Source organism: Gymnodraco acuticeps, unplaced genomic scaffold, assembly GCF_902827175.1.
Source record: "Gymnodraco acuticeps unplaced genomic scaffold, fGymAcu1.1, whole genome shotgun sequence".
NCBI lineage: Eukaryota > Metazoa > Chordata > Actinopteri > Perciformes > Bathydraconidae > Gymnodraco > Gymnodraco acuticeps.
Window position 1 is genome coordinate 390,522 of NW_022992055.1, and position 72,089 is coordinate 462,610.

Here is a 72,089-nt window from a genome sequence, read left to right on the forward strand (position 1 = left end):
TCTCATATTACATTTTTGATTAACAATTTCTCAATTTGTGGTCCTGATGATGTTGCTTGTAATTACAAAAACTGCCTCTTGGTCATGAGTATGATCAAAGCTGGATAGGAAAGAGTTAATTGAGGCAGGTATGTTGGTTAGTCAAAAACAGGCGAGTAGTGTCTTGTCTGCGGACTGTTTTATGGACTCAAACTGGCAAGATACAGAAACAGCTTTGTTCATGTATTTAACTAGTACAAAGCCAGACCTTACAGAGAGCTAACACCACCCTCTATCGGCCGCTTGTGGGTTGATCAATGGTACTGTGCACAATAAAAGGGAGTTCCATGGTTGCTTAAATAAGGGTTACAGGTTACATAAACACTTAGGCTTGCATCAGCCGACTTTTGACCTTCTCACTGCGAGTTAGAACCCTTCATCAAAATAACACCTGTTCTCCTGGCCCCAAAATGGTGGAATTGTTGGCAGCAGGAAGTCTACATAACTCTATTGCAAACTGAAAACCCACTTGTTTTGCTTGTATCTTGGCGATTAAAACCCAACACACACACACACACACACACAAACGTTGCAGGACTTAAAGAGTTTAGCCCATTTGAACTTAATGCACCACCACTTGCATTGGTTTGGCTTATCTTAAGCGAATATATCTGCATTTTTCTTGTTGTTCCAATTATCTTTATGGTTTATTGCGCTATGAGTAAGTTGCTATGGATAAAAACACCAGCTAAATGTAAAGTAACGTAATTGGCATCTGCCCCAATATCTTTGTGTTGCTTATGTTCAGCCTACATTAAACACTGGTCCTACGGGTTAACGAGAGGGTTGGTCCGACTCTTGTCAATGTATCAGTGGTCCCCCTCCTTATTTATCTGTACAAAAATGCCCTTGCCTCTGCCATTTGCCCTGACGGTCTCTTTTATCATAGCTATCCAGAGGACAATCAACCAATTGTTATTTCCCCTGTCTGAAACCCAATTGGTCACATGCATCTCTGCTTGTCTGGCTGATATCTGTCACGCCACCTAAAGCTCAACCTAAACAAGACCGAACTGCTTTTCCTTCCAGACAAAGGACTCTATTGCTGTTCTGAGTCGTAATGGTTTATTGCACTTATTGTAAGACACATTAGCTAAATAACGTTTATTTTAATGTAATACATGGCTTTACTTTGACCTGCTGGCAAGTAATCAAAACTAGTTAATATGTTATATGAAGACACATACAAGTGTTAAAGATTTCTACTTTTTAATTCAACAAGTGACCATTCAGAACATACAATAAAACCTTTACAACTTTAGTATCTCAATGAGAAATAAAAGCTTTTTACATTATAAAAATATTGATCAATTGATCCATTGGTTATGCAAACATTGCTGGAGGACAGTAGGGGAGTCTCTATATACATTGGGTGCAATTCTATTCTATTTCGTATGCCTTAAATAATAATACAAAAACATGAATGATTGCTTTAAGGCACAACTACAACAAAAATCTGGATGCTCTTCATTTGATTACATGTATGAGATGTGGTCCTTCATGTAGAAAATCGTTGACCTCATATCCTACTCGGGTATGAGTGCGTTCACAATTTCACTATAAGGTCCGTACCGGCCAAACTTGTCCTTGCCAATCACCACGACACACATTGTGTGGCCGAGCTTGTATTTACTGATCATGGCACACATGGGTAGTGGGCCGGCTGAAATCTCACCAAGGGATGCCCAACTTGGAAAGACGCCGCTACCTTTTACCTTCTCCATAGTCATGAAGAGGCTGCATCAGGGACAGAGAGACAAAATAAAAATGGGTAAGCTGAGACATTTTATAAGGAAAGCTGTAGTCACTGGCTGAAATATGCTTCCATCTGGTGGTCATATGTCGATATAAGCAGTATATTACTCAAGACAGATGTGTGAAAAGACGGTGTGTGATTGTAGAGCTATGATGGTAATCTGCTATGTCAAGTGTTGTCCGAATCAAGCACTCTGCTTGCCAAAAATAGCCATTTTAAATTGTTTAATGCCACAAGAGCTGAAACGAGTTGATTTATCAATTGGCCGATTGACACAAAAAATAACGATAATTCTTTTGATGATCGATAAACAAATAAAATCCATTTTCACGCAGACATTTTGAAAATATTCAACACATTCTAAGGTTTAAGCTTCTCAAATAGCAGAGTGAGATGCTTTCTTTGTAACACAAATGTAAACCGAATACATCTGGCTTCAAAAGCACTTAGACGATGCATCTGGAGGAGCCATTGTGACAATTTCATTGAAAAAAGGTCTTACATTATAAATAACTACATTCTGATAATGTGTTCACAATGCATGGTAGGAATATGCTCAACACTACATGCCCTCTTAAAGAGCCTGTGACACGAGTTTCCCCCATCATCCAAACCCATCAATTTTAGTAAATATTGTCCCCTTGAAACCGTTACTGGACTGATTTGGGATATTTGTACTTTGATCACCATTAACCTGCCCTTCAATGTTGACCATTTTCTGGATCTTCTTGGGGATTGTTCAAATCCCGCCAAATTATGTGTGATGTAATTGCGGGCCAAGAGCTCCAGCTGTACCGTCCGGATCACAGCATCTGCATGTAAACGCACGATGGCGCACACAGCAGCAAGCTCAGACAGCGATGACAGTTTAATTTTGAACGTGTCTGAGAGCTCATATGAGGCTGAAGGATCGGTTTATGTTGTATCTGTTAGAAGTTTAGGAATTAGGTGCGTCAATATGGGCGATAATACGGTCATGTAGCCAGTGGTGGACTGAGACTAAAAATCATCCCGGGACTCTCAACCGGCCCACTACGGTACCGCTAGTAAATTGTCAACGGGGGGAGTGGGGGATGTGCTAGTGACTTATCCGACCGGCCCACTTCGGTACCGGCCCATCGGGATTCGTCCCGATGGCCAGTCCGCCACTGCACCCAGCCCACGTAAACTGTCAACGGGGGGAGCCTCGCTGCGTGGAAACGGTGGACCTAGTGTCCCGATCGGAGTGAGAATAATAATAATAATCCGTGCATTTTATCCATTAATTTCCCCAACATTGTGGTAAAAAAACCACACGTTTAATCCATGTTGGTGTACTACAACTACAAAAAGCATCGGTTTGTTTTCTCATCAGGAAATGCAGACCGGCTCAAACAAACGATTTTTAAATCATCATCCTCACGATCATTTAATGTATCATATGTTCGCCGAATTGACATGAAAGCACGAATAAATGTAGTTTCATCCACTTGAGTTTACAACTACAAAAATAATCTATTTGTTTTTATATCACATCCAGGGGCAGCGCCAGGGGGTAGCTTGGAGTTGCTATAGCAACTCCAACAATTGGCCTAGCAACGGCTTAGCAACCCCATTGTTTTGTTATGAAAATGTATCTATATTTATACACATTCTCGCGAGATCAGGGGTCGTTGTTCGCTCCCATCGCTCGAGTTTCACCCATGGTTTTACCGCGGCTGCCAGCTGTGTTTACTCGCATCATTCAAACAAGACGCGCTGGCTCGGGAGCTACAACTACAACAAAATGAACATATTTTACCGTGATTAAATTGTAATACACGTTTCTAAATGATGCCGACGTAACAACATACTGATACCGGTTAGTAAAAACCATGAATTAATGCTTTGACAAGTCTGCAGACAGACGGCAGGCGAAAACACTTTTTAAATGCTTGTTTTCTGAATGAAGATCGGGTCGACCAGGCTAAGCTAACGTTGTATATAGGCCTACTCCGTCCACACTCACAACAACGGCCTATACAGACATAAATAAACCAGCGACTGTATTCGCCATGACACAGGCAGTCTGTGGTTTGTACTTGTTTAACTTTTGTCCAGTTTCTGAACAGATATGAAGAGCTGTGAGCTCTGAGTGCTAAGAGCTAACGGCTGATGTTTTCTGGTTGAACGTCAGTGGCAGGCTGAGATCCTCACCACTGCTCTGTGTGTGTGTGTGTGTGTGTGTGTGTGTGTGTGTGTGTGTGTGTGTGTGTGTGATGATGAGGTTAAATGCCACAGCATGCCAGTTGAAACAGTGAACGATCGCTATTGTGTACTTGTACGCTCAGGGTGTATGCTCTGACGTCATCACCCTCACACATTTGTCATATGTTTACAAAAAACGATATATATGTTAATACTTTTCTCGTTCTTAATATAGACTATATTTAGGGTCGATGTGTTGACCTTACTTTAAAATAGCAGATCTCTGTGACCGGATATAGTTTGGCTTAGACCCCGGCCCCACGAGGACGCATACAGTAAAACGCATACAGTAAAACGCAAACGCATACGCAAAAAAGTATTCCGTTCACACGCATTCGATTCATTAACTTGTCCGTTCACACTAGACCGCTGGAAATGCTGGAAACGCTGTAGTACATATGCCAGGCCTGTAAGTGGCGCTGCTGCCGCCACAAAATACACCAAAAGCAGCGAAGAAGACCCCGGAGCATGGTTGTCATGGTTGCCCTTCTGTTTATTCTCCGCGGTGGACGGCGTATTCTCCCCCCCCCCACAGAGCGGAGCAAGGCAACGAAACTTAAAATAAAAAGCAGCATTTTATGGCAGGCTATGCATGGGGTCACCTTGAGGGGGTTTCCCGACATGTCGTTTCAGTAAATTAAAGGGTGTTTCATGTTGTCGTTGCTGTGGACCTTCTTAATACCTTGGAAAATGCTGTTTAATACATTTTAATTGCCTTAATTTTCGCTAAATTGATTTATCAACTTTTAATACTTTTAAGACCCTGCGGACCCCCTGAATATGAACAGGCTTGTGCTTGGTCCACTGGTATTGTTTGTTTATTTATTTTGAATTTAAGTAGCAATGCCGTGCTGTCATATAGCAACTGCAAAGCTACTGCAGCAAAAAAATCCTGGCGCCGCCCATGATCACATCCGACGGGAGGAAATTCAGCAGCTCTCACTACCGATTTTTAATCCTAATGTAATCCTCATCTTCACCACGATCATTTATGTTAATGTTCGCCGAATTGACATGAAAGCACTGACAAATATGAATATATTGTCGTCAACTTCATTAAAACATTATTAACGTGCCTAAACTCAGTAATTCACAATTTCTACGCATGACAACACACTTTGTCCGTGTTTGGCTCTCTCGCCGCACAGTGAAGCGTTCCCGCATTGACGTCACTTCCGGCTTCCCCCAAAACTTCAAAATGAGTCGAAGGAATTTCCCCGCGATGTTCGAAATTATTGATATTTATCGGAACGGTATCGCACCTTCTTTTTTAAACTGACGGTTGGAGATGACTAGTAGCCCAATATTTCATTGCACAACAGTTGTTGGGAGGCTGTCGCAGGCTCTTTAATGTAGATGGGGCTTAAAACTTACATGGAAACCTGATACAAGCTGATTCTTTTCAAAACAGATGAACATCTGTAATTCACTAATTGTTTTATGACATTTTTCAAACATGCAATGGAAATTAACTGGCATTTGCTATTTAAAAAATGTGAATTCCTGCAGGATGCCCAATGAATCAGTAGAGATGATCTGCAGTGTACAAAAAATAAAGTTCTATGTAGTTTACACAAGTTTTACTACTTGGAAAAAAACCCAAAAAGAGGGATTGGGTTGTGTTGTACCATGTAGTGGAAACACGGGATTATGTAGCAGGCATGAAACCTTCCTCCATAATCCCTCATCCTGTGCTGTTTCTCACCTGTAACTATCCATGGGCGGGCCTTGGGGGTCTTTAACCTCCACGTTCCAGAGCACAGAGAGGCCGACGGGTTTCTTAATGAGAGCCACATTCACTATTGGTCTCCCGGGAAGGTTGTATGAAGCCACCTCTATGCTTAGGACGGAGGGGAAGGTTGTTGGGGGCAGAGGAGGATACGAGAGTGTGCCCTTCATTGTCAGAAAAGGCAGAAAGGCAGAAATGGTGAATTTGAGTAGCGAACAATCAAGTGAGTTGTTATTTTGTTGTGTGAGTGTGTAATACCTGCTTGGTGTTTGTTTGATTGGGACTGCTACTATGGTCAATGGAAAGATGTTCTACTTTCACCTTCATAGCCTGTAGTTCAAACGACTGCTTTGAGTCCTCTACAGTGGGGTGTTTTTCCGCCTCATGATCCGTCTCTTTCTTAATAAATATGTGAGTTCCCTACATTAGTGGGAGTAATTAAAGACACAAAACATTAACAAAACATTTATTTTTAGGAAAGGAAATCTCATCTTTCCCTTGCTTGTGTAGATCGTTACTGATAGCATACAGTATTTATGCCTAATAATTTGGAAAGGATAAATTAAATAATGAAGCATCTTACCTTGCAGTCAGAAGAGCCGTTAGGAGTAGGAACCGGAGGAGGCAGCTTCTCTGACAAACCTGCTATGACAGCCTTCAAAGCTTAACACGGATTATTTGCAGTGACAAGTAACAGAAGGGACAGGAGAGAGTAGGAAAAAGGGTGTGGTTATTAGTTCAAGTGACTCATATTATTTAATATGGGTCATTATAGCAGCTTATCGTCAGTTTTTTTCTCCATGCATGGAAAATAATATCATTAGAAGCTACATTAGTTTAAAATTGAGCTATTCCAACCTCTGCATGTATACATATATATATATATATAAATCAAAAGCGCTTACATTCATTGTCTTCTTGCATCTTTGTTAATGCTGTTTTTGAGATTTTCTGGACAGAGAGAAAGGTAATATTAGAAGATTTTGAGCATAAACCCCTCGTCTTTTCAATGAATGAGCAAACTACAATGAACTGTGTGAAAATCAAGTTTTCTCCTTAACAAACAAGGAGACATTTTAACATTTGCATTTAACAAATTATTCCAAGATAAATTAACTGCATATTTACCATCATATTTAAGAACTCCACTTTCTTTTCCATGCTCTTAATACCGCTTTTGACAACTGAAAATGTAAATTGCATTGAACGAATACTCAACAATCCACAAATGCAAATATTTATAAAAGCAGGCTTGATGGCTGAGATCTTACCAGGTGGGATTTTCCTCTTATCTTTCGAAGAGTCTGACCTGCAGGGGTGAACAAAACATCAAAGATGTCTCAAAATACAAACCAAGCAAAAGTACACAGGCTCACATGAGAGTTTTTACCACTGGGTCATACATACCTTTTAATCTCGACATCATCCAGAGATGGCTGTGGGTTCTGAAAGGCAATCAATTGTTTGGATCTCGTGAGGCAGTCTTTACTGTTTACATTTCAAACTGGATATAATAATCAATGAGCACACTCACATGAGTGAGTGAGTGAGTGAGTGAGTGAGTGAGTGAGTGAGTGAGTGAGTGAGTGAGTGAGTGAGTGTGGAGCTCCGCAGATTGGTCTAGAGCAGTGGTTCCCAAACGGTGTGCCGTGAGGCAAGTCCGGGTGTGCCGTGGGATTTTGTGACAACCATACGTTATTATTGCAATATACAACTACACAAAAATAATTCTTTTTTTATTTACTATATCAGTACTTTGTAGGTTTATATGTACGTAATCTGCGCAACTTGTGCGTCCACATCTCCACGTGCAGTGCTGCATAAACATGGCTGAGTCAGCGATAACTTTCGAGGGGTGGAGGTATGCCCATTACCGCCGCCTGCTGGTAAGGAAAGTTTTTGCCACTCACGCATGCGCAGTTCGTACGTGCTCGGCGAGTAAAGTAACGAGTAAAGTAACGAGTTACTTTATGTAGATAGTAACGAAGTAGTGTAATATATTACTTTTTTAAAAAAAAAGTAATATGTAATATATTACATTTTTTTAGTAACGACCCCATCTCTGGAGTTGGCATTCTCTACTCTGATTTACATGAAGAACAACAGGAGGTCACGTTTCTGTTGAACAGGACTTGCGAGTGGCCCTCTCCTCAGTGCCACCAAGGATTAAAACATTCTGCGCGCCCCGACAGGCACGTGTATCTCACTAATTTGTAAGTCGGCAAAATATTTATAATAGCACATGTTTCAATGCTGATTGCTGAAATGTTACATTTATAATTTGTAGTTCAGGACCATGGACAATGCAGCTTCCTTGCATTGACAGTTCTCTGTGCTGAGTTTCTGCTGAGTTTCCTTTGCCTCATTTTTAATGTTGTGACCCGTCTGGTTTAAATGAGTGTGTTGCTGCTTTGATGAAGCCTAATTTGATAAAGTGTCAAATTAATTTCTGAAATATTTCGTTAATAAATATTTCATGAGTAATATAGTTGTCTTTGTCACATTTTATTTGGCATTAGTAAATAATTATGCACATTTACGGCCCGCCCACACAGCGGCGTGCGTTGACGCTTGGAGGTGGGCGTGTCTGAAGCTTGGGGATTTTTTGCGAGCAACGCGACCAACAACCAATCACATGAATCTCCCGCCCCCGACATACAAAGCAATAGCAATGTTAAAACGAAGTAAACTGGATATAAAATCCCCAAACAGGCGAAAACCTACCAGTTTCACCCACTGTCTCTGCCACCTCCCTCCATGCCTCACTCCTCTGGTTTGTATCCCGGTAGATGAACAGAGACTGATCATAAAGCACCGGGTGATTCACTACCGCTATAATGAATTTCCCTCCATTTTTTTGAATATGAGGAAATTACCTGCGTAGTCTCTCCCAGCATACACGCGGTTTGATTGGCTAGCGCTTGTACTGGCAGATTTGCATAAACGGGATTTCATTGGCTGACGCCTCCGTCGAGGCGTCAAAAGTTGAACATTGCTCAACTTTTGAAGCCAGCAACGCTCCACGTCGCTTCCCAAAATGCAGTTCGGCTAAAAGTGACGTCACCCCATTCAAAGTGAATGGGCAGAAGCGTTGGAAGCTTCAACGCACGCCGCTGTGTGGACGGGCCGTACAGATATTTTACATGATATGAGTGATAACACGTGTTATAAGGGCTATTTTGCACAATAAGTGTGCCTTGAGATTTTTACTTGTCCTTTGGTGTGCCTTGGCTATAAAAAGTTTGGGAACCACTGCTCTAGAGTGCCGTCAACCTGCCCCGGAAGTAATAAATGGAAAAAGAAAAATGTCCAACGAGGCGTTCTGGGGCAGCACAGACAAGTCTTTTCTGTGTTAGAGTTTTACTCGCTACAGGGTGTACTTTGAGGCATTGTGACTTTGCAGACCGTTTACATGCAGAAAAAGCTACATAACACACAAGGGGACGGGTAATAATAATAAAAAAAGCATATGATGGGACCTTTAAAAAGATAGAACTGCGTGAGCAAAAAAGCAGGGTTTGAAGTTGTGTGTGTGTGTGTGTGTGTGTGTGTGTGTGTGTGTGTGTGTGTGTGTGTGTGTGTGCATCAAACCTCTTTCTGTGTCTTTGTCATGATGGCGATAGCTGCTTCCGCTCTCCTGGTTACTGTGTTCATCCGCTCCTTAGGAAGAGAGAAACACATTTCTGGTTTAAGATATACTTTATAACCAGTTAGGCTTTGAGACATATGCAGAATATATCCAAGTTTGGTTCAAAGACGTGGCAGAACAACAAATAAAATGCACACAAAGGTGATTTTATGATGCTGAGTGTAGCGTGTGTACGATTAAAGTGGATCCAATCTAATGGGTAAAAATTAGGAAGAACAACGGGTTAAGAAGAATAAAGAAAGCTTAAAAGATTGACTTTACACACACTCCGCCAACCCTGCCTGAAACACCTCCATGGACTCCTTTGTTTACTTCAATAACATAGTGACATTTCTATGCAACACTCGCCCTTGTTACAAGCCCCCAATAGAAGGGCTTGTAACAGCCTTCTATTGGCAGCTCTCCAACACATTGTAAGTGATACTATAGAGTGTTTCCCACAGAATTTAATTATATTTGTGGGGGCACCGCACCAGAAAGAAAAAAAAAAGAAAAAAATGTATGAGATCCATTTGTCGCGGACAATATTTATTTGTGGCGGACAATATTTATTTGTGGCGTCCTGACACAAATAAATCAATGTATGGGAAACACTGCGATATAAGGGGTGGGGTATCTCCAAGGAATTGACCAATCACAACAGAGCTAGCCAGTTAACCAATCAGAGCAGCCTGAGCTCTCATTTCAGACAGAGGGTGAGAAACGGTGCTGCAGCACAGGCAGTATGAGAAAGGCATGTTAATATAGAGAGAGGCACAAAATACAAATATGAAGCTGAAACCGACCATAAGAAGGCCCCTTTAAGATAACAACAACAAAGTAAGGCACGCTGAATCACTACTTTCACGAACCTCCAGTTTTTGGATGGAGTTTTTGTAGTTCAGTGATTCATCCAGCTCTTGAATTTTTCCTAGCAAACCTAGCAGCTTGTTGTCTTTCTTTTTCAGTGCAGTTTGAACCTCCTGCTCGATCAGCGTCTGCACCTAAATCATAAAAGAAAGAAACTCAGAAACTGAAGGTTGATATTATTATGATGCACTGTAATCAATTGCAAATGTTATCATGCATTTTTAAACATTTAATAATCTCAAAATAATGTCTCTTACTTCAGATTGGGATAACTTGATCTTTTTATCACTGGGTGCAGAGGAATCTGAATTGGATGGTAACCTCTTCATTCTTCATATATTCATACAGAGAAACACACACACACACACACACACGGTATTTAGTTGACATCCATCTTAAAGCATTTCTGTAATATCTGGCAACATAAATGATTAACCTGTCCCACCATGTGTCTCTTTGCTCTAGGAACACCTCTAAGATCATATTCATATTCTGTACAAACTGTAAAGTCCACTGAGACAAATGTAACATTTGTGATATTCGGCTATATAAATAAACATTGATTGATTGATTGATTGATTGAGTGAAGATGAGCAGCAAGATATAGAAGTAAAATGCCCCATCTTACATATATTACACTGTCATTTGCAGAAATGGGATAAAATGCACTGGAAAATAGGAAAACACACGAACATAGATTAGTTGATATGTGGAAAGGTCACTATCTCATGACCTCTTTAGGAGTAATTAATACCCTCTCTGTATTATCCAAAACAGGGCCTCCTTGACCCTCTGCTCAGCCTAGGTAATTGTGGAAGAGACGATGGGGTCTCTCTGACCTGTGTTACCTTAATGAATAAGCGAGAAATACGCTGCTTAAGGAATCTGTCATAACAGTTACCTTCACACGTAGACAGTAAAAGCTAAACTAATCAAATCAAGTTTTATTTATATAGCACATTTTTAAAACGATTTTTGGTCGAGCCAAAGTGCTGTACATATAATAAAATAGCCTACAGTAGAGACACTTTACAGCAAATACAACAGCAGTTTGTGCAGAATATCAGTATGAGAAAATGACACCCTGTATCCTTAGACCCTCTGTCCTTAGACCCTCACATCGTACAAGGAAACACTTCCAGAGAAAACCCACAGTTTAAAGGGAAACATGGGAGAAACCTCAGGGAGAGCAACAGAGGAGGGATCCCTCTCCCAGGACGGACAGATGTGCAATAGATGCCGTGTGGAAATCAAATATAGTGTTAGTGTTTTATTATGGCAACATTCAGCAGAAGAGCATGTTGATACTTGACAAACCAAACCGCTGTATGTACGTAGATTAAAAAAAACTGGCAAGAGACAAATATTTATGAAGCTGTTCTGCAAACAGAATGCTGTTAACTCACTTATCGAGTAGAGTAAGAGCCAACTCTGCATCACTTTGTAATCCTTTTGAGGCCTTCACTTCACACCACGTTTCAAACGCTGATCCAATGTTCACTCGAGCATCTCCCGCTAGCTTCGTTTGCTCTGGAGAACACAGGCTAGGACTCTTTCGTTTGGGGGAAGGTTTTAACGTCTTCTGATCTGCTCTTGAGCGTTTGCGAAGAGTTCGTTCTCGGGCATCTGCCATTATGTAACTATACTAAAGAGAGGGACAAATGTAACATTGTGATATTGGGCTATATAAATAAACATTGATTGATTGATTGAAAGGACACTGTCATCAGTCTATCACCTGGCATTAACAACAGCCACTGTTAAATCTGTTTCTGTTGTCAGACATTATTGGATTAGTTTCAGCTACGTCTCTATACTGCAAGAAAACTACTTTTTAGATATCTGTAACAAAATAACCTGGTAAAGAACATTACAATGGAAATCCATGGTTTTAGAGAAGGGATTCATTATATTATTTTAGTTTTAGAGAATGTTAGTAACAGCCAAATATAACGAACTTTTACAAACTGTGTTGGAGAAAATACTGAATGTACACAGGTGCACATGATAACAAAGGCCAAACTGTAAAAGTGTATATGACAGGATGTATGATTACCTAGAAGAGTGTCAGGACACACTGTTTTAGGCACCTGATAGCTATGTGTTAACATGATGATTCAGCCTCTAGGGAGATAGACATATGACATGCATGATTATTTCTGACGTGGGCCTCAATTAATTTGAACTAAACATTGTGTACTGCTTTGAACTGGTATTCCTCCATCTTGTGACTCTCTTGTATATAAGCATGTGAAGGACACTGTTCGGGAATTAGTTGTACCATATGCTGTATGTGATAACTACTTCCATTATTGCAAGGATAATAAATACATTCATCATGTTTTAAAACTCAAGCCAGTTTTTCCACGGTTATGGCCTTGTACACAACACGGCTAGGTTCAATAGTCCATAGTGTGATTTCTTGCGATATTGGTTATTTGTCTCACCTTTCAGTCTGTGCAGAAGTTAAGTCCTTAACTTATTTGCAATGTTGCGAGGAATTCTGTAAACACAACACAAACACAGAAAATAGTACACATTCAGAGCAATTTATAATGCAAATTGCACATTTCTGCATGTGTCCAATGGCTGCATCTACCTACTTTATGACAACATCTTTCCATACAGGAGTTGCAATAATCGGATTAATGTTTATATTTGAAGTCAACTCTGGTGTCAAACATACATGATGACACTTCAAAAAGCAAACTAGAATCTCAATCTAACTAGAGACTACAATAGATTTAATTAAATCAGTGTGTAATTTAAATGTAACTGAAATATATGTATTTAGGATAAACCCCTTGAGATAAAACATCTCGTTTTCAAGGGGGACTTCAAATGTAGCACCAACACGGCAAAAACAAAATCAAGTCCCATACAAGCTGCAGACAAGTCGACTACAAACACAAAACAACAATTGGAGATTATACATTTGAACATATTAACTATAAGGCCACAGAGAGGCCATGAACCAATGCATTATACATTGTGTTCTTTTCAGACATCCAACATAAATCATAAACTGATTTGCTCAATTGGAGACCCTCCATTTTTAGGTCTTGTTTTTAATACAGCAATAAGCTGGTTACACTTACACAGACCCGGCCGGGCACCAGAACAAATCTAAAGGGAGAGCATATGATTTTCATGGGAGGGTACACAAAACAGTCATGGGCCTGCGGCAGAATATATATCAAACTGCAAGGCCAACAGCATTGCGTAAAGACAGCTTCCTCATCGCTGCACTCGGAGAGAAATAGTAGAGACGGAGACGATGAACTGTTTAGCCCGCCTTGGGCATGGTTCATTTTCCTATGCTCTGCACTCGGACATGCTGTGGAGTGAATCGTGGTCACCTCTGAGAGGGAGTTGGTTGACAGCTAAAAAAGCTATAATATCAACGACAGCTGACACGTAATAAAGGCTCCGTGCAGCTGATCTGCACCAAAGTACTAATTTTAGTGGTGCACGATAATTATCGGTCCGATATTAGGAATGATGACTTCATCCCGATAAACCCGATAACAGTATTAATAGCCCCGATAATATACAATATATTTTTGGGGTAAAAAAAAGAAAGAATACTGCGGTGTGGGTGGATTGGGATGAGGGGCGCTTGTTTTTCACTCGGCTCCTCCCGTTTTGCCAGTACTGTGGTATTAGTGGTTTAGGAAGAGGGGAGTTCTTCACAAATCCAGCGCTCCCTAACTCATGCCTGGCTGTGACGTAAATGGTGTGCGGCCGTGAAGCCAGGACAGTAAACAAACATGTCGCCGGTAGTATGGGACTATTTCAAAGTTTCAGAGTTAGATAGTTCGCTTGCTATTTGTATTAACAAATGCAGAAGTTCCACGAGGAGGGAAAAGGCAACGAGCTATAATACTTCCAACCTGATTAGTCACCTGAAACATCGCCATCGCTACGATGGTGTGTTAAAAGCGTACGAAGACGCCTGCGCTGCTAAACCAGCGGCGAATCCAAAGCCAGCTGCAAAGGCACCGGGGCTTTTACCTATCGACGAGGCTTTTGAAAAAGGCAAGAACTTTATTTGGGAAAATAAATATGGTCACTTTGAAGAGTCAAAACTGTTCTTTGCTTTGTTTTGTTCATAGTAGTAATGCTCATGTCATTTGCTCACTACTAGTCTTTTTTTTACCACCAGGTGTGCAAAAACTACAGGTACATTTAATATATATATATATTATATTATTATCGGTTATCGGTCTTGAGAAGCAGGAAGTTATCGGTATCGGTTTCACAAAACCAATATCGTGCATCCCTAACTAATTTCCTTATTTGTTTCCTCGCGTACCTGTCTCTCTCTCTCTCCACAAACTCTCACATGAAATGTGTTCTTTTGATGCGGCATGCCTTAGCAGTCCTTTATCAGTCTGTAATGCGTGTTTCCAGTCGCAAAAACCTTTGACAGTAAAAGCCGCATCAGATGAAGACGTATTTACTTTAAACTTTCTACAGGGGAAACAAAAGCCTGCGTCTGCTTTTAACGAATATTCAAGCCATGGTCTGTTGTTGTACCATGCAGCAGAGTCCTGCACAGGTCTGATTTTCAAGACCCTCTCCCGCGACGTGCAATACCGAACCCGCCACGCTACCCGCACATATTGCCAATTAGTTCCGCGACCCGACCCGAACAGCCTATATATGAGCAGTGAAAACATGCAATTATTAACACACGCAGTTGCATATTTGTCTCAAAAAGCGTGGGATGTTGGTTATTTTCTCCATCTAGGATGACACCAAACCAGACGTTGGATTTCGCTCTTGAGGAAGTGTTATTGAAAATGCTGTATTCTCCGCTAGAGAGCTTCACCTCAGCCATTTCGAATGTGGCACCGGCACGGAGGAGGAGGATGCTGGCGGGTTAGGTACAGGGTGTGGCAACGCAGGTGGTGATGGTAGGGGCGACAAGGAGCTGTGCCTCGGAGGACAGCGTTGGTGGCGGCCGCCTTGATGAGTCAAGGATTGGGCTCGCTAACTCAGCCCCTGGGTTTGCGGAGGTCAAGCTTGTGACATTAAGGCATTTTGCTGCAACGGCAGGGTCGCCAGCAGCACCATCGGCTGCAGTTCTTTCATCGCTATTTCGTTTTAATAAATCCTTAGACCTTTTAAGCCAATTTCTGATGTCCATTTTGTAATTCAAACAGAAATGTGAGTCTACAGAATGCACAATAAACAAATCCAGAATAGGAAGGCAGAGTGTGACGCTGTGATTGGTCTAAATGTGGACGAATCACAAATCACAACAGACAACTGCATTTATTTGACGTAGCCTGCGATTTTTAGTTACTATCTGACATCACATACATCGTAGCATAAAAGGTCACAGTTTATTTATAATAAAAAAATAATACAAAACGTGTTCGTTGGGGGAGATGCCTGGCCCTCCCACGGCGCCGGGCATGCACTTACATGTTCTTTATATAGAGTTGATGTAAAAGAAAACATGTTAAATCATCATCATTATATATACTTGCATTAATATTAAATACAATAGAGCTGCAATCTGAATTTTGTTATTACGTTTTATAGTAATTGTCATTCAGATGAATTAATACTTCTGTTTCTTTTGAGAGGGGGCATACTGAAGTGAGTTCCTCCATGTTGTACAATGGCACGGGCGAAAATACCAGATAGGGAACTATATCAAAGTATGAAAGTGCTCGGTGTGAACGCGGCTAATGTATCTAAATCAGTGCTGCAAATACGGGTCCACCGAACCAATCGACGCACATGGGTTAAGATAACCCGTCTTATTTTACGGGTTTAATGGCTCGTAGCAGCCTTTCCTTCTCGTTAGCACGAACGGAGAGCCACGTGAAGCTCACAATAGTTTTAGCGTTAGCAACCGTTAGCCGAAGCTTCTATTACATATTCCTTTGTCTAGCAACGAGCTGGTAAACAAGTAACAAGTAAGCTGTATAAAGTTAGCTCACAAGACTCTCTACCACACATATTGAACGATTTAAATGTTGATTTAGTGGTCATGTTTGTACATACCTCCTCTAACGTTTGATGGTTTCCTGTTTGAGATGATTCGTTCTTCTTCTTCTCTGGTTTTTGGGGGATTGCAAACAGAACTTAAATGGTGCATACCGCCACCTACTGTACATGAGTAAGAATCATCATATCATTCCAACTCTTAAACCTGTTAAACCCCGAGCCTGTTTTTCAGGTTTCAGGCTCAAAAATGACTTTCCCAGAACAAATGACCATATCTTCCCTTCTAAAAGGGTTACATTAATAATCTTTTTTCTCAAAGTAATGATAAACCTGTGAGTTGGATGTAGAAAAGTCAGAATCTATATACATATTTTTTATTTTAAAGAAAATTCAGATTGAATATGTTAAAAAAACTGTAAATTAGTGTCCGTCCAAAAAATATGTTGTACTCAGTGGCGGCTGGCCCATAGGGGCGCTAGGGGCGCAGCCCCCCCTCTTCCCACATGTTTGATTGTCATTACAAATTTATATTTAAAAATATTTTTTTATTTTTAATGAACAAGGTAAATATTATATAGTTGGTATCAGTAAAATGTATAGTATACAATACAATCTCGTTTAAAATTGTTTTACAATGTCTAAAGTTACTGATAAGTCACATGTTTCCTGCCTGGCCACAGCGTGTATCATTACCCTCTCTCGTCCGGGCGGTAGAAAGGAGCCCTCAGCCAGAGCAGCAGCAGCCAACAAGCTGACTGTTGCTATCTGTATACTATGCCGCCGAAACATAATTTCAGCCAATCAGCGTCGTCAGATCTGATGCTCAAAGGGCGCCCTGTCAGCGCCCTGGCCTGTGTGTCTGTGAGTTGTTTGGACTCGTATCCAAGGTGACGCTACAGTAGTTGTCGAGGATGGCTGTGTCTGCAGGTGGAGACTCCGGTGCTAGTGGATCGCCGGAGCTGTAGATTAACATGTACATGCTTATTGTAGTTGTAAGGGCAATGCCTGTAGCACCATGGATCATATATGTGGGCTGGACCTGTATTTTACAGGAAAGGAGTGAGCAGAGGGTGGAGTTGTCAATTCTTGTTCAGTTTTCATCTTCCTCACCCTCTCAAACTTTGAGTTGCGCGCGCTGCTAAAGAGACGCGCTACCATGGAAACCAAACAATGGTGTAGCTGTATTAAAGTCAGAGTGGAAACCGTTGTGAGTAAATCTGATTTTGTCAGAAAGAAGTCATAATTTAAGGGGTCATTTCTCAAAAATGTCTTCCGGGGGACGATCCCCCCGGACCGCCCTAGTATGGTTTGGTCCCTATTTCCATAGCCCCACCAAAAATATTTTCCACCAGCCGCCACTGTTTGTACTTATAGTGAAAACTAACCTTGGATGATGGGTTCTGGGACCATTTGGGTGGATTTTCCATATCTCTGGCCCCCCTTGTTCGATTTTGACATGTGACATCTCTTCCTGACCGTTAGAGCCAATAGAATCGAAGGGAAATCGTCCCGCACACACTCATGTTAAAAAAAAGGTTGTGTCTCTGCACATGCAATCTTGCTTCAGAGTGTAGGAATATCCCTGCTTTGATATTTGAAAACGGAATTGCAGTTTTATTGCTTATAGATTATCAGAACATTTCAAAGGGGACACAGTCACATTGGATATTAACCTATGGATTAACTACAGCATCGTTTTTGTCGTTTTAATGCCATTGAAGACCAGTTTTGACCTGACAAAGATCTAGGTAAGCCATGTTAGCGTTTTAGGCTACATGTTTTGATTATTTATGGTATTATTTCTCTCCATTCTTCCTTCTGCCAATGGTGTCGCAGTTTCTCGTCTCTCCCGTTTTTGTGTTTAGTGCGTATGCATGGGTTAGAGTTTGCATGGAGGACCGCACATTTTCCCGTCAAGTTAGTATTTTATAAATCGCAAACATTGCGAGAAACTGGCGTACGCCATTTTTTGAGCATATATCCCTTTATAAATGAGGCCCCAGGAGATGTTGACAGTTGCTTCTGTAGCCTGAAACCATAAAACTATTAGCTTAACATTGTGTAGTCTTCTTTACGTCCACTGGATGTCAATAGCAGACAAAACCAGACATGTGGATACATTATAAGACAGTCAAATATAAGCATATTTCCGAATAATTTACTGATTTTGATTATGTTAAAAGATATATCATATTGTTATTTATTCGACTAAAATTGTAAAAGCTTCTTAACTTGATATACGCCTAGAGACGCTGTCAAACTAACAGTTTTTGTAAAAAAAAATCTCAGACCCTAAATCAATGTGGAATTAATACTTGATTAATCATTTAAAATATTCAAACAGGTTAAAAAATGTGTTTTTAAATCCCCATGAATGCAGTAGTCGAGGCTTCAACCACTCATATGCTCATTTGTTACTGTGGTTATTAGTGTAGATCTACATTGACTAAGGAACATTACATCTACATTGACATCAAACAAACTGCAGAACAGTTATAAACCGATAACAACCATAAACCGAAACATGACCAATTATACTCAAGAGTTGCTCTTATAGATCAACTCTTAGAGGTGAATCTTGTGGTTGCTGTTGAATATTTACAACAGACTTTGCACATTGAAGTAATCGTTTTATTTAGATCTGTCTTGAAATCATTTGACATGAGCTAGCAACTTACTTTTCACTTCAATATAGGTTAAAAAAGGTCTTACAACACTTGCATTGAAACAGGAGGCTTATTATTTAGTCGAACACTCTAAAGATGACATCTTCGCAAAATTATCTGGAAAAACAAACACAAACTTGGCTTCCAATATGTTTTTTTGATCATTTTCAAGTATCTCGAGATAAGAGTAAAACATCTTCACGTTCTTGTTTTTTACTGCATCTTCATTATTGATGAAAAAGTTACCAGTCTGTGGACCAAACAACACAAACACATTCCTATCACTAAATCAACTGTGCACCGGAAGGATCCATCAAGTCCAAGCTGTATGCATGAATGAATGCTGGTCTCCCTTAATTGTTACAACCCCAAACTCCGATAAAGAAAGATCAAACGAGTCTACATATTATCTCAAACATTATCCCTATATTTCCACAAAATTTGAAGTATTCTGGGAATTTGGGGTACAGTACAGTGACACATTTATTGTTGTTAAATGCCGGAGCACGAACAGGAGTGTTAGAGATGTTTCAGTAATCGATCAAACAAACAGTAGCCCGACCAAAAGAGGGAAACAAATATGGCAAGACTTAATTACTTCATACATCCTTTGTCACATGATGCTCAAAATACACAACAGTGGTTTTAATCAATAAATAGCGATGTTTTTTTCTCAGTGAAGCTGTGAACAAAAAAAGAGTAACAAAGAAAAGTTAATTCTTATTTCAAGTTTACACGTTCCTCTGTTGCCATTTGAAATCTCAGATATCACAGCACATCATTGGTTCCTTTTTCATCATTACAACACAAGTAAGTAAAATAAAAACAACAAGTTAAAATCCTACATATTATACTTCAACTAGTGCCTCACTACAAGTCCTACATGCTATGGTTAACATAAGATAATTTTGTTTAGTCTTAGAAAATAAGCTTTTGGCAATAACCTAAACTATACATACACAGCAAATATGTACAAAATAAATTCAGTTGACTAAAGATTCACAACAAAAAAATATGGACCCTTTATAAAGTCCAGGGGCTGCCTCCCAATAAGACAAACTTCCCCACTTGTCTTTGACTTTTATCCTTTAGGATTGGGAATTTCAGACAGGTTCCTATGAACGGTCAAAAGGACACAATGAAACAAGTGGACAGTATGTTGGAACAACGTCCTGTGTCGAGGAAAAGAAGATGGAGAAAGCATGTTCTCTCTAAATGCAGCAAGGGACATTTTCTATCCAAAGCAGTAACTAAGTGGAGAACGTGTGGTGCATTGGCTCCTCTGCATTTGTATTGCATATATTTTACCTCAGCTTCATGTACATGAATCTATCCAGAACAGTTGGCAAAATTGTATTTATCATAGTATATGTTTGCTTAACATGTTTTAGTAGATGTAATGCAAAAAAAGACTGTCCAACTCACCGTTGTTTAGTTAAGTCCATTGTCTAAAGTGTTTCTAAGGCACTTTTATGGAAAGAAGTGTCAAGAAAAGTCTGTCAATGGAGCTAACTGGGTGTCTGGACAGTCTTGGCGCATCATTGCTGAATTTAGAGAGAACAATGTACCATCAGGAAGAAGAAGGGTATACAACAATTTAGGCTTTAGGTGTGTAAAGTGGACAAAGATGTGCTGCTTTATTGTTGAATAGTCTGGTCATGAACCTGACACTTTAGATTATTGGGGATTTGTGTATTTCCTTTTTCTCCAATGCTCTTATAAAACCTAAGGGTAAGAGACAGAATGTTAGCATGCTGGTTTGTTGAGTCAAAGTGTATGACTTTATGCATGTGTCCAAGTGTTCCTTTTTATATTGTTGGATATCTGCGTGCCTGTGCGTCACATCTATTTGCGCTTCCTGAGCACCAGGTACATGAGGCCGCTCATGAGAGTCATCGGGAAGCTGATCCAGGCCAGGATGTAGGAAGAGCCGTAGGTACCTTCCCGGAGATTGGCCAAGTGGAAACTGTTCTTCTGAGCCGTGTAGACAGACGCTGCGATCATCACACATAGAGCTGGGAGGAGGAGAGAGGAAATTAAAGTTTATTGTCAATGAGGTAATTCAAACCCTTATATATTCAACAATCCTTCTGATGCCAATTGGGGCCACTTATGGAAATAACGTGACACTTTTTTAGGGATCTCTGAATAGCTTTATTTCCTTTAAATAGTCAACTCCAACAGAATGTCTATTGCTAAAGTGGATTACATTGATTCAAACCTGAAATCTGTAATTTCCTAAGATTCATTACATTACATTACATTGCATTTAGCTGACGCTTTTATCCAAAGCGACTTACAATAAGTGCGTTCGACCAACAAAATACAAACTTGAAGAAAATAGAATCATATAAGTACATCAGGCTTCATAGAGCAAAAACATTTCAAGTGCTACTCAACTGGCTTTAGATAAGCCAGCCCTTTATTAGTATAAAAGTGCTTTGTTAATAGTTCTATCGCTCAAAGTGGAGTCGAAAGAGATGAGTTTTCAGTCTGCGCCGGAAGGTGTGTAAGCTATCTGCTGTCCTGATGTCAATGGGGAGCTCATTCCACCATTTTGGAGCCAGGATAGCAAACCCACGTGTTTTTGCTGATGGGAACTTGGGTCCCCTTCGCAGTGATGGTGCAGCGAGCCGTTTGGTTGATGCAGAGCGGAGTGCATGTGCAGGGGTGTACGGTTTACCATGTCCTGGATGTAGGAAGGGCCAGATCCATTCGCAGCATGCTACGCAAGTACCATTGTCTTGAAATGGATTCTAGCAGTTATCGGAAGCCAGTGAAGGGAGCGGAGGAGCGGCGTGGTGTGGGAGAATTTAGGAAGGTTGAAGATCAGGCGAGCAGCTGCATTCTGGATGAGCTGCAGAGGTTGGATGGCACATGCAGGTAGACCAGCCAGGAGGGAGTTGCAGTAGTCTAGGCGTGAGATGACGAGAGCCTGGACCAGAACCTGCGTCACTTTCTGGGTCAGCTGGGGACGCATCCTCCTGATGTTGTAAAGCGTGTATCTGCAGCAGCGGGTTGTAGCAGCGATGTTTGCAGTGAAGGACAGGTTGTTATCTAGGGTCACACCCAGATTCCTTGCAGTCTGAGTCGGGGAAACAACTGAGGTGCCGATGTTGATTGTTAGGTCAAGAGTGGGACAATCTTTTCCCGGAAGGAAAAGCAGTTCAGTCTTGTCAAGGTTGAGCTTGAGGTGATGAGCAGACATCCACTGAGAGATGTCAGCTAGACAAGCAGAGATGCGTGCGACGACCTGGGTCTCTGAGCGGGGAAAGGACAGAATTAATTGGGTGTCGTCAGCATAGCAGTGGTATGAAAAACCATGCGGGCTAATGACTGATCCAAGCGAGTTTGTGTACAAGGAGAAGAGGAGGGGACCAAGAACAGAGCCCTGAGGGACCCCTGTAGTTAATTGACAAGGGTCGGACTCGGACCCTCTCCAAGTAACCCTGTAGGTGCGGTCTTTGAGGTATGAGGTGAGGAGGGAAAGTGCAGAGCCTGAAACTCCAAGTTCTTGGAGAGTGCGAAGGAGGATCTGATGATTCACGTGTCAAATGCAGCAGACAGGTCCAAAAGGATGATGACAGAGGAGAGGAAGGCTGCTTTAGCAGTGTGCAGTTCCTCAGTGACAGCAAGGAGGACAGTTTCTGTGGAGTGACCTGCCTTGAAACCAGACTGGTGCGGATCCAGAAGGTTGTTCTGATGGAGATAGTAGGAGAGTTGTCTAAAGACAGCGCGTTCAAGTGTTTTAGACAGGAACGGGAGGAGAGAGACAGGCCTGTAGTTTATAACATCTGACGGGTTGAGAGTGGGTTTCTTTAGTTGAGGGTTTACTCTTGCCTCCTTGAGACTGTTTGGAAAGTGACCAGAAGTTAGAGAAGTGTTGATGAAATGGGTGAGAAATGGTAGAATATCAGGAGCGATAGTCTGAAGGAGGTTTGAAGGGATAGGGTCCAGAGGACAGGTGGTAGGGCGGGCAGAGGTAATGAGGGTAAGAACCTCACTTGGAGAGAGAGGGGAAAAGGAGGTCAGTGTGTGGGTGAAAGGAGGGTCTGGTGACCCAGCGGTGAGTAGAGGTGAGTCAGAAAAAGAAGAGCGAATATCATCAACCTTTTTTTCAAAGTGGTTAACAAAGTCGCTTGACAGAAGGGAGGAGGGGGAAGGGGCTTTGGGGGGGTCCAGGAGGGAGGAGAAGATGGAAAATAGTTTTTTGGGATTGGAATAGGAATAGTGTATATGATAATGAAACTGCATTTTTCTGTTGTTTGGTGTCTACTTTTGAGAGGTTTTCTTCCTCTCTTTGCCATTGTTTCCTGGCTGTTAGGGTTAACGGACAATCCCATTGAAGTGAACAGTATATACAATTTCAAGATTTTGGGTAACTTTGATGACATTTCACTCATACAAAATGCTGGAAACCAAATCACCACAAGAGGCGCATTCACACCGCAGTACTTTTCCCACAAAGGTTCATGAGAACTCTTTAGTTCTGGCTTCAGAAGAAGCGACTGGGACTCCCAGCAGCTTCTACTGAAGCCTTCTGAGTAAATCGCCAGAACGCCGACACCTCCTCATCTCCACCGCTCCCATGTTTTATTTTGTGTTGCCATAAGTTAGTCTCTCTGCGTTTCTGCGCTGAGCTAATGCTAATAATGCTAATGCGAGGATAATAAAATGGCGGGTTCACAAAACCTTTTGGGAGTTTTACGGGGCGTGGTTTGCAATCCGCCCAGCCAATCAGACATAGGAACCTTTTTCTCCCACGAAAATCCCTGCTCTCTAGCAGGGACTGAAAAGGGGGTGAAAAGGTTCTCATGAACTAATTTTAGTACCGGCTCTTTTTGGTGTGAACGCGACAAAAGAGTTCTCATGAACTAAGTTCTCATGAACCTTTGTGGGAAAAGTACTGCGGTGTGAATGCGCCTAATGTGACATGATGACAGTAAAGACTCTGCTATGTTTTCTTAAATGTTAGGAAATTCAAATAATAACACTTTAACCCAACACTCGGGCTGGGCTGAACATATTCATGGTCTAAAAGTGCATCAAGTCTGAAAATGAAACGTGTGGCCATAAATCCTGCCATAACAAGGACATGTCACTGGATCATCATTCTTTTATAACGACCCAGGCTTATGAGCACAAACAGGAGGAAAAAAAGATGCTAATGACTACAAATGTGTTAAAAGTGTTTGTGGATGTCACTCACCGGCCAATAGCTGGATGATAGCGGTGAAAAGGAATCTCTCTCCCTGTTGGAGCTTGAAGAGCTGAAGGATGAAGACGAAGAAGCTGACACAACATAAAATGGTGGCAAGGATCATAGTAGCCTGGATGGTCTGCAGATATGCTGAGGAGAAAAGAGAAAGGAGGTGTTACATATATAAACACGACACTTACAGTATACACACATAGGCTGAATAACTACACACTGTCTTACCTGCATCAACAGTATGGCTGTTCTCCACAGGAAAGCAGGTGGCGTTACAGGAGTACCACAGGTCAGCGTAGATCACATCCCGGCCAGCCTGCGACACCACCCACCATGCCTGAATCAGGGGGGGACGAAGCAACGGTTACAATTATTAAAAGTATATTTGGGACAGGCATAAGGGGCAAAAATATAGAAGTTGATTTTTCTTTATATGTCTTTTTAAAACAATTATGAAATGTTAAGAATATAGGGTCAAGATGTCAAAATTAAAGTTAAACGGTTGAAAATACCATTAAAACTAAGAGAATAAAGTTAAAATATTGAGACGAAATTCACAATGTTTCGAAAGGAATAAAGTCGTTATTTTGCGAAAGAGTTTAATTGAGAAAATGAAGACCCAATGTCAAAAAATTATTTGAAATGTTGCAAAATAAAGCTGAAATGTTGAGAACAAAGTGGTATTGTCAAGGTTTAACTCCAAATGTCGAAATTTAAGTCAAAATGTGAAATCTAAATGTTCAGAATAAAGTCAAAATAACAAAATAAGTGAAACTTAGTATATATGCTAAAGACAGTAGTTGAGATTATTCCTATATTTCCCCTTATGCCCTGATCCCCTTCCTTAGTGTCTAATGTGTGGGCCTTTTTGTCTCATACTCACATTGTGAATGGTTGCAACAAAGAGGAGGATGGCTGCAGCCAAATGGAAGAGGATGATGAAGGCTAAGATGATCAACATGGCTGCCCTTCTGTCCTGCCGGTCAACTGAATATTTAACAGGCTCCTTCAGTAGCTGTCTGTGTCTCACACTGGATGATTTGCAGGTTGATAGGATTAAGGTCCGTCACATAAAAGCAATCTGTGAGGGAGAAACATTTAAATGTAATTCTTTAAAAACAACTCTGGAAAGATTCCCCCCTAATGTATAATCAGCACACATCAAACACACAGAATAACATATTGCAGAAGTCCTACTTACTTGGCAACATCAATGTTTTTGAAAATGTTTGGATATACCCTGTGCTGTCTAATGCTGCGTTCACACCGGAAGCGATGCGATGTTTTGGGGGCGGCGCGATTACATGTAAAGTTAATGCAGAGACGCGGACAGACGCGAATTCGCTCCGACGGCGAGCATGAAGCGGTGGACACGGCGCGAATCACGCGATTGAGGCGATTGAACGGTGCCGCGTTTAAGAGTTACATTTTTTTCAACTAGAGCATCAAATTCACATGATGCGTTCTCGCGGAAGCCAATCAGCGTTGGGATTCCCTCTGACGTCCCTCTGACGTGCTGCTCTTGATCAGTTGTAAATATGGAAGAGATGATCGTTGTGGCTGTGAGTGGGTTCCCGGAGATATACGATACAATGTCGTATATCTATCGGGACCACAACAAAAAAGAGCTCGCATGGAGGAAAATAAGCGAGGAAGTAGGCATATCTGGTAAGTTATACAAAATATACATCCGTTGTTTGCTTGATTACACATTAGCATTAACCAAGTTAGCTCAACCGCCGGTTTAACGGCAGATAACGGTTAAAAGTTACCGTTTGTAAACGTTTTTTTTCTTGTCAGAGGAGGTATGCCGAAGGAAGTGGAAAAGTTTGAGGGACACGTATTGTGGAAATTGATGTAAAGTATTATAGCAAAAAGTTTAATACAGCGTAATTCTGGTATATTCATTTTTATGTCACCTGATATATGGGATGTTAAGTGTTGGTTAGTGAGAGAAATGTATGTGCGTTCATTTCAAGACTCCTAAAGAGCAGGAGACGATTGGGTCACACACAATTAGAGAGACAATGGTCCTTCTGATTCTGGGTGAGCTGACTTCGGGTGGAGGGAATTTCAGAGATGGCCTGGGGGTATGAGGACAGTTAAGCTTTGTTGGTTAGCTGGTCCTGAGGAGGTCATGAGATGATGACTGTTAATTCCCAACAAGTATGGCTTGCATAAATAAAAACATATGACTTGTGTGATAAGCTACATGATAAGATGTGTGTGTGGAGGCTGCAGAAATATGAGACGGCAAATGCCAGATGTGTTTGTTTTGCTTCAAACTGAGAGACTCTTGTTTCCGGATCATCTCTGCTGGCACGCGCTGATTCGCTGCGACACAGCATCTTTTGCATCTCCCAATGAGATGACCTGAAAAGATGACCAGCTGACCCAACCCCTCCTGTTTTATTCTTGTATATCTCCTGTTGAGTCCTGGTGTTCGCTCTCTTTCCTCCTGCTGCCAAGACGAGTAAGTAAGAGTTCCCAGCGGGAGGACAGGGCCGGGGTAATCCGGATTACTTCGTGAAGTTGTGTTATTGTATCTTTTGCCATTAAATCAGCATATTTGTTATAACCTTACCAATGGTTGCTGTGAATTCTTCCTCTGTTAATCTGACCCATTCACAAAAGGACGCGCGGAGGCAGCGGGGGGCCTTAGAGCCCCCACCAAAGAATGACCCTACCACAACAGTATGTCAAAGAAAGGAAGAGGGAGAAGGATGATAAGAGGAGTGGGTCAGTAGCAGGGACCAATACAAAGTGGAAATACTCTGCGGTCCTGTCCTTTCTCTACCTATTTGTTACCCAGAGAAAAACTACTAGCAATATGGTATCAATATCGACGTCCTGCTGTTGATCAGTTGTAAAGATGGAAGAGATGATCGTTGTGGCTGCGAGTGGGTTCCCGGAGATTAACGATACAATGTCGTATATCTACCAGGACCGCAACAAAAAGGAGCTAGCTTGGAGGAGAATAAGAACCCAGAAACGACGGCGTTTGTTGCTACGTTTGTAGGACTACCACAGAAGGTACAAAGTAGGGATGCCAGTGATTATTCAATTATTCGAATATTCGTTACAGTCTCCATAATCGAATATTATTTTTAAAAATCGATTTTATTTATATATTTTTTTATTATTATTTATTTATGTTTTTTTTCTTTTTCTGGCTTTGTTTCAACCAAAATATAGACTAATGCTAATAATAGTAATAGTATTAATAATTGTAAATGGCCATTGGTCACACCACCAGTTTGTTTTACTGTAAACTTGGAGGAAGCCTGCGTGCAGAGCAGACTGCTGCTGCAGCACGCTACACACCGACCCCGCCCCCACCCCCCCTCTCCCTCACACGTGCGACTAAAGATGAACAAAGCGGCAGGTAAAAAGAGTTCCTCCTCGTGGAACTACTTCAAACTTACAAGTCCAAAGGAAGTTAAATGCAAGCTCTGCGAAAAGACGTTGGTCTATCACAGCTCAACCTCAACAACGCGTTCGCATTTGAGTGCGAAGCACGCCAAAGAGGTTACAGAGAAAGACGCAGCACAGCCGGCCATTACCGACTTCACTTCAAGGCCACGTCGTTGTGATGACATGCGTGCAGGTGAAATAACTGCACTAATCACCAATATGATAGTGAAGGACATGCTGCCAATACGTTTCGTGGAAGGAGGGGGTTTCCTTAAGCTTATGGCAAGCGTGGAACCAGAGTACAGGGTCCCGGGCCGTACTACAATGACCAAACGTATAGAAAAGCTGTACAAAGATAAGGCAGAAGATCTGCGCAGAAGCTTGTCAACTGTCTCAAAGGTGTCGATAACCACAGACGGGTGGACAGCACTCACAACAGAATCGCACGTTACCATAACCTGCCATTACATCGACAGTGAATGGGAGATGAAGAGTGCGGTTCTACAGACCCGTGCAACGCCCGAACAGCACACGGCAGAGAATTTAGCCGAGGGGCTCCGCAGTGCTACCGAGTCCTGGGGGATACTGGAGAAAGTGACTGCGTGTGTACATGACAACGCAAGCAATGTCACTCTCGCCAATAATGAGTACTTTGATTGGGATTCAAGTCCATGTTATGCCCATACACTCCAACTTGCAATCAATGATGGATTCAAGCTGAAGGCCATCCATCATATTGTCGCCGGTGCCAGTCGACTTGTGTCACTTTTCCACCACAGCAAAGTAGCAACACAGGCGCTGTGTCAGAAACAGGTTTCTTTGTTTCTTTGTTTGCACCCCCTTTCTTTTTCCTTTGATTTTTTATGGAAGTAACAAAAATGATAGAACTTGCATAAAAACACATTTTTGCTTATTTTCTTTTACTTAAACCTGTGATGTGACAAAGCTAATTCTGATTATGTTTCAGTTTGATTAAACACTGCCAGTTCACCGCCTGATACAGTACTGTCGTACGAGGTGGAATTCCATCTACGACATGTTTGATCGCCTGCTGGAGCAGCGCTGGGCTGTTGCTGCAGTTCTTTCTGACCGAAGTGTCACAACTCTGTCAGACGCTAGGACCCTTGACCTGGCCGATGACAGCTGGATCGTGATGGAAGAGATGCTGCCGTTGTTGCGCTCCCTGAAATGCGCTACTACTGCCCTGTGTGGAGAGTCAGGGGTTTCCAACTCCATGATTTATCCTGTCACAGCAACTTTGCTGACCAAACACCTGCCTGTTGCTCCAGGAGAGTCTAAAAAGGTTGTGGAGTACAAGCCAACCGTGTCTGTGTCACTGAAACGGCGACTGAAACCCGACGAAGTGGAGAGTGCCAAGAACGTTCCGTTCATCGCATCGTTTCTTGACCCGCGGCATAAACATCTGAAGTTTGCTAACGATGCGCTCAGGAATGCTGTCATGGCCAGAGTCAAGGAGCTGCTTTCAGCCTTAGAAGCAGACGCCAGACCAGAGATCACCGAGGAGGACTCCTCTGAGACTGAGTCAGCGAGGGGGTCTTCAGCGGGGGGGTCTGCAACGAGGGGGTCTTCAGCGAGGGGGTCTGCAGCGACCAAGATACGTCAACAAGTCAGCAATGCTAACATTGTTTGGAGAAAATTACCACGCGGAGACACTACTGTGATGAAAAGTGCATCGCTCCCCATTTGGATCCCCTCGATTGGTGGAGAGTAAATGAGACGAAGTACGAAAGGTTGGCACAACTTGCGAGGTCATATTTGTGTGTGCCGGCCACGTCTGTGCCCTCGGAAAGGGTTTTCTCGGCGGCAGGACTAATCCTTAACTGGCTGCGCTCTCGGCTACACCCTGACCACGTTGACCAGCTCATCTTTTTGAACAAGAACAACTAAATAGTAAGATGTTTTGTTGTTGTAAGTGAAGCTTTAATTTGTATTATTTGGAGCCTAATTTCTATAGCCTAAAAGACTCATTTGCTACTGTTTGTTAGAATGTTCAATACAATAGGCCTACTGTTATTTATAGACTATAATGCCATTTTGATTTATTATTTCGATGCATAAGCAAGTGATGCTATTGTTTTTGTTGACTGATTACTGCATTATTATTTTATTCGTGATTGTTAACTAGGCTATGAAGGTGAAATTGTACGGCCTATTGTTCTAGTGCCTGCCATTGCCTTTTTTTGAAGATGCGAGATGCACGCACACACAATAGGCTATTTATTGAATGTATTTCAATGCTGCTATTATTAATACAGGCTACATGATGGTGGTTTATTTTTTGTTATTTTCTAAAGTGCCTGCCATTGCCTTTATTTGAAGATGCGCGATGCACGCACAATTTATTTATTGCAATGCTGCTATTATTAATAATACAGGCTACAGCCTGTATTAACCCTTAAGAGTCCCTGGGGCCATTTTTCAGCCATTCGGGTTTTCATGTTCATGCCATTTTGGCTGTGTTGAATGAATATTGCTCAAACTTGCCAGAGGATATTCTTTTTTAGTTGTATATTGAATTGTCGCCTCAGTTTTTTTAATTAGCCTAAAATGGCTAAGCTACACAAAAACCGACACATTAGTTCCTAGCGGCAAAAAATGCCCCATTGAAAATGCTTTTTTTGACCCCACATGTATCTTATCATAAACTCTTGATTTCCTTTATGTTAAGATTTCATTTTGGACTTCTAGCTTTCAATTTTCACATTTGTCTACAAGATGGCGATAATTTTAACCCTTTGAAGCCTGCAGCAAAATGTCACACTGTTTACTGTTTTCAGCAAGGGTTACTTGCTACTGAAATGATATATGTGTGTCACTTTTGATGTTGGATAATGGTATGTGTGTGTGTGTGTGTGTGTGTGTGTGTGTGTGTGTGTGTGTGTGTGTGTGTGTGTGTGTGTGTGTGTCCAACTTCAAAAGACTTTTCTCTTAGAAGGCCACACTGCGTAATAATCTAATTCAATAATAAAAACAATGAGTTGCGAGAACCAAAACAAAATTGGACTTTGTTTTGGTTCTCGCTCAGGTTGTTTATGCAGGTGCACTGCAGCCATGGTTATAACGCTGCGTCCACACTACAGCGTCGACAGCTTCAAAAACAGTTTCCAACGCGTCTGCCCATTCACTTTGAATGGGGTGACGTCACGTTGCCTCGCTTTTCGCCGAACTGAATTGTGGGTAGCATAGCAGTCCGTCTCCGCCGGAGTAGCCAGCGCCAGCCAATCAAATCCCGTTTCTGAAAATCTGACAGCTCAAGCGCTAGCCAATCAAACCGCGTCTAAGCTGGGAGAGATATCCCGCCGTTCATTTCTATATTTCAAAAAAAGATGGAGGAGAAACTAATTATCGCCGTAGCAAATCACCCGGTTTTGTATGAGCAGACCCTCTTCACCTACCGGGATACAAACCGGAAGAACCAGTCATGGAGGGAGGTGGCAGAGACAGTGGGTGTCGGGGGCGGGAGATTCATGTGATTGGTTGTTGGTCGCGTTGCTCGAATAAAATCCCCAAGCTTCAGACACGCCCAGCTCCAAGCTTTTTTTGAAGCTGTAGTGTGGACGCTCCGTAAGTATTACTATTAGTGCAGGAGTAGTCTATTTGGAGATGGCAAGGCATTACAGCACAGGAGGCTCTGGACATCATCATGCACTCTGATTGCGAGGATGGCTCCTCATCCTCCTCCGTGGACTCTGAGGCTGACACAGAAGAGGCCTCAGAGTCCACGGAGGACGCCTCCGAGGTGGGAACAGACCAGTTAGAGTCCAACTCAGACTCATCTGAAACTGAGAGCGGAGGGGAGTTGGAGGAAGCAGCTGCAGGATGGACTTAAAAAAAATGGTAAAGTGTTTTGGTCTCCCACAAACACTGAGACGCTCCGCTACGTCCCAGCAGCCAGAAGTTTGATCCCGGGATCAACACACTATGCTGTCGCCTGAATCAGTGACCCAGCATCCAGCTTTGCACTGCTGCTGACAGATGACATCCTGCAGCATATTGTGTCCATGACAAACCTGCATGGGAGACGGTCAATTGCAGAGTGGCGAGATATGGACGCAGAGGAACTGCAGGCTTACGTGGGGCTGCTCATTTTGGCTGGTGTTTACAGGTCAAAAAACGAATCGACCCTCAGCCTCTGGAGTGAGAAATCAGGACGGAGCATTTTCCGAGCCACGATGTCCCACAAGAGGTTTCACCAAATCAGCCGAACACTGCGGTTCGATGACAAGCTATCCCGACCGCGGCGCCGTGATGACAAGCTGGCTAACTTCCGCAAAGTCTGGGATATGTGGACGCACCGCCTGCCGATGCTGTTCAGCCCATTCAGCGACATCTGCGTGGATGAACAGCTCGTCCCATTCAGAGGCAGGTGCAGCTTCAAGCAGTACATGCCAAAAAAGCTGGCCAAATACGGTATAAAGATTTCGGCAAACTGTGATGTAAGATCATCCTACGCCTGGAGACTGCAGGTGTATACAGGCAAAGCAGCTGGCAGTCGTCCTGAAGTCAACCAGGGGATGAGGGTGGTCCTGGAGATGACAGAGGGGCTCCAGGGACACATCATTACCTGTGACAATGTGTTCACGTTCTTCGCACTGGCTGAGGAGCTGCTCAGGAGAAAACTGGCCCTGGTTGGCACAATTCGCCGAAACAAGCCTGAGCTTCCCCCTATTTTGCTCCAGGCAAGAGCGAGAGCGGTCCTCTCCTCCACCTTTGCCTTTACGAAGACCCACACACTGGTCTCTTACATCCCTCGACGGGGCAGGAATGTGCTGCTTCTAAGCACGAAACACCGCAGTCCAGACGTAAGCGACGAAATGAAGAGAAAGCCAGTCATAATCAAAGACTACAACCGATGCAAAGGAGGTGTCGACAACCTTGATAAGGTAGGCACACATGTATTCTTACTCTTATATTCTTGTCTGAAATATATGCAGGTTTTTTTCAAATGAGCATTTTCCTATAAAATAATTAATATTTGCATCATGAGAGAAAATGCTTGGAATCATTTATTCAAATTGTCTTGTTTTATGTTTTTGCCACCTACTCCTGCAGGAGGAGAACAAATCGCTGGCCACTTGCCCTCTTCCACAACCTGGTTGACATTTCCCATTACAACGCCTACGTCCTGTGGCCATCCTGGCAGCAGCAGAAACGATTCAAAATTATCTTGTATTATTCATTTTAGTCAGGCTGGAGTAGTTTTAAAAGACTGACTCTTTGAAAGTGGGAGAAAATATGAATATATCATATTTGTATGGCAGTTTTTGTGAGGGTGGCATTTTCTGGCCTTAGGAAATTTTGTGATGTCATGAACCGTTGTATATATATATATATTTTGTATCACAGCTAAGTGCCTAATTTCTATGTATATTTTTAGTTTTACTCTGTTGACTTGTGGATGTAAACATCTTATTAAAGAAGATAAACATGGCCACTTGTCGAGGAGTTATCCATCTGCTACTCATGACAACAGTGAGGGCAGAACATACCCACAGAGAAACTGTGCCATATTAGTATTTACCCATTACACTTTTTTGGAATCACTTTTGAGTAAAGGATGCAACTACTTTGGTCTTGAAAGAACATTACGCATCGAACTGATGTCCACAATCACGTTTATTCTCTTCTTTGTACAATCATGAAACACCGTGCAGGGCTCGACATTATAAATGGCCCGCTGGCCCGGAAGCACTATTTAGACACCCCGGGCCAGCATAACGTACTTTCCACTTGCCCGCTCGGGCCACTAAAAATATTGTTTAAAAAAATGTTTTTCCTGTGGTATTGGTATTTTGACTAGCAATTTTGTTAAATTGTTTCGTTTATTAACGCTACAACATAGCGTTTCGTGAGTCGCTTGTCGTTGTTGGGTGAAAAGCAAACAGCTGTTTGCTGTGGAGCGCAGCGCGAGCGACTATCGCGCCACATAACCATTCGCCAAAATGTTTTTAATACCAGCGGTAACCAGCCAAGCGCCGTGCAAAAAACAAGTCACCGGAGGAGTTAAAGGAGAGTGACAGGGAGCATGATAAGAAGAGGGAGAGAAAGTTTCAGCCAGCTTGATCGATGGAGTTGGCTTCTAGTGGTGCAGTGACGCATCCTAAAAACCTTTTATAATCTATCGATTAGATTTATGATTCGAAAATTATAAAAGTAGGGTAGACATGTGGAGATTATCCGGCTGAACAAAACATGCATTTATCTATCAGGTTTGTTTTCCACAGACCTTATTTCCAGCTATTTTCCAAAACCCTGTGGAGAAATCCCATTGCTTTTTGTCGAGGGAACCAGCAGCTTACTTCCTGGTTTTAGGACTCGTCACTGGCCGCACCTCTCAATATGATGCCAATATAAACAAGGTCTTCTGTAGGCTCTACATCAATGCCGATCTATGCTGACAAGTAAGTGAAGAGTAGAACATATAAAAGGTATTGGCTAGAGGGAAATGTCCCAGCAGTTTAGGATAATGAAGGATCTCATCTAATCTATAGCCATTACATTTCTAACTCCTAATGACAGGAAGGCAGAAAGTGCATAATAATACTCATAATAATAGCAGACATTTTTTAACAATGACCACAATATCATTATTTTAACAAACCAAATATGAACAATTGAGGAAAATGAGGAAGAAATGATTGTTCAAATGTTGTAGTCAAAGTAGTAATGTAGTTAGTGCATAAATTACTATTGCAACAAATGTGTTAATTTTCTTCATTATTAGTCGATTTTTTTTTTGGACGAATGCTCCGGGCCAGTGGTTACAATAGTGGGGCCAGTGACAATACAATTCCACCGGCCCGGAGGACGCTTTTTACCCTTAATGTCTACCCCTGCCGTGAAAACGTATTTGCCTAGTAGACCAGCAGTAGAATTACGTTATCAGATCGTTGACACTTTTAGCGCCCTTTTACTCTCTCACAAACACAATATAAACATCCGGGGCTAGAGGTCACATGACTTCCGGAAAGACAACTCTTATCATTTTTACAAAATAAAACAAAGTTCTAGCATACATTAAACACTCTTCAAAAAAGACAAAACAATAAATAAGGGACCTTTGAGCGTCAGCTACAAAGGATACAAAAGTAAATATAATTATCGTCCATGTTTTTATGCAAAACAGGTTGCAGTGACCTTGACGGTTCAACCACAAAAGTTTAATCAGTTCATACTTGATTCAGAATGGATGTTTGTGTTAAATTCTGAAGAAATTCCTCAAAGGCGCTCATGAGAAAAATTATGTTCGAGATACAAGGTACGGACAACCCGAAAATAATCATGTTTTTTTGCAGTTTTGATTTATCTTAGAAAGATTAGATGAAAGAAAGATAAGAAAAGAGTAATATGAGTTACAGATAAGTATTAAAGTTGTGTAAATGTTCTGTTAACATTGTTGCTGTAGTATTCCCGACCCCCACACCACTGATTTCGAGGACATCATGCAGGCTTTATTGCTGAATGTTGTACAATTTTAGAGAAAAAGGAAGTGTAGTGTAAAGGCAATTCACATATAGTCCATAAGAATAACTTCTACATCTGCAACCAATTACCAAAGTGCAACCTTTCCAAACAACTGTGAAGAATGCACGGTTAATAAAATAGCCAGAGAAATATGTGTGGTCTCAATGTCATACCTCAAATTACAGAAAATGCAGCTGAGATGTGTGATGCAGCTTAGATGTTGTGTCTATATGCACAGCAAACCGTGTGTGTGTTTAAAAGTGTGATGATTTTATCACTGAGCACAATCTTGATTTTATGTTTTTAACGGAAACTTGGATTGAACAAGTGCAGCTGTTCTTATCGAATCAACCCCTCCCAACTTTAGTTTTATGAGTCAGGAAAGAATGCATAAGAAAGGGGGTGGAGTTGCTATTCTGTTCAATGATTCCATTCAATGCAGGAAGACATCGTATGGAAACTTTGATTCTTTTGAATATGTGGCCCTTCAGCTGAAATGCTCCTCTTGAGCTCTGTTCCTAAATATCTATAGACCACCCAAATACTGTGCAAGCTTTTTTGATGACTTTACTGAACTGCTGTCTATAGTGTGTATTGACTTTGACCGTCTAGTCATTGTTAGTGATTTTAACATCCATGTTGACAACGCCCAGGACAGAGGGGCTAAAGAACTGTTTTGTGTTCTTGATAGCTATGGACTGACTCAGCATGTGACGGAGCCCACGCACAATAAGGGGCACACTCTGGACTTAATTATCTCAAAGGGTCTGAATATCTCTAAGGTTGTGGTGACTGATGTTGCACTCTCTGACCATTCCTGTGTTTTCTTTGAGAGCTCTATTTATGTTCACAACATTTTTCAAAAAGAGGTAACCACAAAGCGATATTTAACTGAAAATACTAGGGAAATGTTTACTCAGAATTTTTCTTCCACACTTGCCCCTGCTAACATCTCAGTAAATGAGCTAGTAGATCATTTTAATTCAAAAATTTAAAATGTTATAGATGCCATTGCTCCAACTAAGGTAAAGGAAGTGACTGGGAAGAAAATATCTCCATGGAGAAAGGCCATGACCGTGAGAGCAGAAAAAAGAGACTGTCGAAAAGCTGAACGCAGGTGGCGAAAAACAAATCTCCAGGTTCACTTTGAAATCTATAAAGAGAGACTTGGCCTTTATAATTTGGAATTGAAAAACTCACAACAGTCTTTCTTCTCTGACATCATTACCAAAAATGAAAATAATGCACGTGCCTTGTTTGCTACCGTCGACAGACTAACTAACCCCCCGGTGTCAGTAGCCTCTGAACCAGGGCGTGCAATGAATTTGCCTTCTTCACTGACAAAATTCAGAAAATCAGACAAGCAGTCAGTGCCTCTGCATCAGGTACAGCAAATGTGTTGTCCCTATGTCCACCTAATATCAATTGAAACACCATGACACAATTCCATCAGATTAATGATAAAAACCTAGAGGACATTATTCAACTTCTGAAATCCTCCTCCTGCTGCCTTGATATTATTCCAACAGGATTTTTCAAAGATGTTTTTTGTTGCATGGCCTCAGATCTACTTCATATAGTAAACAAATCTCTTCACTCAGGTATTTTTCCACAGGCCCTGAAAACTGCAGTCATTAAACCGCTCTTAAAAAAGAATAATCTAGATGCTTCAGTAATGAACAATTACAGGCCCATATCAAACCTCCCATTTCTAGGTAAAATCATTGAAAAAGTTGTTTTTCAACAGTTGAGTAATTTCTTGCATTTAAATAGTTGTTTTGATGTGTTCCAGTTAGGGCTGGGCGATTTGGCCTAAAAATAAAATCTCGATTTTTTTTTCTAACTAATGGATTAATTTTCGATTTAAACCTCGATTTTTTTCTGTTTTTTTCTAAACAAACCAGACCAAGGCAACATTTAAATACATATTTTCTTTATTAACACAATAAAAATAAATGAGATTACCAAGTAGTCTAGGCCTATGTGAACAAATCAGTTGTTCAAGAATAAAAAAAATAAAATAAAAACAGGCACTTGGCTGTCATTAATGTGCAAAGATTTTTTTAAATCAAACTGAAAAAAATATCTCTTGTAGGCCATCCCTGAAAAAACTTGTAAAATGAAATACAACAAATAATAAATAATGATAATGAAATGAATAATACAAAAATACCCTCAAACAAAAATAACATCCCTTTAACTTTCTAGGAAGTTGTCTTTCTACAGACCTTACACAGAACAGTTGTTTGTTCTATGTATGACCGCTTGTACCTGAACCACTTCCATACAACTGAAGTAGCACCTTTTTTAGGAATGAGTTCTTCTTCATCTGTGTTCGTGGACATTTTTATGGTACGTCTGTCGGTGGCGCGGTGAATGTGATTGTAGTAAGTAGGCTATGTGACTACCCGATCTGCAGCTCTGCACATGCGCACAGTGTTAGAAATTAAAATCAATGTTTTTGATGGCATAAAGTACCTTAAACATACCGTCAGTTTAAATGCTGTTTTATACTGAAAAACCAGAAGTTCTCGTGCACAACCAGTTGTTAAGCTTTTATTCTGAAAATCCTTAATCTGCGGTTAGCATTTAGCATGTGGCTAATATACCATTTACTATAGAGGTGAATTTAGTAGCGATATGACACGGAGTGTTGCACACCGAAACCTACTGATTTCAACACTACAACTATAGACGTCGAGATATTATTATTGTTGAATATTAAATGAAGGTACAGTTTATTTGAATACGTTTGTTTACAGACGTGGGTAGCATGAGACAACATCCGGAACTACCAGAAATGAAACCAGCCGTGAATTTCCTGTATTTTTTTGGAGTATTGATTACAGCGTTCAAAACCATATTAAATGAAAAGTAATGAAAGAGATAAGGAGGAGAAAAGGCGTGTTTAGTTATATATTTAATGTACAATGTCTGAGTCCTCTGTTATGCTCAACAACGAACAACGAACACAGCATAACAACAGCAGATCGGGCAGAGCTGCAGATCGGGTAGTCACATGCAATGTGGCTGAGTTTTGTGCGCGTTCTGGAAAGTGAGAGAGTAAGCTACTACGGAGTCCCTTAAAGCAAAACAAATCTGCGGAGTCTAGAAATGTTTTTAAATCGCGATTTTTCGGTTCAGCCATTTCACAAACCGTAGGAAAGTAAAAATGCAAATTAATCATGAAAACCGAAAAAATCGCCCAGCCCTAGTTCCAGTCAGGCTTTCGTCCAAACCACAGCACTGAGACTGCTCTTGTAAAGGTCTTCAATGACATTCACTTAAACACAGACAGTGGCAGAACTGCAGTGTTAGCATTATTAGATCTCAGTGCTGCGTTTGACACTGTTGACCACAACATATTACTAGACCGACTGGAAAACTGGGTGGGACTTTCGGAAACAGTTCTGAATTGGTTTGAATCCTACTTAAAGGACAGAAAAAACGTTGTTTCTATAGGTAAATACACATCTGAGTTGACAAATATGACATGTGGGGTACCTCAAGGCTCCATCTTGGGGCCTCTTCTCTTTAACATCTACATGCTACCACTGGCTCAGATAATGAAAAACAACAAAATAAGTTACCATAGCTATGCGGATGACACACAAATTTACGTAACAATTTCACCAGGAGACTATGCTCCAATTCAAACACTGAGTAAGTGCATTGAACAAATCAATGACTGGATGTGTCAGAACTTTCTCCAATTAAACAAAGATAAAACTGAGGTAATGGTTTTTGGAGCCAAGGCAGAACGTATAAAAGTTAGTGCTGATCTTCAGTCTTCAATGTTCAAAACAACAGATAAAGCCAGAAATCTAGGTGTAGTCATGAACTCTGACCTGAGTTTCAACAGTCACATTAAAACAGTTACTAAATCAGCCTACTATCACCTAAAGAATATATCTAGGATTAAAAGACTAATGTCACAGCAGGATTTGGAAAAACTTGTCCATGCTTTTATCTTCAGTAGACTGGACTACTGTAATGGTGTCTTTGCAGGTCTCACTAAAAAATATATTAGAAAGCTGCAGCTAATTCAGAACGCTGCTGCTCGAGTCCTCACTAACACTAAGAAAGTGGATCACATCACTCCTGTTCTGAAGTCGTGTCAAAGAATAGATTTCAAAATACAGCTGCTGGTTTATAAAGCTTTGAATTGTTTAGGCCCAAAATACAATTCTGACCTCCTGCTAAATTATGAACCATCCAGATCTCTCAGGTCTTCAGGGACTGGTCAGCTTTCTGTCCCCAGAGTCAGAACTAAACATGGGAAAGCAGCGTTTAGTTATTATGCTCCAAATATCTGGAACAAACTCCCAGAAAACTGCAGGTCCGCTGCAACTCTGACTACTTTTAAATCCAGACTAAAGACTTTTCTTTTTGCCGCTGCTTTTAATTGAACTATTCATATCTTAAACTGCACTGTAACTTTTATCCATGTATTTTTTTCTTTTAATGTTTATTTTATTATCTTTTCTTTTTAATGACTGATTTTAAATGCCATTTTCTTAATGTCTTTCGTTTTTTGTAAAACACTTTGAATTGCCTTGTGTTGAAAGGTGCTATATAAATAAACTTGCCTTGCCTTGTGAATGTGCGAGAGTACAGTATGTGGGAGCGTGGTGTTTACTCTGCAGTGATTGAAGGCTTTACTCCTGACTATGACTTGTTGATAGAAGGGAGGAGTTGACTGTTTACATTCTGAAATGGGCAGCCTGTGCTCTGTTCACTCTGTATACTGATTGGATTGCTTCCAATGGTGCCAAGAATGCTGCGTTCATTCCTATGAAAGTTAAGCATTAACTTTAAGGACCTCATAAAGGATATAAATAAAATCTATTTCATGCATGGAAGTTAAGTTCATTTACCTTAAAGAAATGTATCCAATGATTCAAGGATGTCTACTAGGGGTGTAACAGTTCACAGAAGTCACGGTTCGGTTCGTACCTCGGTTTGGAGGTCACGGTTCAGTACGGTTCGGTACAACAAGAAAAAGCAAAAAAAAGTCCAAAATGCATAATTCCAGGTTTGTTGTTATTTATCATTGAACAGTAGTGCAAGTTTCAGTTTAAAAATAAAGAACTCTTTTTTGAATAATGAACTGTATTAAACAGTTAAAAACAAACCATACACAGTACACTCAGATGGCCATATTATCTATAATGGCTGATGTCAAACAAAAAGGTTTCATCAAGCTGTAAAGCTAAAAAGAATGTCTTGAAAATATTACATCATAAATAATAAGAAAGTGTTTCAAGAGCGCAAAGTCGTTGAAAAACATATGCCAAAAGCTTCCGTTATTTATTTTGGTCTCACGGCTTTCATGTCTATTGGTTTATAAAAACAGCGGGGATCAGCTGTTGAACTGCTGTTGTCTTTTGCCGGGCTCTGGTGATTGGCAAATCTGGGTGATGCCTTCTGATATGATTTAGCATGTTTGGCGTGTGTTACCATTAGCATACCGCACCACTGTAGAACAACGGCGACACACCGTCCTCGTCCGATCCACCACTCGTACACTCCATCGTTATTGCAGTCCACAGGGAACCCGAAATGTTCCCACACAGCTGATTTAAAAGAAGCAGGTGAGTTCTAGCTCCTGTGTGTTATCTGAAATCGCCAAACTAACTTTTCTTCTTCTTGTATTTTGTTCGTTTTGTTGTTGTGTTTCTTCTTGTTCTTCATTTGTTGTTTAAGGGCGGCTGGCAAACAGCTTTTAGGCGCAATACCGCCCCCTGGATTATATATAGTGTAGTGGATACTGCCCTGAATGACACTTTTTTCCCACTCATAAAAAAAAGGCGTATTCGTCGTGTGACTGCGTGTGCCGAACCGTGACGTCCGAACCGTGACTGTACGGGACGAATACGGATACCGTTACACCCCTAATGTCTACTATTTTTGGGGGCAATGAGTTGAAGTACGGACATGAAAGTTGTTATTCCACATTTTGCCTATTACTGAAGTTGGCTTCAAAACCGAGTACTGTTGGTGGTGGCTTGATTGATGGTCATATCTAGAAGGTAATCAATGTTTGAATCTATGATTTGTGATTTTCTTGGAGATGATGATGATTATAATGTTAAGAAGTTGTGTTTTGCAGACTGTTGGTGGGGGCTTGATCGAAGATTAAGATGGCCATTATAGCAACCCACTCTCTTCAGTCTGCGTACAAATGACACGACTTTACACATTGGAAATGCGTGCAATAGATACGCAGAAGTCCTATTTTGCGTGCATATGATACGCTAACCATTCCCATTGAGTTCTGAGGCCGAGCATATGATACGCCACGTTTTGTCCGTCGGGTCTTGGTAGACCGGAAGCTGTGCGGTTCATAAAAACATGTTCTTACTCAATATCAAGCCACGATTATTATTTTTATTTTAAATCGTATGTCGGATTTTTTTTGCCGTCTGTGAGTAAAAGAAATAGGGCTTGGAGCCTCAGAATAATGAAATCTGTATTTTTTTATCTTTTTCTCCTTCTAATTTGTTATTATTTTCTGAATAACACACTGTTGTCTCAACAATAACACACAATTATCCTTGTTTTTATTTATTCGTTTAATTTTTATAATCGCTGGCTTTTTAGCCGTTTCTCAGGAACTGAATTTCAAAATAAAGTCACCGGAAGCAGACGTAGGCCTATAAGGGACATTTCGAGCATCATAGCGATACACAACACAAACCCACTGAACTGATTACCCAATATCCTCAGCTAGAAGCTCGGTGATTGGATTGTTTAGCCGCAATGCACGTTGGGATATGGTGTTAATGCGATATGAAATCCTAAAAACATTTAAAAAAAGAAAATAATTAATGCTGTCAAAATTATCGCGTTAACGGCGATAATTAATTTTTTGAATTAATTGCATTAAAATATTTAACGCATTTAACGCATGTGCAGAATGGCCCGCCCCATACATCCCACCAGTGGCAGCGCCAGGGTATGGCTGGGGTAGGCTACACCCATACCAAGAAATGGCTTAGCCCCACCATGAAAAATGATGTTAAAGTAAGCAAAATAAAGTCCGCCAACTCGCGCCGAGAATTGCACAGACAGCAGTTAGTTAGTAAGATTGATTTCAGGAGCCACTTGTCTGGAAATACCGAAGACCAGAAACGGTTTTTGAAAACTTTTGTCACGTAGTGATCGTCTTCTCAATAGAACATCTTTGATAATGTCTTCTGGCCAATCAGAATCAAGATAACGGCGTGGTGTTGTTGCAGGAAGTCCCGACGGAGAATACTTTTGCTGTAGTAGGTGCACATAACTGGTACGCAGGTTATGTGCGTAATCTGAAATGCGTACCGTCACTTGTGTCACAAAGCGCATTTGCGTACCGACGTACTTGGGAAGCTTTTCCAGAAGGCGTTTAGATCACCGGACGACAGAGTCGGTCTCCGTGTGCACAGACAGGGCTGCTGTTAACGTCGGTCTATACAACGGAATTGTGCCAAAACTACGCCAACCGGCTGCGGAGGGAGACTCCCCCCCCCTTCACTGGAGAACTGCGCTAAAACAGCTGATCACAACGTTCACGCTCTGTGGTCACGAAGTACTCCACTCCCCCCCCCCCCCCCGCCGTCGACTTTCCTGAAGTACTCCCCCGTTGATAGAAATCAACACGTAATGAATTAAGACCCCACGGTTTGATGATTGATAGGTGCTCTCTTTCATGTTGACGCACAGAAAAATGTTACAATAAACATGTTAAATGGATATATCCGCCTTCTTTCATTTATCTTTCCATTCCCACAACAATATACATACAGAAATGACATATTTTGGACATAGTTTGAATGGTGATTAATCATGATTAATTAATTTTAAAGCTGTGATTAATCTGATTAAAAATGTTAATCGTTTGACAGCCCTAAAAATAATACTTTATTCCGAGTGTGCTTGCTGTTCTCTTTGAAAGTCATCACATAACGGCATTGTAATACACGGTTCGGCTGCATTACATATTACACATCTGCCTAAGTTCTTTATTTACAGAGCCCTGATGAGAAGACTTCTAGACAAACAGGAAGAACAGCCACGGAAACTGAATATGTGACGTGGATCATAAATATATCAGCAATTAAACAACATCTTGCTTTTTTTTCCACAAAATACGTCTCCTTGCAGTATCAACCTTAATTCGGCTGACTTTTATATTTGATCCAATTGGTAGATAGGTTATATTTACACCATAGCGGTGCACAGCTGATAGAAAAGGACTTGTAGTTTTTAAAGATATTGCTGATTTTCTTTGAATATAAGAATGTAAATACTGAGTTGAAAGAATAGTCAGGGGATTTGGGTGATGGGAGACACATCTATGGAATCGCAATTTCAATAGCTTACCATTAAATGACGGATATACCTTTCTGTATGTGATGTTTTACAAATCAGATATTAATGTTAGAAGTAAAACATGAGAAATAGTATAGTAATATCCTGTAAAATTATATAAAAACATGAATAAAACTACACATCTTAAGATGTTATACATACATAAGTGTCCTACACTAATAATACAAAGTTATTATTAGTATGCTGCTGTGTGTACCTTGTGTGCACCGCAGTCAGTGTATGTTTTGGTCATTGGATTTTCTTTTCACAAATTGATATTCAAAAACAAAAAACGACTGGATATTTGATTTTCGTTTTAAAATTGAAAAACCAAAATTGAAATACAAGGCGTTTTTCTTTATCATGGTGACAGTTTACGAGCGTCCATAGTGTCTCTCCACCCCCCGTTGACAGTTCACGCGTCGACATTGCATTTACATGTCCCACATTGTCCCACACAAACATACTCTAGAGCAGAAGTGGCTTGATTTTGTTCTCAGCAGTGGACTTTGACAGAGGATTTCTCAAAAAGTACACAATTACTTCAATGTATTGTTAGTAGTAGGCTAACTAATACAAAGTCAAACAGTATCAATATAATTAAGAACTAATGGTAAAATTGTCTTTTTATCACTCATCAAAGATAGCAGATAAACATGCATTATGTAGCCTACTATGGAGGGGACTTTGACAGAGGATTACTCACAGTACACAGTAAAAGTACTTAATTTTATTTCTGGTAGCAGTCAAACTAGTACCGAGTCCAACAGTGTCAGTTGTATTAAGAACTTGTGGTAAAAAACTCTACAGTGTGTTTGTGCCACAAGTGGGACAGTGCTCTGTCCCACTTGTGGCTTTCTGGCACCTGGTCACCTCAGCCATCTCTCGAGTTTGTTTTTTCAAATCAGCTGCCCTTCATTTTTTCCCCTGCTATATTCAATGAGTGATACAAATATTTTTTACCACAAGTTCTTAATAAAACTGACACTGTTGGACTCGGTACTAGTTTGACTGCTACCAGAAATGAAGTGTACTTTGTGAGTAATCCTCTGTCAAAGTCCCCTCCATAGTACATAATGCATGTTTTTCTGCTATCTTTGATGAGTGATAAAAAGACCATTTTACCATTAGTTCTTAATGAAATTGATACTGTTTGACTTTGTATTAGTTAGCCTACTACTAGAAATCCTCTGTCAAAGTCCCCTGCTGAGAACAAAATCAAGCCACTTCTGCTAAGTTTGATGAGGGAATTATTTTTTGTTGCCATTAGTTCTTCGTGAGACTGTTCCTGTTGGACTCAGTACTACTGAAACTACCCCCACAAGTACTATGAAGTACTTACTGTGTACCTTTCCAGTAATCCTCTGTTAATGTCCCCTCCCGAGTACAAGAATGCATGTTTTTCTTTTAATAAGCGTTAAAAAACATTTCTTCCTGAGACTGATATTGTTGGACAGAGTATTTTAAGAGGATGGTAGACATGATATCAGCAATATTTCCAGTCAGTACTCCGGCAGCAGCGTTTTACACTTTGGAAGGTCTTTAGAGTCTGGCCTGGATAGCTGGTCACAAATATACTTCACCAAAGTAACACACTCTGTCACATGGTTGCCCTCTTATGATGCTGCAGTCTTTTAATATATAATTATTCCTCTGCCGCTAATTTGTTCCTCGCAGATTCTTCAGTCTCATCAGCCTCATCCTTCCATCAGTCCCAGTCAACGCATCAGCCTCCAGCACACTTCCAGTGTCTGACTCCATATGATATTGCCCTGATGCAGTAAGGGTGATGCCCCATGATCACAAAATGACCCCTCTAGAGTCTGAGTGCCAAGGACCTCATATTATGTCTGTCATTAATGTTACATCACCCATTATAAAAAAATGTCTTTCCTTTTTTCTCTTCTCTTAACTGAATAGCCCTGTCTTTAAGTATAATACAATGTAAAGTCATTTTCCTGCACCATTTTAAGGCTTCAAAAACAGGCATTTTTACTGTATGTGTTTGGAGAAATGACACAATCAATGGCCCAGAATTGTACTTTATAAACTCTGAATCTTGTGGTGCTTGAAGAAATACAGACTGTTTAAGCCGGCCAGGTTATATATGCCTTTTTTGGAGCCCTTTTTTCAATATTTATTAAAATGTCACTAGTTATTTAAACAAACCACTATCTGAGGATAATACAAGCAACCATAAAACACCCTTTACTAGAGAGCCATTGAATCCCATGAATAATTGATCCTTCCACAAATCTTTTCATCTGCTGTATTAATAAAGTTGCCACGTGTTTTCAAATTCAAGCTAAGGCACTATCTGTGCAGAACATTACAAATATTCTTCATTTGCAGTATTTTATTTTAAAAGTGTTCAGAAAGACTGCATCAATGATATGCTATCTATATATCTATATAATATCAATATTGTTATTAACTTCAACCAAAGTCAATTTAAAACCCTCTACAGCAGGCATCCTCAAACTACGGACTCTGGTCCGGATCCGGACCGAACCACCACTGTCTCCGGACTCTGAGCAAATTATACTTTTCATATGTATGATCTCTCTGTATTATATGTGAGACATCGCCACAACGCATTCGCAACGAGTCAAAATTCTCCGCTATGTCCACTGCAAACAACGCTCTGCATGTCTGACTGTTCCACTGTGTTCCACCTGTGTGTGTCAACGCTTTGGTCCAATCACATTCAGCATCCAGTCAGCGTTTCCCCCCCCAAACAATCTGCGAATCAGAGGCACAGTAGGGCGGGTCTTCGCGGACTGCGGGTGGGAAAAATGTGTGTGTCTCTTTCAACCTGTCTAAGTCAGAGCGAGAATTAAAAAAAAAAAATTCAGAGCGAGAGTTAACAGCTCATCTAGTTCCATCTGTACTGTAGCTAGTAGCCTAGTTTCACCTACCGGGGTGGCAACTGACACCCTACAAATAGGCCTTGCCACCCCAGCTGCCACCCCAGTTGGCAGCTTTGTTTTGAAAGAAAAGTTGTGGCTCATCGGACATTTATGAGAGAAAGTCTCTAATGTCCGAGTGCAAATGAATGCAGCACAAGATGCACGTCATGTAACCCCTCCCCCGGTCCTGGCGCGAGCGTCGACATACGATTGGCGGCGATTTCATTTTGAACTGGACGGCGCAAAACGAGAAGCATTCAGACCCAGGCACTGAAGGAATGAGGTATTTGCGGTCTACAATGACAGAGAAGAGACTGTCAGTTTGGCTGTACTCAGCATTGAATCAAAACGCACTGAAGCTGTTGATTAATACGTTTGTGAGGCGTTTTGCTGAACAAAATGGTAATCGCCGCATTCAGCTGTAATAGACATGCCAACTTGATGCTCTGCTCACGGATGAGCATACAAAACTATTAAGATGATGACCTTACGTGTGTAAATATATTTTTTTCTTTGAGGGGGTCTGCCCCCAAAAAACTGTTTTAAGTCCTGAGAAAGTCAAATAAGACGGTGTGTAAAACTACACTGCCCAGCCAAAAAAAAGTAACCACTTTGATTGAACTAGGCCAGTAGGTAAGGACTTTCCACTGGATAATAACTGAAGTATAAAAGAATGCATGACTGAAGTGATGGAGACCATGTTGAAGGCAAACACAAAGAGGAAATAACAGGTCAAGCAAATCCCCTCTCAGATTCCACAGCAACCAGAAGAACATACATACTGGCTGGTGATTTGATTAATCAGCTTTGTGATGGAATAAAAAATGCACAGTGCATTTCCTTAGCTGTGGGTGAGTCCACTGACACCACTGACAAATGCTCAGTTGCTGGTGTTTGTGAGTGTTTATGATGAGGCAAAGGGGGAGTTTGTTGATGTGTTGGGCCTGACGAACCTCAGTGGACACACAAGGGGGAATACATTTATAAAGCAATAATGGGAATGCTGAATGAAAGAGGGTGCAGCTGCCTTTATTCATAACTGTGCAGCTCTGCGACTCTGAGGGGTCAAGCACAGACACAATAACAATGAAAACGGCTGCATACAGATTATTTTTGTTTTTGCAACCTCGTGTTAAGAATCTTGTTGCAATTGTTCAAAAGTTTGAATGACCGTAATAAACGGACCTTTGTCTTATTGAAACATTTATTTTGGACCTTTAAGATTTGTATTTGAGTACCCCTGCTCTACAGCATACTGTTGCCCTCAGGCAACAAACCACTTTTTTCGACCTCACACTGGCCCTCTAAATATTTTAATGTTTTTAAATATACACAATGTCCCCTGACATGCTGGTGTCCAATAAAATGAGGGAATTATATGGGTGTGGCATTTTGTCTGGGGGTGGAGCAGTACTTTCTGCAAGCAAAACTGCAGGGGACTCAGGGCCACCACTTGGTAAGATATATTTCACTTTTTAACATATTAGAAATGTACACAACTTAAAATAAAAAATACATGCATGTGCATGAATACGTAAAGAAGTATATTTGATTGTTTAAAGACTTATTATGTATTTATTAATTAGCTAAAACTATGTTTTTTTGTTCGTTGCCTCAGGGCAACACTGTGCACTTAGACCACTTTTTTCCAGGCAATATCATACAAGTGTGCTCAGCTGTAAAATGATAACCCTAATCAATGTTTTTACCTCTACTGATATTTACAGGAAATGGACCCCAAAACATGTTATGGGCAGAAGGGACACGATCAGGCTGTTAGGGCTATTCCGTCTGACAGTGAGGACAGTGAAGGTCAAGATAGGGTTAGGCACACAGACACAGAAACATACATAGACACACACACAAACGCACAGACACACACACACAGAGAGACATACAAACACATACACACAGACACGCACACACAGACACACACACTCACACACACCCACGCACACACAGAGAGACACACACATACAAACACATACACACAGACACACACACAAACACAGACACACACACGCACGTACATACACAAACACACACATACACGCAGACACACACACAGAGAGACATACAAACACATACACACACACAGACACACACACATACACACAGACATACACACAGATATACACACACACATACACACACAGACACACACACACACAGAGACATACACACAAACACACACAAAGAAAACCTTTTGAATTCATATAGAGTTGTTTTTTCTATTTCTTCTGAATTGTAGAAATCCTTGGTGTTTCAATACCCTCGTAGCACAGTGTTGCCCTGAGGCAACAAACCAACCCCTGGTTGAGGCGTGAGGGGGGGGTCACATTTTATAATTGATATAATATCAGGGACCCCTAAGCTCCTAAAACACATGGTGAAACATTTTTTTCCTCCCAAAATAAAAAGTCATGCCATAGTGGGATAAATAGCGGCCAAGACTTTCCAAGGTGTACAACGCTGCTGCCGGACTACTGACTGGAAGTATTGCTGATATCATGTCTACCATATCCTCTTAAAATACTCTGTCCAACAATATCAGTCTCATGAAGAAAGGTGTTTTAACACTGATTCAAAATAGCAGAGAAACATGCATTCTTTTTCTCAGGAGGATTACTGGAAAAGTACACAGTAAGTACTTCACAGTGTTTCCCACAGATCTGAAATATACTTGGGCGGGTGGTGGCAGCGGGCGGGGGGGGGGGGGGGGGGGGGGGGGGGGGGTGCGCAAAAAAAAAAAAAAAGTTTTCATTTTGTATAATCATTTTGTATAATCATTTTGTATAATCATTTTGCGTAAAGATGGCACTCAAGGGCACACTAGTGGTGGTGTTCCTGGCGGGATTTGAACTCACAGCCTTCCGATCTTCAGCCCACCTCACTATCCATTAGATCAATCACTACCCTCTCAAATGGAAATATGTGTTTACATAAATGGTGACCACACTGTTTGAGACCCACTGAGAACTTAAACTAAGTTAACTATCTAAACACTCAGAGTCCTTTACCTCACCTGAGCTTAGGTTATCCCGAGCTTGAATGACACACAGAGACCAATCAAGGGCTTTGATTTATGATCTCTATGACAGTGGCCATGTTGGCAGGCCACATCATGTAGACAGCCAGTCACCCTGTGTGAGGCAGGCCACTTAACGAGGCGAGATCAGAGCAAGGGAGCGAGGGATCATTGTCCACAAGTTAATCGATCGCAGATGGCATCGTGGACACGGACGAATACAAAAAAAAAAAATACAAAAAAAACGTATTAAAAAAAAAAAAAAAAAAAAAGGGTCGCGAAATATACTTGGGCGGCCGTTAATATACCTGGGCGGCCCGCCCAAGTATAGTCTATGTGTGGGAAACCCTGCTTCATAGTACTTGTGGGAGTAGTTTCACTACTAGCCTACTGAGTCCAACAGGATCAATCAACTCAATTTAGACCCTCCAGAAAAACGCGGGCAAAAATCCTTGATTATGCGATTAAACATGCGGGGTTTTTATGTGATTGTATGCGGTGAAATTGCGGAGAGTTGCGAAATATACGGAAAGTTGCGAAATATGCTAAATATGCGGAAAGAATACTTTTTTTAAATATTGGGCTGTCTTATTTATTCTCTCTCACACACAACCTGCCACTAACGTTAAACCAATTTACTATTCAATTAAACACATTCAATGTTTATTTATTGTTAAAGCAATTGGGCTATTTTAATCTCTTTCTCACACACACACACACACACTTCTCCGCCTCATTCTGTTTGCATTTACTTGTTCGTTATCTGACCAGCTTCAAACTTGTAGGCTACTCACCCCGTTTCTTGTAGCCCTCGAAAGGGTTTAGGAGGTCGATGCCTCGGTGAACGTGAGTTGTTTGGCTTTCTTGTCCGCAGCAGCAGAAAGCTTTTTCGAATGTTTGAATGAATCAAAGTGGGTCGTCACCGTCGATTTTCTCTTATGCTCCAACACACAGAACTGCACGGGGTGCAGAATAGTTTCCCCCCACTTTCGTGCAAGACATCGGGGTACTGCTTTGCCCGGTCTTTAGCAGAAATGTTCGTCGGTAAATGAGATGGATTAGAGCTGTTCATCTTGGTGTTTTCTCTCTCGTGTGAGCTCCCACACGTTCACTCTACGGTGTTGTTTACCTTCTGTGATGCGCGAACTGATGACGTCGCATCATCACTACTTCACGTCAAGAGGAGTTAACTTGTTTTCCCCCTCAACCTTGTGTGAAAAAATGCGGGGATTATGCGCCCTTTTAATAAATATGGTCCCTTTTAAAAATCTGCGCCATTTTGCTGATTATGCGGTAAATTATGCGATCGCATAATCGCGTTTTTCTGGAGGGTCTAACTAATGGCAGAAAAAATAATAACAAACTGGAGAGACGGCTGAGTAGCCGCAGTGCAGAATCGCTGAAGCCTATAGTTAAAATCTCCTAACAATGTTGTCCATTTTAGACACAGGTCTATTATATTTACAGCCCTTAATAACATTCATTTTCTGGGCTCAATAGGTGTCTTGGCTGTTTTCGTTGTGAAAACAAATGGACACGGATTGACCGTCCTCATCTGCGCTCTTATTTTGTAAGGTAACTTCCGATAGCAGAATATGAAAAAACTGTCCCGAGCTTCAAGCTACCGTCTACGTCTGTTTCCGGTGACTTTATTTAGGGCTAAAAAGCCCAAGATTATAGAATCAAACGAATCAATAAAAACAAGGATAATTGTGTGTTATTGTTGAGTAATTAACAGTGTGTTATTTAGAAAAGAATAACAAATTATAAGGAAAAAAAGATTAAAAAAAATACAGATGTCATTATTCTGAGGCTCTGAGCCCTATTTCTTTTCCTCACAGACGGAAAAAAAGTCCGACATCATACGATTTAAAATAAAAACAATAATCGTGGCTTGGTATTGAGTAAGAACATGTTTTTATGAACCACACAGCTTCCGGTCTACCAAGACCCGACGGACAAAACGTGGCATATCATATGCACGCAAAACTCTGCATCAGATCCCAATGGGAATTGTTAGCGTATCATATGCACGCAAAATAGAACTTCTGCGTATTGCACGCATTTCCAATGTGTAATGTCATGTTATTTGTACGCAGACTGAAGAGTGGGTTGGATTATAGGGTTAGGCATTGACCTCAAATATTAAAGGTTAGAATACAGTAGGTCGTCGGCTAGATGGTAACCCTTGATTTCAAAATGTGCATGAGATAATTAGGGGACAGGCAGCATAGGTTAGCATAGATTGTCAAAACAACGATTTAGGGTTAGGGTTAAATTACGTTCGCACTTTGAGGGTTACCATCTAGCAAAGTCCTTGATCATGATGCTAAAAATCAAGCACAAGCTGTCAAGGAAAATTAACTAAAGGCTCCTACATGCTGGAGAAATGTTCTGACTTGACTTTAGTTTTTTGTGATCTTGGTATTTGCAGCAATATAACACAAATGTACGACTTCAGTGTTGACAGTCATAACAGGTGTGTGTGTGTGTGTGGATATGATCATCTAAGCTTTGTTTCTGAATGTTTCTGTTTCTGAACGTAGGTAGAGTCAAGGCCGGAATTGACTACAACAGTAATGTTTATTTTTCCGTAAAGATATCCACTTTTTGTTGCTTTCAATGTTGTGTTCATTTACACTATTAGGTGTTTCTACTTCTCTCTGTGTAAACTGTACACATCAAACTGAGCCTAACCACACCACTGTTGGGATATTGCAGACAAAATCACATATGTGCACAAGTATACACACATGAGTTAGATTCAGTATCAGCCTCAACTCCAACAATATGTTCAGCTGAGCAGGCAAACATGTTTAAAAGCACATGTGAGTGTAGGCGCACACACACATACACACACATGCACAGAGCCAGACAGCAGAGGAATTAGCCCTCTCCGCCAAAATGGAGTCGCAGTAAAAACAGCTTCTCCCGCCGACAGGAAGCAGGCCACAGTTTTTGTGTGTGAGCATGTGGCTGTGGGGTGTGCCAGAGGATATAGGCCACGTCTGAGTTGGGGGAAGGGTCGGGGGCAAGGGGGTAAACAGTAAAACAGGAGGTGAGGGAACATCAAAAGTGAGTGATTCACTTTGATTCAAGAGACACCGGGTTTAGGGATTAGCCACAGGAATGTAAACAGCAACATCCTCCTGATCATAATGCTCAGAGGATGAGACTGAAGTAGACAATAACCTAGCAACACACACTTTATTTTGCATCTGTGGAAAAAGCTGAACAGCCCATGAGTAGAGCTGAACTGAGCATGAAGATGGGGCATTTGATGGGGTTGAAATGTGTTTTTAAGATCTACAATGTACAGCAAGACAGCATTATGTTGAATGGTTTGGTTGTGTAATGTTTCAAAAAAAGACAATGTTGTTGTTTTATTTTACAAAACATTTACATTTAGAGATGTCTACATTTTCTGAATTGTGTAAAGAATGTGTTTGATTATTTGTGTCAGGTCACACAGGGTAGGAATGCAATACTGTCCTTATTTTTAGGACTAGCAACAGCATGCTGGGGTCGCACTTTGGCTGCTCTATAGATTCCCCGAAAATTGACCAATTATAACATTTCAAACACTGTGTCTCTAGGGTGACCAATCAGACTAGAGGTTTGACCTTATTGGAAGACAAAGCCAGATAAACGGAAATGGAAGGAGAGTTAAAAATACGAGGAAAGCTAAGGTAAATACCAACAATTTAATTCAGTATATCCGTTGCAAAGCATCTCTCTGGTATTTCAGTTCAATCTGACCTGCAGCAACATTCTTTGGAACAGCAATTACACACACACAGACACACACACACAGACACACACACACAGACACACGCACACACAGTTGGGACTGATTCCATCTGCAGCTGCTGTCTTGTCTCAGTAGAGGGAAGCGAGAGAAGGAGGGAGGAGACAGAGAGGAAGAAGGGATCCCCAGCGACAAAAACAAGAGTGTAAACGCACACACAAACACACACTCTGATGTAGGGCTGCACGATTTGGGGAAATAATCTAATTGCGATCTTTCTGACAGATATTGCGATTTGCGATATTTGTTTTTAAGCGACCCAACGGAAGTTTATTGTAAAATGCGGCCATATCTCCGGCTAGGAAGGTCGTATTAACGTGCTCCCGTCTCTAGCACCCCCGCAGCCCGAGCTACGTGAAAGAACTAAACGTACATGAAACTTCCTTCTATCATGGGCCGCTTCTGATTGGTTAACAATGGCTGGTACATGTGGAGCACAGCACTTCTGATTGGTTGGTGTGGATGACTGACACACAATAAAAAATGAAAAAATTGCATCATTTCAAATCGTGATTTCAATTTCAAATCGATTAATCGTTCAGCCCTACTCTGATGTACACATTCATATACTGTACACAACAAAAACCCACAATGATATAGCCCGCCAAGGAACTCACATAAATTAGAGACTGACAGACACAGTTTAGATGATTACAGTTAATTTAAACTATAGAACAAACACATGAAAGCATGGTGATGACTGAGCAGTTAACTATGTATACATGCCCTTTTATATATGTGTGTGTGTGTGTGTGTGTGTGTGTGTGTGTGTGTGTGTGTGTGTGTGTGTGTGTGTGTGTGTGTGTATTTATATATTTACTTCTTCAACTGTTCAAACTGTAAATGATTACAATTACTTTGATTTATTGTCATCTTTCTCTTTCAGGGGACAAATATGTAAATAAAGTTAAATGGTATGGGTGGAGGATGAACCACACCTTTGTCCATAACTCACATATTATGATACTACAATATAATAATAATAATAATCTTTTAAAAATGAAGAATGTATCTAATTTTGGGGCGTAATAACGTACCAAACATATACCACTTAAAAATTGTCCATAGTAGTTATAGACTCTCTGTTTGTTTCTTTTTTTGCCGCCATTCAACACACACACACGCACACACACCAGACACACACACACACACACACACACATATTTCCCTAAATGTGGAGCGCAATATTCCCCAGGGTCCATGTGAACGTTGCAGCCTTGCAAAGGCAGCACTCAGGGCTGATAGTAGAGTGTGAAAGCACTGATACTCACCTCTGACACCAGGCAACAGCTGCACACACACACACACACACACACAAATACACACGGAGAACATGCATGCGTATACATTAGCCCTGCCAGTCTGGAATGCATAACACAGATATGTCAAGCCTTATCTATCACAATAGACGTACACACACACAGAGGGGCACTTTCCTCAGCTGGTGTGCGTCAATCAGCTGAACAAGCTACTAACAGTCCTCATCATACAAATGAAAGGTAATCGTATCGTCAAAATACACCAATAAACATATCTGGATTGGGATAACAGACTAATAACTATTCTTGTCAGTTGAAGTTAATGTTTTTAGACCTACTGTATACAAAGTGGGTTTATATAATGGTTTTCTACGATAAAGGCGAGACACCACAACTGAAGCATTTTTGGGTCCACAACAGCAGCATTACACCACGTGAAAGTCACTTTACACTAAGCATGTTCTCTTGTGTTATGGCAGGATATTAATGCCATGCCAGAAAAACACATCAGCATCCTGTTAAAACATGAAAAGTTAAAGTGTTATAACAAGATTTATACGTTACAAGAAACATTCCATCTTAATTGAAACAGTCTCACATTACAGCCGTATAGGCTTTGAGGTTTCACGTTAATATATGATTGAATTAGTCATTATTGTTATATAATATATTGTTAAACCTTAGAAGTTTGTTGTTATATTATGACAAGTTTGTATGCCGTAATAACGTTATAAAGTAATACTGATGCTTTTTTTATTTGATATTGATATTGATATACTTTATTAATCCCCGTGGGGAAATTGTTTCTCTGCATTTGACCCATCCTAGTGTTAGGAGCAGTGTGCTGCAAGTTGAACAGCGCCCGGAGAGCAGTGTAGGGAACGGTGCCTTGCTCAGGGACACCTCGGTAGCACTTGGTCTTGCTGGGACTTGAACTTGTGACCTTCCAGTTGCCAAGCCAAGTCCCTATCGACTTCGCCACCACCGCCCCACTGCATTCTGGCATGGCAGCCATAGGCTTCCTTAGATCTTGATGTCACAACTGTTCTTCATGGTTGACTTTGAGAACCTCTGTCACATCGCTAAGTAGATCCAAATACAACAAAGAAAGATAACAATACTATAGTTGTTGTTTGTAATCACGTTCGTAGTCTGACAGATCCACTCTAACAAACAGACTGCCATTCCTCTTCTCCACTCAGCCTTATAATAGGAGGCTGGGGGACTCAGTGCAAGAGTGCAAGTGTGTGAGAATGCAGTGTGTGTGCTGACTGATTCCCTTGCCTGGTGGAAAATGCTGACTTTTAATGTTCTTCCTTTACTCTTTTCATAAAACACAAAGCCACAGATTTAACTGGGCCTCTGAATCTCACTCCCCCGTCTCTCTCACTGTCCCACTCTCTCTTTCTCTGTATGTCTCTCTTTCTGTCTAAAGTCATGGAAAAACTGATTGAGGAAGAGGAAAAGACAAAAAGGGCTTCCAGTGGAGCCCTCCGGTCCCTTGTGAGGTCGTTCAGTTGAGACTTAATATGCAATATTTCCTACTCAAACCCCTCAGTCTGGAATACTTTGTGGGATTCACTATATTGGTATCATAGGGCTTGAATTGTGTGTTTTAAAAAACCCTATAATATATTCATTTCAACAGTAAAACTAATGCAACGTGTTTAATTGACACCATTCTTTGCATTTTTTCCCTAAGGCCAAAACCGTTGGAATAAAATGGAATTTAGAAGGCGTGTGGCTCAGTGGGTTAGTGCGTTGGTGTTTGGATCAGGGGAGCATAGGTTCAAACCCCACTGCAGTCAGCATGACGTTGTGTCCCTGGGTAAGACACTTCACCCCAAATTCCTCCTGTGGGGATTGCCCACAGTATTAAGCATGTAAGTCGCTTTGGATAAAAGTGTCTAACAAGTCATATGAAATGTAAAAAAAAAAGAAGATCAATCCAAATAGACCATTTTATTTGATTGAATAAAACACTCATACTTTTTTTTATAGCTCTCCAATTTTCTGCACATGGGACTCAAAACCGCATTAGTAGCTGTGGGGACAACAATAAAAGTGACACCTTGCAGTAATTGCTGAGAAAAAGTGTAAAGTGTGAGTCATTTTAAGATGAGTTCACACTGAGCCCGCAACAACATTCACCATCCACTAATGATGGCTCTGGAGAAAGGCTCGCAAATGCACATTTAGTTAAGAATTAATATCCAAGGTCAATGAGAAACCCTCATGTTTATTTTGATTTCTAGTTTCCCTCAGGAATGGCCTTACAGTTACTAAATTGCATTAATGTGTTGTAAATAGGACAGCCTCATGTGTGCGTGTGAGTTTGTGTGTGTACACAACAAGAAAAGCCAAGCTTATTTTTAGAGAAAACACAAAAAGGCACATCTTCCCTGGAGTGAAGCCAGAGACTAAACAAAGCTTTGGTCAGGAAGAGCTCATAAAAACTTGAAGAATCCCACAGGCAGAGAGACCTAGACACAGCTTGGTTTTAAGATGTATGAAGAGTCATGAACCCAGAAGTGCAAGCACAGAATTACAAACATAACCAGAAAGCACTGTGTGACAGCTGTTATCTTTTACAGAATGGATTTACAAGACCCCTTCTAAGACCAACTGGCTGTATTCACAGCCTTGTGAAGCATAAAGCAAGCGGGATGAAAGACGTTGAGACAACTTTACTATTTGCACATCTTTAAGACGAGCAAGCCAAATATTTGACAATTTGGCTTAAGGGTGTCAAGAGAGGATAAGCTATGGTGGCTGTGTCCCATTCAGGGGCTGGAACAACTACAGTGCACATTTCTGGGCCAAATGTTGTACAAACACAGCTGTCCTTTTTCTTTTGTCTCCTTCAAATTCAGCCGAAAAAGCAGCCATTCTTTACTACATTTGGAGTATATCTCAAAGGCTGTGTTGGTGTTTGTAACGCTAGCCCATCCCACCCATTTTGAATGTCATCAGCCAATTGAATGGTCATTTTCCGTTGTAATTGTTTACTTTCTAATGCTTCAAAATGGGCAAACTGCTCCGACCTTACATTGTCCAACATGTTAATAACGGCCTTCTGAAACTACTGGTTGTAGCCCCTAACTACCAAATAGATGTTGATAGCTGATATTAACTGCTAGTTTTAGACTTTGATGTCATTAGCATAAGTTGTTCGTAGGGATAAATAATAAGAATATCATTCTCTAAACAATTAAAATGCCAAACGTTAGCACGTAAAGTTGAGATGGAGGTGAAAGCTAAACATTCAGTTTGTCATTCTGAAGCCTAACCCTAATCCAAAAAGGGCAGTTGAGGGAATACCAAATGGGGCAACAACCTAACCAAGTAAGCTGACCATTATATGGATGCCTTTTCAGACATTAACATCCTAATGCAACACTCTCACTCTAGTCCTTACTATCCACAATCAAAATAGGACAAGATTGGACCGTATTGCACATTCTAAATAGAAATTCCACAAGTGGAAAACGGATTACAAGTTCACACAAATGATGCATTCACGGCCCAAATTAACAACAACACTGCTGTTTCAAATTAATTTTGCACAACAGTCGTGTGTGTGTGTGCGTGTGTGCGTGCGTGCGTGCGTGCGTGCGTGCGTGCGTGCGTGCGTGCGTGCGTGCGTGCGTGCGTGCGTGCGTGCGTGCGTGCGTGTGTGTGTGTCTGTGCCAAGACTCCTTCAGGAATCAGGAACCTAAATTGACAAAAATAAAGCCATGCACACAACTGTTTCCCTGCTGGGTTTAAAGGCTTCCCTATGACGCAGGAATTCTTTCATGTTGGGCACTAACATGATTTGTTAGGTGTGTGTGGGTGCGTTTTCACACACATTCCTAAAGTGACAGCGCTGAGTAATGGCTATCACATGGCCGAGAGAAGTTAGGAACACTTTGATAGAGAGGTTAAAAAAGAGATCTCCATCCTCATCTGTTTATCACCGCCCCGATTCTCTTCCTTTTTTTTCTTTGCTACTCTCCATCAGCACTGACTTCACAATTGTTCCCTGATAGTTTTCATCTGTCAGCACCTTTTAAAACCTCACACCCCATGACTAATCCTCCTCCTATCAAATATCACACGCCTCTCTACCCCTGCTGCATTGAGCGTGACTTAAAAATACTTTCAAATTAACACTGACACTCAAAGCACAAAGGGTTCCCGCGCTGTCCAAATACTTAGAAATAAACAGATACAAAAAGGACTTCTGCTTGAGGAGAATTTGGCAACTGCACGGATCAGACTGTTTCAAACCATTAAGGCTGTGCAGGAAAAACGTGACTCTGTTGGAAAGAAGCTTCCACGATACACGTTGTCAATTTGAACTGCCATTTATTTAGCTGCTCGTTTGTAGTTGTTAAACGATACTTTACATAATTGTAGGTTTTATGACTTTGGGGTTCATTTTACCAAATGAAAAGCTGGAAGAGAAGAGAGGAGGTCTGTTGGTTTTATTAAGAGTGGCTTAGTCATTCTTACATTTCATTAAAATGCTTGTGCTGATGTAGCTGTTATATAACATAAGAGGTATTTGGGGTATATTTCCAATTTGAATGAAGTTTTCCTTGTGTCACAAGAACGTGAGTGAAAATCAGGTTTCATTATCTAACATCTATTTGTTTTTTCATCTAGCTCTGCCATTTCCAATGCCTTGAGTGCAACAGATAGGCAAGTTCACAGAGGGATGTAAAATATTTTTCTAATAGGTTGCTGCCTATTTGTAACCTTCCCATTGCATATGACATAATGGTTTTCCTCAAGATTGCTTTCGCTCTCATTCAAACATTGCCTGATTAGGATGAGTCTCCATTTCTGCAGCCCAGTCTGACAAATCTCCCTTAACCATGCATGGGAAAACCTGCACCAATGTGTTGTTTTCAACCACAAGAGGGCGCCCTCCATGAAGGGAGAATGCAACAGTTATCACCTGCCTCATCAAAAGCAAGATGCACATCAGTCATTAAGGAAAAACAGCATCATAGTGCAAATATACTTACACGGGACATAAACAGATAATCTGATTACGTTCAAAACACACATCCTAATTAAATATAATACATGTTTAATTAAAAACATACACAAATACTATTAGATATATTAGTTTCATTGGGATATCATTTGAATGTATAGTGTTGCAATATGGAGGGGCAAACAGAAACAAAGTAGTCTTCCACGAATTCATTGAAGAGTTTGACGTGTATTAAAAAGCAGATATAATTAAAAAGATATACAAATTCACATATTTATTGGGTCCATTGTGAACAAATTGCAGTTTAGATTCCCTCACAATGCACTAAACATTCATTCACAGCACAGACGCATTTAAACACACACACACACACACACACACACACACACACACACACACACGCACACACTGATGACTGACAACGCCCCTTTCATTTCCAATTTCTGAAACTTGGAGCCACTCAGCAGAAGTTATGATGTGTGTAAAAATACACGACAGCAAAGGCTTCTTAAAACTCCTCAAATATATTCAAACTAAAATAAACTCTCCATTTTAGTATTAGTAATGGTTTTGTTTATGTTGCTGACTTATATAATATAATATTAGGCTAAATACTCACCAGTAAGAGACCTGGTAAAGGTATTAGTGTTATTGGTATATTTCAAAGCCACATTGGATTTGAATATGCTACGAATCTCATAGAGTTCCGAGCTGCATTCAAACAATATGTAAACTGGAAATAATAAGTTTAGACTGCTTACCGAGTTTGAACAGAGGAAGAAGAAACACTCCAGATGCGTCTGTGAAAAGGGATATTAAACTGAATGTGTTTTGCGGGAAAACAGCGTCCAAACGTGACAAAACGGCAGCTGGAGATCTCGCTGGTAGTCCCAAAAAAAGTTTGAAACGCACGTTCTCTGGATCGGCTATCGTGAGCGCGCGAGGGAGGGCTCGAGGGGCCGGGAGCTGGGTGTGGTTTGGGACTTTAATATGCTAGCGTGTGTGTGTGTGTGTGTGTGTGTGTGTGTGTGTGTGTGTGTGTGTGTGTGTGTGTGTGTGTGTGTGTGTGTGTGTGTGTGTGTGTGTGTGTTGTGTGTGTGTGTGTGTGTGTGTATGTGTGTGTGTGTGTGTGTGCGTGCGTGCGTGTGTGTGACACATGAACGAGTGGTGACCATAGAGGTGGTGACAAGAGTTTAGTGTTTATTTAGTGTTATAGGCGGGAAAAGTTATATTTAAAAAAAAATGATGGCAGTCAGAGGAGAAGTTTAAAAGTCTGTGTTTCCTCACATGGCAGGCAGACTGATCAAGAGGAGGAAAAGAAAAGGTCAGACAGAGGTAGACAAAAGGAAATTAAAAGGATAAAGGGGATACAAAGTTTAGAACAGGTTGGAATGAAGCTCAGAAATGATAGTGAAAAGGAGCAAGAGAGGAAAAGTGGGTTAAGAAGAAAAGGAGAGGTAGAAGGGAGCATAACAGTTTCATACTTTTACAGGTGACACTCGCCTATTTCTACATTTTTATTCACATTGTATATCCAAGTGTAGCCATTTTGTATTGCCCCTTTTTATTTACCTGGAACCTTTTTATTTCTGTATTGTTCACCGCAACTCTAAGAACCGGTTGGAAAGCTAGTTTTGTTGTCTTTAATTGGCTGGCTTTCAACTGATTACAATCAAAACTGTTTTTCTCATGTGCTGCAAGAAATGTAACTGATCACTTCTTCTGAAAAAAGAAAAGCATTAATGAAAAGGCACTCAGCAATCTAGACTTTAGACAAGTAGATTTTCTGTCGCTTTTCGGCTTTCGGCTCTTCTTTTCTTCAAACAAAGCTCGACAGACCCTCTGTCCTCGCCCCAGTCAAATCCCAGCAGCTGTTGCTTTTTCTGCTGTCATTTTTACGCACAAGAACATATAATGCCTCAGTTCTGCAGACCATAAAATAACCCCAGTCCCATAATTTTACCTCTTTGAAGTCACAGTCTTGTATTTTACGTATGAAATGCAATTCATGTGGTTTGTCAAAGTTTTAAGTTGTCCTAAATCGGTTGAAAAAGTTAAAGAAAAAGACAAACAACATTCAGCCTATCGCACGTTTATTGGCTTTCATGGCATTCATTTGAATACGAATTCCAATACCAATGTGAAGATCGATACCACTCTCGTGTTTATTTGTAAATATGTAGCCAGCAGCTGGTTGGCTTAATTTAGCTTAGCACAAAGTCTGTAAAAACTGAAAACAGCTAGTCTCTGTCCAGAGTAAATCAGCTTGCCACAATGGTGACACAAAGTCTCAGAACAAGAATAGTCTTTTTTTAAATAGTTTGCATTAATTGACAGCTGAAGGTGTAAAAGGCTGGTGTTTATACAATGCCACACCCATCTCTAAAAGTATATCAGCTCTGGGGCTGAATCGACAAACATCTCACCTATAGAGACTTTCCATTTGCAAATAAATGATGGCTGAAAAATCAACACTTGACTGATACCTTAACAATTATCGCACAAGCAAAGGTTTGTCAGTTTCATACGTTTACATTATGACCTCAGGACGTTATGTTCTTTGTTTATCCCTTGTGCTCAGTGGTCCGATGTTACCATGGCGACATTATGGGATTATTTTGTGGGGTAATAAGAAGACAGTTATTTGGGACAGGCACGAGGTAATGAAGAGGGTATTGTCAAGGCTCGTTATGCAGACCATCATCTTTGCATTTTCCAGGCCTCGGCCACGATAAGGAGGTTGTCGTCACTTATTGAATAAAGGGAATGCCATCCGTCCAACTTGATGTAAACAATTTTAAATTACAATTTTAAACGTTATTGTAGGTTGTGCTTATAATTAGTAAAATGGTTGGCATTTACCTGATAAGTGGTGGGCACCTACTCTGTAGGGCAGGGTGACACATTGGCTAGTGAGACTGAGCACATGGGATGCCCAGGTGACCCTAAAGTGACAGCAATGCTTATATTGGACTAACATAGCACTGAGTATGTGATACTCAGCAGGGTTCGAAATAATATGCACAAAAAGTAACACCTAGGAATCAGTTCTAAAAACCTTCATCTTTCCGAGTTGATGCTAGTTAGCCTAGCTCGCTAGCTTTAGCTTTACAAGTGGAATACGAACAAAAGCTTGGTCCGCCCAATTTGAATGTTGTACCTATTTCAAAGCTTTGTATACTTGCAATAGCTCTCATAAAGTCAGTAACCCCTTTTGTGAAGTTCCTTCCATGAAAGGTGAGGAGAATTGAGTTGAAAAATAAACAAAAAAGGACCCTTTGTCTATCTCGAGAGAAGATTGTAGAGAGCTTCTGACACTTGACTTTTCACTGACCGTCAGTAGCCTACATGGAGAATGTTAGAATCAAAGTTAAGCAAAACATTTGTACACCAACTACAAGAATACTGCTTCATCCTCCTATGTCTATTATTAAAGCAGACATCATGAAACAAGGCCATTAATATTCTTTTTTTAAAAAGCCTCAGGATACCCGTTCCTGTTGCTGGGTGAGAATGGAAGGTTACCATGGACAAAAATTCTTGTTAGACCACAAAGTACTCTGAGAGTATGTGCACACATTCAGATTTGCACACATGCAGTTTGCACACCCTCATACACATTCACAAGCGTTATCACATATGCCTACTCTCAAGAAAAACATACATAAAGTGTTGTGCAGGCAGGAGGACAAGAATGGGTGGAATCTGTAGTTTGATAATACTACATTGTATCACTTAATACAATGGACTGTCACACACAGTTGCGTGCACACACAAACACAAACACACACACATTTCTTGCATTTTATGTCTCCATTGCACTTGTTTAATTGTTTTTTGGTGTGTATTTCAGCCGAATACGAGTAAATATCCATAAAATGGCAGCGGTTTGCATTTTTTCTCTTTTCTCGAGAAATATAATATAATTTTCCAAAACAATTTTAAATTGGACCCTTGATTTTGATTGGCAACGAGGTCTTCTGCAGGATATCATCATACAACTAAAAATCCCTGCATAACTGTTGCTCTGTGTTTTTATATTTGGTCTACCACCTGGATGCCACCCTTCTGCAGCTTGTTGTAATTTTCAACAAGGCATCGCTGCACGTAACAGCACACACACACACACACACACACACACACACACACACACACACACACACACACACACACACACACACACACACACACACACACACACACACACACACACACACACACTTACACGCTCACACAGGCCCACAGCTAGTGTCTGTTTAAACAATAAAGCAATCCCATCATCCTCAGCTCATCAGGAAACTGACCCCCCATTCAACGGATCTCACACAGACAGAGGAGTGATGGGAACAGGTTTATCGTCTCTGCAGGTGTCAGGTGTCCACCAAGCAACACAAGACACACCCACACTACACGTCACATTAGAAAACAGATCAGTTCCTGGCTATTGTGATAGACCTAATGTTGGAAACAATAAGGTGAACACAGCTCCACCCTGTAACAATGCGTTTACAGTTGATCTCACCAGGGGCAGAAATAGAGCATTGCTTCCTTGTGCTATTATGTGTCTGCACTTCTAAGATATTTTCTAAATACAGTACAAAAATCATTTTAATATTGCCAATGCCAACCATGTATTAAATATATTACACTGCTTGAATACTCGACTCTGATTGGTCAATTTGGACATTCAGTGTTCTGCTCTTTTTAAACTATACAGCTCTGTGAACAATCTTATTCTTAGAGGGAAGACAGAGCCAGCCCACATTAGGAAGTACAATTTCCCATTTCTAGAGTATATGACCCAGAGGCAAAAAGGATTGCATTACAAAACTGGAAGAGGCCCAACTACTGCAAATCCACATGCACATACAAAACATTACCAGTGCTGGAGGGCATGCAAAAAACATTATTTAACAAAAATGTATAATATGTAACAATGCAATATATATATGTGTGAAATGATCATGTTTTGTGTACATTGTTAATCTGCAAAAGTAGTTACTCAAGCTGTCTAATTTATGTTGAGCAATAATGATTTGCCACTGCACATTTTCCTCTCACCCCAGTTTGTGCCTCTCATATCACATTCAAGCAAGAAGCAAATTCATTTAATCATTGTTTTTTCTGAAGATGATTACAAAAAGATTCTGTGTTTCAAGAATAAACCTGTATGTAGTGAGGTCTGTATTAAACAAAATGATCCTGCTCCTGTAGAGTTGTTACTGTTCTTCCTGCAGTGACATCTTGTGTAGAGCGACAGTGTAGCATGCATGCAGAAAGTATGAAGTCTGACTGAAATAATACGTAACTATCTGTGATTTTAAAAATATGTTCACATTTTTGTCAATTTAGAAGTTTTGACACAGAACTACTTCAGAGATTAACAACTTTAAAATGCATCTGTTCATGTAACTTCAGCAACTGGAAGTTAACTGTTGCTTGTTTCATGTAGCGCCTCCTGTGTGACCAATAAAACTAAAATCTCTCCACCGTCTCCGTTCTCGCCGGCACTACCTGGACGCATGCCAGACAGACACACACACATGAAGAAAAACACACAGAGATCTACAGCTAGACAGGAAGCAACCCCCCCATCCCCTGTTCCTGTTTCTCACAGCATGCTCGTGTGTGTGTGTGTGTGTGTGTGTGTGTTCTGTAGAGGCTACTCTATGCAATCAGCAGAAGGCAGATTGAACAGCACAGGCAGAAAATACATTAGATATAAGATAGTAGAAGATAAAAGCAATATTACTGGCCAAAAAAAAAATACACCAAAGATTAAACAGAGAGAACAAAACAGAGATAGTGAGTCTGAAAGATGTGATTGTGGAACAATGCTGGCGGTCAAACTGTTTTCTACACCTCAGTCCTCCCTCCCTTCCTCTCCTCTAGCAGGGGGGAGAGAAAGTGTTCACACTGGTGCAGATAAATGTGAGGACAATTTATATTTTGGGGAATTTTTACGGAAGGTTTTACATTCACACTGCAAGCTTCAAACAATTGTAGTTTGATATCAGTTGTGTGTGGATGCTATTCTCAAGACTTCTTGAAAAAATACTGAAATAAAACATGCAATAGAGGCATCATCATGGCACAATACAACTTTGTTGATGTTGTCCGACAGCTGCATGGGTTTGAAATACTACTTTTATGGAGGGTCGTAAATGCTAAAGCCCTTATCTCCAGCAGTGCTTGGCTTAAAGTCAGCACATTTCTCATGTTTACGAGGGGTTTGTCACAGAGAGTAACATAAGAGTTTTTCGAAAAAATATTGTTTTACTTCTGCACAAATCAACTGTTATTGGCAGTGGCGGTTCTAGACCAATTTGACTGGGGGGGCCACTGGGGGGTCAGTTATTTTCTGAGGGGGGCACAATAAATGCAGGACGAAAAAGAGAACTAGACAGTATGAAGTAATTGCGCATTAGAAAACAATGCAATACAGTTATTGGTATTTGTTTCAGTACACTTATTTATTTTAGATAGATCTTATAGTTATTACTGTTAGCTTCAGCTTAAGTTATTGTGCAATGTTTGCACTAACACCATATTTATATAAAGATAAAGGCAATGAACAGTTACATCTCTACTTTACATAAGGGTGTCTGCACAATCTCACATTACAGCAACAAAATCCTGCGGTTTTTGGCAAACCGAGTACCAGAAAATATACATTTAAAAAAAAAAAAAAAAAAAACCTTTTCATTGTTAGGGGGGCCACAGGGGAGTCAGAGGTCAGTGTTAGGGGGGCACTGGCCCCCCTGGCCCCCCCATAGAACCGCCCCTGGTTATTGGTGTGGCTTGTTGGCTATAAAAGAGCCTGAAAAGGGTACCACCTGCTCTGAAACTGATGAGCATTAAGGCAGACAGAGTCACAGAGAATTAAAATGAAAGAAAATTGAGTCTCTGAGACTCTTATTTAACTACTGAGGTGATGTGTGTGCTTTCATCACTGCCTGGGGAGAAGGTTGCAAAGGGCAAACATAATGGACTAATAAGAATTTCAGCAAATACACACCTCTCTCCATTTCTGTTTCTATATTGCCTTTCTCCTTCTTCTCCATCCAACCCCCAACCCTGGTCAACATGGCACTTTCCATCAAATTTGCATCCACAGATTTGCATTCATTTGCTTAAGCACCCGGCCACATAAGACAATGCAAACAAAGGGCCAATAGAAGCACACTGGAATTAAACCGAAAATTGAAATGAAACCGGGAGTGGACTGTAATATCTAGGTCAGGAGCCCGACAGTATCAGGGTTTGTCTCTAACACAACACACACACACACACACATTGACACGCACACACACACATACACCCACACACAATGTGGGAAGAGCCACTCAAACACAGACAAATCAACAATGAAATGAGCACTGGCACAAGTACTAAACTGATAATAAGGCTGCCATTAAGGATCCGTAATTTACACAGCCATCATGGTTTATATAAGCTTTTCTCTCAGCAGATAAACACACAAATACACACACCTACAGAAAACACATGCACAGATTCAACCCTGTACAAACTCCTGTGTACATACACTGTTTAATCACCTTATCTGTCAAAACCAAATATGTTTCAGTCAAGGAGATTGTTAACCAAGTGGGTGCGCATGTGTTTTTCATCCTATTTTCCGAAAGACAAATCTACTGCGATATATAAAATGAATAACAATTATTATATGGCTGGCTTTCTTACGTTTACAAATGGAAAGAAACTGAAATCAATATCATAGTCATAAGGTTTGTGAAAACATGAAAAAGAACATGAAAAAAATGGATCAATAGTAAGCGATAAAAATGCATTTGTCTACTTAACCATGACAATTGTGAATAAAATAGTACATGGTTGTGTCATTCAAAGCACATTCCAGTTTACGGCTGGTTAGCCATCTCCATCAACAGCTCAGGGTTGGGGTGCCTCCCTATTGCTTGTTTTCCCAGTTTTTGCACAGCAACTTTTGACTCTACTTTTTGTTTGGCCACTCTGTGGAGCTATTGTTTGTCTGTAGCCTTTATTTAACCAGATGAAAATCCCATTGAGATCAACGATCTATTTTTCAAGGAAGACCTGCAGCTATAATAAATGCACATTCAGTAACTTGAGGTATGTGACTTTTTAGGTAGTGGTATCTGCAGTCCACATTAGTTGGGTCGATTTCGGGTTGCTGCTTAGGTGTAAGTAGTAGGGATGTAACGATATACCGAATATCGCGGTAAATAAACGTCCCAATACCGTTGTGAGACTGACAAAATCTACCGCGATATTTTTTTGTTTTAAAGCTTTATTCAACCAGATGGTCCCATTGAGATCATCGATCTCTTTTTCAAGAGAATCCTGTCTAACATGGCTGCAAGTAGGTTACAACATGAACATAAAACAACAGAATACAAAAGGACATTGTATTTACAGTGCCACATTTACACACCTAGAGACATTGACAAGTACCAACAGTATATTTATATCTCGCCCTGTCAATAAGCCTCACCTTCTTGGCAAAAACTGTATTGTTTTTTAAGTGGTGGAGAGACAATGCACAGTTTGACCCACTGCTGTCACCCATGGCCAAAGCATATCTCTCCGTCCCACTGAGGTGGCGTTAGACTTTTTTCGCTGTCCGTCATTTTGACAGACAGGATCGTAAAATATCCGTCATAATCCCTTATTACCCGTCGGGTCTGAACAGTTCACGAGGGAGCACGCTCGTGAACTGTCAACGGGGTGGGGGGGGGGGGGGGGGCGGTGTTATGCTGTGTGTGCATCAGCGACGTGCAGTCAGGGGAGGCAGAGCCTCCCCTGTCATACTCCGATGTAACGGAAAAACAACTAAAGAAAAACTAAATAGTAATAATAATAAAATGTCTCCACTGATCTGTGTTGTAAGTGTGATTTCTGTATGATTCCAATCACTTTTTATAGTCAAAATCAGCAAATTGGCCGCGCTCCGCTACAACTAGGCCTACATGGGAGCGAAGAGGAGTGAGGCAGGGACGAGCTCTGCCTCACGTAAGCCCACAGTAACTGGCTGGAGCGCGGGCACTAATGTAGCGCGGGCACTTATTTTGTGAGCGCGCTCAAGCCAGTTACTGTGGGGTGAGGTGAGGCACAGATGAGCTCTGCCTCACCTCAGAATGCGTCACCCCACAGAAACTGGCTGGAAAGCGGGCCCTAAGCGCATGCCTGCACCATCTCACTGTATGTCACCAATGTAATGTTTGGAGATCCCTTTATTACATTTATCCTCGCCATCCATAGTCTCTAAATAACTTATTTCACGTATATATATGATATTTAGGCCTGCCGGTCTCATCATAAAACGGCAATGAAAAAAGCACCAGGAGAGGCAGCCATAACCTCTGCCGCACTGAAGGGGGCGCACGTGAGCCCACAGGTTCTTGTTGCTACTGTTATTCTACGCAGACGCAAACAACAAACTAGACTTTTGAAACTACAGGAAGATAAGGAGGACTTTTACAAAAATGTAATGGAGATTGTTGTCCAGAAGGATAGCATGGACTTCATCTTCAAGTCAAGGTAAGACCACCATTGTAATGAACATGGGATCTTACTAATGAATTGAAGCATCAGACTAAAAAAGCTTTTGAAAATAACCAAACATTTTGATTAAGGTCAAAATATAATATTTGTAAATCTGACCTGAAAGAGTCAGTGCCTCACCAGCCATGAACCTCACCGCACGTCACTGGTGTGCATGCACCTCGCGGGAGCGCACACAGCGTAAAGCAAAACCTCCCAGACATGTGTTGATCTGTACGGCAAAGTACGGTTTGGAAACTATATAATTTCCTTTTGGAGGGCATGCATAACACGGCATAACACCAGAGCCTCGCTGCGGGGAAACGTTGGCGCTGTGCCGAGTTTGTTATAATCTGTCAAAATGACAGACTGCTTTCAGATTTTTCCGTCATTGTTAAATAAAATATTCGGTTAACGCGACCACTGCTGTCCCAGCAACATCAGTACCAAGCGAGAGAGCAGGGGATATGGTAAACGTCCAAACATCCCAGCTTATGTTGTTACCTGGAAAGGTGGACATTCTCATATTCCTAAAAACCTGTCTGATGATGCTGAGTGAGTGACTAGTGAGTTTGAGTTGAGTTACTTGAAAAACTAAAGTGAAACTTGATTTATTTTATTGCAGGGTCTGATTATTAAATGTTTATTTGTGAGATGCAGTGGCACAAAGAAAATGCCTACTTTGTTTGGTAGTACTAGTAGGTACAACAACACTGGTTTTCTTGTTCCAGTCTGTTACTGTCACTTTGTTTTTGACACTTTAAAATACTGCTATCCTACTAAAATGCTGTACAAATCAGATGTATTATTTAATAAAGAAACATTTTCCGAGTAAACAAATTTTTATTTGAAAAGAATGTTTTTGTTGTTATTTTTTTTTCTTTATTATTCAATATCGCGATAAATACCGTACCGTGGACTTGTTATCGCGATATTATCGTACCGTGAGTTTTTGGTATCGTTACATCCCTAGTAAGTAGGCAAAATGTGTGTGTAGTTTACTACAGTTGACCATGTGTGTTGTGGTTGTTGCAGTCCACTTGTTGGTGGTCACTTGTGTGTTGTTGCTGTCATGTATTTAATTGTAGCAAATTAGTAGTTTGGTGTTCATACCGGTTCGTCAAGTGAGCTTGTGTTGCTGGTTTCCTGCATCCATCACAGTAACTTGTGCATGTGGTTGGTATTATGGAAATAATTATCATAAGACGCCAATTAGTAACATACAGGACAATCCTCAATGTCTGTTTACCTTCTTTAAGGACACAGGCGGCTTAGCCAATAATGTTATTGTTCCCATTCTGTGACCGGTCAATACTGGGATACAGATGGTCTGTGTTGTGGGTACACTGGGACACTTCCTTCTCTGTATTCGTGGACTCCAAGGTAAAATCTTCGAGTTCATAAGTGTCCGAGGCAAGTAGCTCTGTGTTCCCACACTGTTTAGGCTATCTCCTCAAATATGTTGTTTACTCTCTGCGAAACCAGTTAGATGGGCTGGCAAGAGAGAGGCTCTCCAGAATTGACGTGGCAACTCTACCGTGGAGTCAGAACCTCTGACTCTTGGATTTGTGATGTGAATACTCTGGTACCAACTCCAAATAAATCACAGTGGTTTGACATCAAAGCTCCGACTCTTCCCGTGTCTCCTTCCTGAGTCGGTGACTCCACTGCATGCTACACAGAAGTTTCCTCTACAGTTGGAAGATCACATGCAGTGGCGGCCGGCCCATAGGGGTGCTTGGGGCGCCGCCCCCCCTCTTCCCACATGTTTGATTGTCATTAAAAAATATATATATTTTAAAACATTTTTATTTTTTAAGGTAAATATTATATAGTTGGTATCAGTAAAATGTATAATCTACAATAAAATCTCGTTTAAAATTGTTTTACGATGTCTAAAGTTACTGATAAGTCACATGTTTCCTGCCTGGCCGCAGCGTGTATCATTACCCTCTCTCGTCTGGGCGGTAAGAAAGGAGCCTTCAGCCAGAGCAGCAGCAGCCAACACATTGCTGACTGTTGCTATCTGTAAACTATGCCGCCGAAACATAATTTCAGCCAATCAGCGTCGTCAGATCTGATGGCCACAGGGCGGCAATTTCAGCGCCCGATGCAGTCTGTGAGTTGTTTGGAATCGTATCCAAGGAGACGCTACAGTCAGTAGTTGATGAGGATGGCTGCGTCTGCAGGTGGAGTCTCTGGGTGCTAGTGGATCGCCGGAGCTGTAGATTAACATTTACATGCTTATTGTAGTTGTAAGTGCAATGCCTGTAGCACCATGGAGCATATGTGTGGGCTGGACCTGTATTTTACAGGAAAGGAGTGTTTGTTATGTTTGTGTGTCATATTCAATCTCATTAGTGTTATGGAAATCTGAGACCCAACACTGTGGAGTACAAGTCAGAGTGATCAAAACAAATAAATGGTGAATCAGACAGAGTTGTCTTTCTGGTTATTTATTTGAAGCTTCAAATACATAAGATACAATAAAAATAGACACAGGTCTCACAGAGTATAGAATAGTCTGCGCGAGTGTGCGCAGATATAATAGGAAAGCAAAGCTTATATACAGCAAAGGGAGGGAAGCTCAGAAATCTGTCTTCACACGGTATTAGACACCTGGCCTTGAGCTGTAGATAGTATAACGGTTCTCAGAATAGGGAAGTTCTCGTGAGACTTTGTGTGAAGAGGAGTAGTCTCAACATCAGCCAAATCAGCTCTGTGGCCTTGAAGCGCTTGGGAATAAAACGATAGTTACGGCTGTAACTACGGTTCTATGAGTCCCGGATGACCGCCAGAGGCGGTGCTTTCAGCACTGGATATGTCCATCGCGCGCATGCGCAGCTCGAGTACCAATACCAACAAAGTCACCTGTGACCCACGTGACACCGGCTATATCAGCTGGTGTCGTCAGAGGATCTGTTCCCAGAATCTTCTCGCGAGCACACAAGAATTCTGAGTGACAGGGAACTCTGGCGGTCATCCGGGACTCATAGAACCGTAGTTACAGCCGTAACTATCGTTCTATTTCGTCCCTACTGACCGCCAGAGGCGGTGCTTTCAGCACTGGATGACTTATACCAACAATGTCATGAAGAATCCAAGCCCTTGCTCACCACTGGAAACAGCGGAGCTCGGCAAAAGGACCACGCCCAAAGAATGGGGAGTGGCGACATTGACCTGATGACAACTGGAGAATGTGCCAGAAGACACC

The 72,089-nt window shown here is 41.0% G+C and overlaps 2 protein-coding genes across 7 annotated transcripts; both read right to left on the reverse strand.

Moving 5' to 3' along the window:
* Positions 1-1,231: 1,231 nt before the first annotated feature.
* On the reverse strand, positions 1,232-16,361 carry atf7ip2 (activating transcription factor 7 interacting protein 2). Of its 4 annotated transcripts, XM_034202149.1 has the most exons (14): positions 16,270-16,339; positions 12,696-12,751; positions 11,655-11,893; positions 10,506-10,578; positions 10,251-10,382; positions 9,342-9,410; positions 7,158-7,195; positions 7,022-7,059; positions 6,879-6,934; positions 6,656-6,701; positions 6,334-6,413; positions 6,009-6,170; positions 5,727-5,914; positions 1,232-1,776 (listed from the first exon to the last, which is right to left on the reverse strand). In XM_034202149.1, exons 3-14 carry the CDS (start codon positions 11,879-11,881, stop codon positions 1,566-1,568), a joined length of 1,320 nt encoding a protein of 439 aa, XP_034058040.1. In that variant the 5' UTR covers positions 11,882-11,893; positions 12,696-12,751; positions 16,270-16,339; the 3' UTR covers positions 1,232-1,565. The 4 variants fall into 4 exon arrangements, with proteins under 4 accessions (XP_034058040.1, XP_034058038.1, XP_034058039.1 ...); XM_034202147.1 differs by having other exon boundaries at positions 6,879-7,059; positions 16,270-16,342; XM_034202148.1 differs by lacking the exon at positions 16,270-16,339 and adding an exon at positions 12,305-12,372 and having other exon boundaries at positions 6,879-7,059.
* Positions 16,362-18,825: 2,464 nt separating this feature from the next.
* Positions 18,826-60,279, reverse strand: emp2 (epithelial membrane protein 2). Of its 3 annotated transcripts, none has more exons than XM_034202157.1 (5): positions 60,094-60,279; positions 24,974-25,171; positions 24,319-24,427; positions 24,088-24,228; positions 18,826-20,893 (listed from the first exon to the last, which is right to left on the reverse strand). In XM_034202157.1, the coding sequence occupies exons 2-5, from the start codon at positions 25,049-25,051 to the stop codon at positions 20,724-20,726; spliced, it is 498 nt and encodes a 165-aa protein (XP_034058048.1). In that variant the 5' UTR covers positions 25,052-25,171; positions 60,094-60,279; the 3' UTR covers positions 18,826-20,723. The 3 variants fall into 3 exon arrangements, with proteins under 3 accessions (XP_034058048.1, XP_034058049.1, XP_034058050.1); XM_034202158.1 differs by lacking the exon at positions 60,094-60,279 and adding an exon at positions 40,450-40,491; XM_034202159.1 differs by lacking the exon at positions 60,094-60,279 and adding an exon at positions 40,461-40,483.
* Positions 60,280-72,089: the final 11,810 nt, after the last annotated feature.

Bases quoted from the DNA above. Each gene is read 5' to 3' on its own strand.
- atf7ip2 (XM_034202147.1), bottom strand. From the start codon at position 11,881: ATGGCAGATGCCCGAGAACGAACTCTTCGCAAACGCTCAAGAGCAGAT. The intron at 10,383-10,505 runs GTAAGAGACATT...TTTATGATTTAG, and splicing joins TCAAGTTATCCCAATCTGAA to GTGCAGACGCTGATCGAGCA. The intron at 5,915-6,008 runs GTATTACACACT...CTGACAATGAAG, and splicing joins ATCAAACAAACACCAAGCAG to GGCACACTCTCGTATCCTCC.
- emp2 (XM_034202157.1), bottom strand. From the start codon at position 25,051: ATGTTGATCATCTTAGCCTTCATCATCCTCTTCCATTTGGCTGCAGCC. The intron at 24,428-24,973 runs GTGAGTATGAGA...CCCCTGATTCAG, and splicing joins TTGTTGCAACCATTCACAAT to GCATGGTGGGTGGTGTCGCA. The intron at 20,894-24,087 runs GTGAGTGACATC...TCCTCCTCCCAG, and splicing joins TATCATCCAGCTATTGGCCG to CTCTATGTGTGATGATCGCA.